Below are 72,089 nucleotides of genomic sequence, written 5' to 3'. Positions count from 1 at the left end.
AGAGACTTGACCATCAAGTCTCCTATACCAAGTCCAATTCAAGGACTCCCACATCTATATAAGGGGCCTCACCCCACAAACCAAGAACTACGTTTTTGATTTGATCCTTAGCAATCAGCAAGGTACGTAGGCATCTTGTTAAGGCAGATTGAGTCACGAAACATAAGAGCAGTCAAATCGAGCCTTGAAGCTCACGTTCCTTAGTAATAAATACAGCAATTATATATATTAGTTTTTAATCCATAACATGGACGAAACATAAAAAATTATGAATATTTAGATTAAGTTGAAAACACATTTGGCCCTAAACATTACAATCATGATAGTTCACAATTATTATTATTTTCAATTTTTTTTACTTTAATATATAATAAAAAATGGAGTTTGACTTTTATCTCCCTCCATCGCGGAATTAAATTTGATCTGCGTTTTAGTTTTAGTTTTAAAAATATGAGTTTTGTCGTAGATTATTTTTTAAAAAATTATTAAAATTTATGCGAAATATAATTGGCCTAAGAACACGAAATTGGAATACCTGTATCTTGCAATAAAATAATAGTTTACTGAAGCATTGGTATTATTAACTTTATGCTTTGAAAAATAAAAAGAAGCATTTTTGTAACCTTTATTTTTGTCAATTACATTTCTTCCAAAAATTGGTATTAGAGTGTAGATTATATATATTGGAACAATTGTTATATATTTTTTATTTCTATATTTATATAGTACACGTGACACGTCATTACATGAAAATGATATTATCCAATTATAAATGTATTTATACTTTAGTTTGAGGCAATCGTGTAAGTGGCATGCTTGCTTATTAACCGCTTACGATTTTCGTTATCCCCAATTTGGTACACATTAAGTACTAAAATTATATAGATTACGTACTTGCTTTCAATACTGTTGTGCAAGACATGCCTGTACTTTAACAAGACTAAGTAAGATTAACAACCCTAAGTAAGTTGTATTGTAATCTTAGTTTGTATTTATACTTGTAACATTTAAAGTCTGTAAAAATATAAAAGAGCAGACTGGAGTCTTTTTGTTTAAACAGTGTCAAGCCTAAGGATTCTATCTGGAAGAAGATCAAGAAGGTCATGTCTTAGAAGAATTATTAAGAAGCTTGGAGTTGAATAAATCTGTTTGGATAAAAATATTATAAGTCAAAGATCTCTACAAGTCACAGATTTAGTGTTAGAGAGAAGTCACTCGAGAACTCCAAATGACTTATCAAGAAGTCAGAAAAGCTTATAGAGAACTCACAGAGAGATATCGACAAGCCAAATTGAAGACATGAAGATTGGAGATATCGACAAGTCATTTCTTCACTAGAGAACTCAGAGTTATCGACAAGTCAACATTCATTTGAGAACTCTGAGTTATCGATAAGTCACTTTTCAGTAGAGAACTCGGAGATATCAATAAGCCAAAAATCACTAGAGAACTCTGAGTTATCGACAATCCAAAATTTGACTAGAGAACTCTGAGTTATCGATAAGTCAATAAACCACTGGAGAACTCAGAGATATCGATAAGTCAAATTGAAGATATGAAGATTAGAGATCTCGACAAGCCAAATTTTCTTATAGAGAACTCAGACACCTCTACAAGTCAAATTAACTGTGGAGTATTAGAGATCTCGATAAGTCAATATACTTATCGAGATGTCAAATTCTCTATAGACCAAATGGAGATCTCGAGGTAAAATCTCAAAGTACAAATTTGCAGACCAGTTCAATATCCAAGTTTCACAATCAACAAACAATCCAAACAGCTTGATTGACAAGTCTACAAAAAGCAGCTTGAAGGATGTGCAAGATCAATGGTGAAGATTAACTGACAAAGGAAGATCAAAGTAAACACAAGATGCTAAGATATGCTAAGCCAGAAATGGAATATACACTTTTCCTAAATGGAAATGACAAGCGACAGTTTACTAAAGTTAATAGCATGTCTTATTGTACACTGTGTAAACCAGTAGTTAACTAAATTATAAAGTTAACAGTGGTCCTTTAGTCGGTTGTAACAATTTAGATATAAAATTTTGTAACACTTTTAGGGAGAAGCTAAGCTCTTTATCAACAAAGAGCCTAGAAATTTTATAGCAAAACATTCTTAATTTTAATATAAAATTAAGTGAGTTTTGAAAATATATGTGTTCTTTATTATTGCATGTTTAATTTCTATAGTAACATATTTCACTGCAAGATTTAATTTACTTTGTTCAACCATAAAAAGTTCAAGAAAAACATCAAACAAGAAAAACACATTCACCCCCCTCTGTGTTATTCATTTCCTCAAAGTGGTATCAGAGCAAAATCTGAAAGTAAACAAATTCAAGATCTTGGAAGAATGGATACACAGAAAATCAGTAGCATCAAAATTCGTACATTTGATAAATCTAACTACACTCTCTGGAAAAAGAAAATGTTGTTGTTTATCAGGATGGCCAATCCACTCTATATTCAGATTCTCAAAAATGGGCCCTTCACTCCTATGGTTAGAGTTGAAGAAAGAACATATGGTGATATGGTCATTCCAGCTCATTATGCTCCAAAAGATCCTTTTGAGTACTCTGAGCCTGAAAAGGAGAAAGTTTCCCTGGATAGTGGTTTGCAATTGATATTGATAAAGTCCTTGACAATGTGATGTACAATAACATTGTCAACTGTGACACTACCAAGCAAATCTAGGAAAAGATTGAAATACTCTGTGAGGGAACTGAGGAAGTTAGATCTAATCAAAGAAGGATTGATTTCACAATATGAGGGTTTCGTGGCCTAGCCAAAAGAAAGTATAACTGATGTGTTTGAAAGATTTAATAAGCTGATAAATAACTTGTAGCTCCATGATAAATACTATGAAGCTGAAGAAGTGAACTTAAAGTTTTTGCTTACTCTCCCTGATCATTTGCAACAGAAAATCTCAGCAATCAGGGAAGGGAGAGAATTGAGCAGAATAACACTGAAAGTTCTATATGGAATTCTTAAAACATATGAACTAGAAATGATTCAAAGGAAATCATTGAGATCTGGTCAAGGACATGTTGTAGATGGCTCAAGTGCTTTAATTGTGAATAAAAGCCAAACATCTAATGATGAGCCAAGATCTCAAACTCCAGTTGCCTCACCAAGTGAGCAAAGAACAAATGATTCACAGGAACAAGTCATTCTGGAATTGGAAGAAGATGAGTTATACACTCTTGATGAACTAGATGAGCTAGATCAGTCAATGGCCTAGTTGGATAGAAAATTCTCTAACATAAGAGTAAAGAAGCCAAGATACTTCAAGGGTAAAGGACAGTCTTGCAACAAAGACAGCAGCTGGAAAGGAAAAGGGAAGTACACTTTTGATAGCAAGAATGGTTACAAAACTGGATCTGTTGACAGATCTAAGATAAGGTGCTACAACTGTGATGAACTAGGCCATTTTGCTACAAAATGCAGGAAACCCAAGAAAGAAAAGAAAGACAAAGCTTATCTTGAACTGGAAGCAAAGTATGAAGCTCTTCGGAAGAAACAACAAAGTAAAGCTTATATTACAAAGGGAAAAAGTTGGGATGATTCTGATAATGATGAAGACGAGGAAGTTGGAAACTATGCTTTAATGGCCTTGGAGAAAGGAGAATCATCCTCATCAAAATCACAGGTACCAACTCTCACTACCATTGATTTAAATGTGAGTCAATATAAGGAAACTGTAGAAAAGATGAGCACAGAAATATTTCACATTCATACAAGTCTGGTTGTTGCTAATGAAGAAGTTAGCAGATTGACAAAGATAAATGAGAAGCTTGAAAGTGAGAAATAAGAAACTGAATTGTTGTTGGTAGAGCTTGAGACTGTAAGACAAGAAAATACATATCTAAAGAACAATCTCAAGTGTGCAAGTGAAATTGAAGTAGTGCTTAGGAAGAAGCTGGAAAAGAATAAAGTTAAATTGAAATCCTTCAAGAATGCATCTGAGTTAATTGGACAGTACCATGAGAAAAATAAGCCGTGTGCAAACATTGTCATTGGTCTTGATTATGATGCCTTGAACAGCAAGAAAAGAATATAGGTGACAAAGGAAAAACAACAGAAGCTGAAAATGTACCAACCATCCTGAAAAAGGTTGATTCACCTATGTTCAAGGCATGTCAAGTAAATTTTAGTAAGGAAGAGTTGATTATCAAGCAAGAAATTGTTGATGAAGATAAAAAGAAGAAAAATGCAGAAGCAACTCCATCTTCCAAAGCTGAAGAGAAGCTCATTGATAAATAAAGCTCCAAGACACCTGTCAAAGAAACCAAGACTGAAGATGCAAGAAAGAAGAATAAAAATAGAAATGGGAAAATTAGGATAAACAAAAGCAATAATTTTGCTTATGTTGCAGATGCTCCAAGAAAGAAGTGTGAAAATGTGGCTCTGTAAACCATTTAACTCACCTTTATAAAAAGGTTGTTAGCAAGGCAGCTGAAGGAGTATGCAAGTACAATAAAGCAGATGCAAATGATCCCTACTCATTTTGTGACAAGTTTGACTATATCCCTTGCAACTTGAAAGTGATGAAGAGTTGTCAAAAACTGAGAGTGGATCTCAAAGAAACAAAAATTGGGTCTACATCAGATAGGGAAAATGCACAACAGTCATTGAATTCTATTTTATCCGAAACAACTCATTCTACTTCTGCTAAATCAGTTAACAAGAAGAAAGTACCCAACACTGTTTGGTTGCTAAATACACTTAAAACTCATTGTGTACAGAGCAAAGTGAAGAAAGTCATATGGATCATTGACAATGGGTGTTCCAGACATATGACCGGTTATAAGGCCCTGCTATCATAGTTTGAGGAGAAGGCTGGCCCTTTGGTGACCTTTGGAGACAACAACAAAGGATTCACAATGGGATATGGCAAGATTGTTTCTGAAAATGTTGTCATTGATGATGTAGCACTGGTAGCTGGTCTTGAAGTGAATCTTCTCAGTGTTAGCCAATTTGCAGACAAAGGTTTTGAAGTCTTATTCAATAAAGAATAATGCACTTTTATCAACAAGAAAACTGGTGAAGTTGCTTTGAAAGGAGCAAGGAAAGGAAGCTTGTTTGTTGCAGACTTGGACTCAACAAATAAGGATGGAATTTGTTGCTTCTACACCAAGGCATCAGAAGAACAAAGCAAGCTATGGCATAAGAAGTTGTCTCACTTGAATTGCAAGGCAATTAACACCTTGGTCAAAAAGGAGTTAGTAAGAGACATGCCTAAACTCGAGTTTGCTCAAGTTGATGTTTGTGAAACTTGTCAGAAAGGAAAAATGAAAAGATCAAGTCATATGGACTTGTTTGGGCCAATAAATGTCTTATCAATTTCAAGGAACAAATATGCACTTGTGATGGTGGATGATTTCTCAAGATACACTTGGGTAGAGTTTATGCACTCTAAGAATGAAACTCCACATATCATAATTAAGCACATCAAGAAGATAGAAAAATATGCGGAAGATCACAATTGTGTAAAAAGATTGAGAAGTGATAATGGGACAGAATTCAGAAATGCAATATTGAGTGAATTCTGCAAAAACAAGGGCATTGTTCAAGAAATTTCAGCTGCTAAAACACCTCAACAAAATGGAGTAGTTGAAAGAAAGAACAGAACATTAGTTGAAGCTGCTAGAACAATGCTGCAAGATGCCAAGTTGCCAACAAGTTCCTGGAAAGAGGCTGTTAACACTGCACGTTACACTCAGAACAGATATCTCATTAACAAGGCACATGGAAAATCACCATACTCAATCATGTTTAAAAGAAAGCCTACTGTAAAGCATCTTCATGTGTTTGGAAGCAAGTGTTACATTTTGAAAGACAACTCTGAATATGTGGGAAAGTTTGACTCAAATGTCTTTGAAGCAATTTTTCTGGGATATTCATTGGAGAGAACTGCCTACAAGGTCTATGTGATAGATCAAAGAAGATTATGGAGAGCACATATGTGACTTTTGATGATCACAAGTGTCCAGGCTTGGAATGCCTTGATGAAAATGAAGTTGAAGTCCTTGCATTTGAAAACCTCAATATTGATAGTGATTATGATGGTGAAGATGAAGTCAATGCACAACAGATGTTTAATAAAGAGATTACTGAACAGGAAATTATGGGAATGGAAGCTCATCTCAAACACCTGAATTTGAGAGTGTCAGGAATATGTTGTGAACTTGATGATAAATGATACAAAACACATTAGTAGATTTAACTTAGTGAATTTTATAGCACTCGACGGATGATCAAATATAGTCCCGACGGATGATTCAATATAGTCCCGATGGATGATGATTTGACATCCATCGAGTAAGTAGCTTATGTAATAATAAGTAGTGTAGCACATTTCTGTAAACAACTTTGTGTAGATTCTGTAGAAGTTTATGAGTAATGTTGACTACTAGTAGATATGCAGAATAGGTTGATTAATTGTAAATATGAGATGTCTTGTAATTCTATATAAGTGAAATGGATTCAAATGTCAAATAGCTACCCGACAGATGATCAACAAAGCTACCTGAGGGATAACAAGAATGTACCCGACAAGCTCAAGTTCAAAAAGAACTTTGGAGCAGCCAAGCCAAGTAGAAACATGGTGGATAAATCCAAATTCAAATATTTCAAATATGGTTTGGCAGGGTATTTTGCCAGTGAATGTAGAAAGTCAGATTCAAGCAAAAAGAAGTTTGAGCCTGTTGATCACAAACATAAATATTTTGAGTTGCTCAAGCAAAAGGAAAGGGCTTTCATTACACAGGAGAATGACTGGGCAGCTGGTGGATTGGATGAAGATGAAGATGTAAGCTATGTCAATCTATCCCTGATGGCCAAGTCTGATGAAACAGAAATAAGTTCTTCAAGTAATCAGGTAATCACCACTAACCTAGCACATTTATCTAAAGCTGAGAGTAATGATGCAATCAATGACATGTCTACAGAATTATATTACTTGCGTGTTACACTTAAGTCCCTCACTAAGGAAAATGCTAAAATTAAAGAAAACAATTTATTTTTAAGTGAGAGGAATAATGTGCTAGAGTCTCAGTTTATTGAATTTGAAAAATTAAGAATTGAGTGTAAGATTGCTAAGGACGAATTAACCGAGTCCTTGAAGAAAGAAGAGATTTTAAAGAAGCAGCTTGAACGAGAACAAGAAGTGATTAAAGCATGGAAATCATCCAGAGATGTTCATGCTCAAATCATTAAAGTTCAAGGTATTGAGTCCTTTTGTGATGCAGCCTGGAAGAAGAGTAAGGAGAAGCTGAAATCCAATTTGGTTGAAGGATTGCTAACAGATGTGGACTCGACAGATGATGAGAATCATCTGTCGGATAATAAGAAGGATTATCAAAAGGATTATCCGTCGAGTGACAAGAGCCGTCGGCTGTGAGTAAACCTGTGAGCAAAGATAAGCTTGCCAAGCTGAATGAAAGATATGGATCAGTTTCCAAAAACTTTATTTTAGGAGAATCAAGTCAAGTGAAGAAGGAGAAGAAAGTTAATGTTGGTCATCTGTCCATCAAGCAATTGAATGACAGATTAGAAAAGATTGAGGTTAAAACAGAAACTAAAAAGAAAAACAATAGAAATGGGAAAGTAGGAATTAACAAGCATAACAACTACACACCTGATAAATATGCACCAAGAAAAATTTATGTTAAGTGTGGTAGTGTTAATCATCTGTCTGTTAATTGCAAACTTGACATGCCAACTCATGTGTCTGTGCCTCCTTCTTTTCCTAACATGACTGTTATGCCTACCATGCCTATGAATGATATGTCTACTCAGAATATGAATGCACAATTTGCTAATATGCCATTTGCACCTAATCCTTATTATGCTACATTTAGTATGCCTTAAATACCATTTAGCATGCCTTACTGGAATAACATGTTTGCAAACAACATGCCTTCCTTGTTAATCAAAATGTGCATGATAATTCTGGTTTAATGACTGGTTTCAAAGGTCCAACTCAAATGACTAAGAATGAACCAGAAATTCCCAAGTGAAATGAGATCAAACCTAAGAAACCAAAGAAGAAAGCTAACAAGGTAGGACCCAAGGAAACTTGGGTACCAAAATCAAATTGATTTGGTTTTGATGTGTGCAGGGAAACAGAAAGAATCTTTGGTACCTGGATAGTGGTTGTTCAAGGCACATGACTGGAGATTCTACCATACTCACAGAGTTCAAGGAAAGAGCTGGCCCAAGTATTATCTTTGGAGATGACAGCAAGGGTTATACTATGGGATATGGCTTGATTTCAAAAGATAATGTCATCATTGAAGAGGTTGCCCTAGTGGATGGTCTCAAGCACAATCTGTTGACTATCAGCCAGCTTTGTGATAAGGGCAATTCAGTAACCTTCAATTCAAAAGCCCGTGTTGTGATAAACAAAAGAAGCAATAAAGTGGTTCTCACTGGTGTGAGAAAAGGAAATGTGTATCTAGCTGACTTCAACTCATCTAATGCAGAATATGTCACTTGTCTTCTCAGTAAAGCAAGTCAAGATGAAAGTTGGCTATGGCACAAGAAGCTGTCCCATATAAACTTCAAGACTATGAATGAGCTTGTCAAGAAAGAACTGGTTAGAGGCTTTCCTCAAGTGGAGTTTTCTAAGGATGGATTATGTGATACCTGCCAAAAAGGAAAGCAGATCAAAGCATCATTCAGAAAGAGTCTTGATTCAACAATTGAAGAACCTTTGCAATTACTACACATGAATTTATTTGGACCAGTCATTGTGTTGTCCATCTCAAGGAAAAGATTCTGCCTAGTAATTGTGGATGATTTCTCAAAGTTTTCTTGGACATATTTCCTAAAGTCTAAAGATGAGGCTAGTGCAATCATCATCAATCACATAAGGCAAGTCAACAATCATCTTGATTTTAAAGTAAGGAGAATCAGGAGTGACAATGGAACTGAGTTCAAGAATTCTGTGATGAGATCATTTTATGAAGAGAATGAGATAATGCATGAGTTTTCTGTAGCAAGGACTCCACAAAAAATTGGAGTAGTGGAGAGAAAGAACAGATCTCTTATTGAAGCTACAAGAACAATGCTTGAAGAATCAAAGTTACCAACCTATTTTTGGGATGAAGCTGTGAATACTGCCTGCTACACTCAGAATATTTCTTTGATTAATCAAGCAAAGTGTATGACACCCTACCAATTGTTCAAGAACAAGAAACCAACTCTAAATTTTCTTCATATCTTTGGCTGCAAATGTTTTATCTTGAGGAATCAAACTGATCAATATGGGAAGTTTGATGCTAAAGCTGATGGAGGAATTTTTGTTGGATATGCTGTGGGAAAGGCATATAGGGTCTACAATCTAAGAACCGAGATTGTTATGGAACCAATACATGTTTTTTTGATGAAAAAAAGATTGAAGGACTGCAAGATAGAGATTTCCATGAAAGCCTCAAGTTTGATAATGTGGCGATGGTTAGTGATGACAGTGATGATGAAAGTGATCAAGAAACAGTGAATAAGGATAATGCATAAAAATCTACAACTAATGAAGCACATGATTCAACATCTGTCGAGTTGAAAAATGCTTCATCCGTCGGGAGACAATCAGCTTCATCTGTCGGGACACAAAGTGCACCATCCGTCGGGTTATTAAGAGACGCTTCCCCTTTCTCAAATCAAAGATTCACAAACTCAGGGGGAGTTTCTAATAATTAAAACTCAGTCACACATCAAGACAACAATGAGGCCTCTTCATCTAGAGCTAATCTACCTCAACAAAGAAAATGGACTAAAGATCACCCTTTTGAGCTCATCATTGGTGATGCATCTTCTAGAGTTCAAACAAGGAGCGCAACTCAAGAACAATGTCTATACAGTAGCTTCCTATCTAAGGAAGAACCAAAGAAGGTAGAAGAAACTTTGTTGGATCCTGATTGGATTTTAGCTATGCAGGAGAAGCTAAACCAATTTGAAAGGAACAAGGTATGGAAGCTGGTACCCAAGCCTAAAGGAAAGAATCTAATCACCAAATGGGTATTCAGAAACAAGATGGATGAAAATGGCATAGTAGTCAGCAACAAACCTAGATTGGTTGCTAAGGGCTATTGTCAACAAGAAGGAATATAGTTTGATGAAACTTTTGCTCCTGTTGCAAGACTTGAAGCCATCAGAATCTTCTTAGCCTATGCAGCTCATGCCAATTTCAAGGTCTATCAAATGAATGTCAAAAGTACTTTTCTGAATGGAGATTTGGAGAAGGAAGTCTATGTTAGTCAGCCTCCTGGTTTTGAAGATCCAAATTTCCCAAATCATGTCTATTATCTTTTGAAAGCACTTTATGGACTGAAGCAAGCACCTAGAGCCTGATATGAAACTTTATCAAAGTTTCTTTTGGAAAATCACTTCACAAGAGGTACTGTTGATAAAACTTTATTCTTTAGAAATGTTAATGGCTCTAGTATACTTGTTCAAATTTATGTAGATGATATTATATTTGGCTCTACAGATGAAAAACTTTGCAAAAATTTTGCCAAATTGATGCAAAGTAAGTATGAAATGAGCATGATGGGAGAACTAACTTACTTTCTTGGTTTGCAAGTTAAGCAAGTTAGTGATGGAATATTCATTTGTCAAACTAAATACATTCATGATCTTTTAAAGAAGTTTGATCTAATGGATTTCACATCTGCAAAAACTCCCATGGCCACTGCAACTAAACTTGAATTAAACATTACCGAAAAGTTTGTGGATATTTCAAGCTATAGGGGCATGGTTGGCTTACTTATGTACTTAACAGCTAGTAGGCCAGATATAATGTTTGCTACTTGTCTTTGTTATAGATTTCAGGCTGATCCTGGAGAATCTCACCTAGTAGATATTAAGAGAATTTTGAGATATCTCAAGGGAACACCAAAACTTGGAATTTGGTACCCTAGAGATTCTAGTTTTGATCTAACTGGTTATTCAGATGCAGATTATAAAGGTTGTAGAATAGACAGAAAAAGTACAACATGAACCTGTCAATTTCTAGGGAACAAGCTTGTGTCCTGGTTCAGTAAAAAGCAAAATTCAGTCTCTACTTCTACAGCTGAAGCTGAATATATTACTGCTGGTAGTTGTTGTTCACAGATTTTTTGGATGAAAAACCAATTGTTGGACTATGGTCTATAAGTAGATAGAATTCCCATTTTTTGTGATAACACAGGTGCAATTGCCATCACTGAAAATCCAGTACAACATTCAAGGACAAAGCATATAGACATCAAGTACCACTTCATAAGGGAACATGTGATGAATGGTACCGTGGAACTTCATTTTGTTCCAAGTGAAAAGCAGCTTGCAGACATATTTACCAAGCCACTTGATGAATCCACCTTTTCAAGGTTGGTAAGTGAGTTAGGTATGCTTAATTATTCCTAAATCATTTCAGATTTTTTTTGCAAGTTTTAATGCAGCCATAAATTTAATTAATTTTTCTGTTTTGGATGATATGTTGGCTATGTCAAAATTTACATCCCGACGGATGCTCATTATCCATCAATTTTGATCATTCGTTGGAATATTAATTGTTAATAAAAATCAATTATTTTTCTGGAGTATTTTATAACTCGACGGATAATTGATTTATCCTCATCCGTCGAATTGTCTCAATCCTAACCGTTAAAACTCTGAATATTATCCATCGAGTATACTTACAGTTTGTAAGCATGACACGACGGATAAGTGACAGAATTTTTACAGTTTATTAATTTTTTTAAACGGCTATTTTGGGCAATTTTTTTGGTCTCTTTATTTCACTTTATTATTTTTGTCAGTTTATCTCTGAGATAGTATAAAAGCTAAATTCATTTCTATTCTTCTCTTTTATCATTCTCAAGATTCAATTGCTCTAACTTCTTTCCTCTCAAAAGCAAATACTCTCTCTGCAAATTTCCCAATCTCTAACAATGGCACCAGTCGTCAAAACCATGTCTCAAACTGGATATATCTATGAAAAGAACAACTTCACAGCTCTAGTGAACAAGGAGATTCAACAGTCTGGAGACTACCACAAAATAATGGATTTTGTGCAAGGTTGTAAACTCAACTATGCTATGCTGGAATCTCCCAATATCTACTGTGAGGTTGTAGAAGAGATATGGACAACTGCAGTGTACAACTCAACTGACAAGACCATTACATTCACTCTAAAAGGTAAGCAGTTTTGCATAAATAGTGACATTGTCAAAGCATGCTTTAGAATTTCTGATAATACTGCTACTGCTCCACACACAGACACTGACATAGTTAACATGCTAAATTCCATGGGCTATGCACTTACTAACTCTAAGTTAAGTGAAATTAGGAGGTTAGGTCTTAGAAATGAATGGAGCTTTTTGTGTGATGTGGTAACAAAGGTATTCTCTGGTAAGATTAGTAACTTTGATTCTTTTAACATTTCTATGCTTAACATTCTTTATATGCTAGTTACTAATAATTACTTTAATTTCAGTGACTTGGTTTTGTTTGAGTTAGGCTTTAAGTTAAGAGAACTCAATAAGAGAGGTAAAATTGTCTATTATACTAGATTCTTTATGATGCTTGCTAACCATCTCATTGAGAACACTGTGATTGAGAACCCAACCAACAAGCTGAATTGTTGGGTTCAAGAAAGAAGGATTATTGCAGATCTCAATAGGACAAACCACCACAAAGAGGTGCCTCTCTTTTATTTTCCAATCATGGAGGGACCTCAGGTAAGTGAGGTAATTTCTACTGTCTCCACTCTTCTAACCTCACACACTTCTTTGCCTTCAAATGTAGCAATGACATCTTTGTCAATGACCCAACAGATGCCTACCCAAGATACAAAACCACAAATTTCAAAATCCAAGTCTAAGAAAGCCCCCTCTGGTTTCTTTCAAAAGAAACCAGTTGCAAAATCCACTAAAATCAAAGAGGGGAGTGTGAAGGAGGGTAAGCAGGGTGAGGGACAGGGTGAAAATCAAAGAAACCCTAAGGATAAGGCTGGTGAGAAGAGTATACCCAAACCTAGCCGCACCATAGTTTCCCAACAAACTGTGGTTGTTAATAAGGATATAAGCTCATGTCTAGTTTCATCATCCCATAAGGATGTTACTATTGAAACAAGCTCCCAACCAGGAGCACAGGCCAAGAGGGGTAGGGACACTAGCTCACCACAAACTTATGCTAGAAAGAAAAGATCAAAAACCCTTGGGGATGCACGGGGCACACACACAGTGCAAACTGGTGCTAAAGACCCAGTCACTGCACCATCTCAAAGTCAGGTTGATGTGACTCCAATAAATTTGGAGTCACAACCAAAATCTATAATGATTGAAGCACCTGATACACCAAATTCTCCCACACACTCACTGGATGTTGACATGATAAATATATCACCTCCAAATTCTTCATCTTTATCTCTATTGGAGAAGCCAAAAATCCAAGCAAGTGAGCATCATCTTTTAGATGATTTGTTGGCTCACTTGCCATTTCTTTCTGAGTCTGTTGAGACATTTGTGCCAAAATTTTCATCAATCTGCACAGAGTCTACAATAGTCTCCACTCTAAACTCATTTATTTCTTCTATCATGATGGATATTCATCATCCGTCGAGTAATGATTGTATCCCGATGGATAAGCCTAACAGCAGTCATCCATCAGATAGCCAAACTACTATCCCGGTGGATATTACTCATCCATCGGGAGTCTCTGCACAACTTAAAATTTCTTCAATTCTCACAAGTGCAGAAGACTTAGTAGTAGTACAATCACTCTTAGGGCTGAGAGAAGGAGTGAATTGAGTGAGAGGCTGGGTTGCTCCCAGGAAATAGGAGAGAATAAGAGTGAATCCATGCAGTTCATTTCTTCAGGACTGGCAAAAGTGAGTGAGAGGAGTCCCACCTTAGATGGTGAAGGTGAGGGTGTGAGGGTGGGAAGCCAAGGGGAGCCCTTGATGCAAAAAGAGAGAGATCATGAGAGAAAGGCAGGTACAGGAGTGATAAGAATGAAATCCATTGCAAGTGAGTCAATGAGTGTCAATGATGCATAAAGAAAAAGACTATTTCATCAAGAATATCAAGCTGTCATAGATTCTATTTCCCTGGATGTTGAGACATTTACTCATCCTGTTACAGCTTACCAAACTCTAGCTGTGCAGGGTAATGAGGAGGCTGAAAGGATTCTAAATTTGGTGCACACTACGTAATCTCTTCAAAGAGCAAAGGATGCAATCACTGCTATGCCTTCCAATACTGGCAGTGATTTTAAACTGGCTGAAGATTCATTTGGGGATGTTGGTGGGGATGATGAGGAAGACAACATGAGCATAGGGGGATGCAGATGTTCCTTCCTGGATGCTAACAAAAGAATGTTCCTACTCACATCTCCAATCAACATTATTCAAGCTGATCCATGACACCCAAACGGCCATTCAAGCATCTACTATTGCCAGCACAAAGAAGCTACTCATAGCTCACCTTGAAGCACTCCAACTGCACAAAATTCAAGCCCTCCAACACAGTCAAAGTGTGGATGAAATCAAGCAAGAAATATCTGAATTAAAACAGGATTTCATAGCAAGGTTGGATGCTAGAATTCCTGAAACCACCATGACTGAAATAGCTCACAAGCTAAGGAAGGAGGCTGATCTCAATAAAAAAGTTGAGGCCATGGACTCAAGATTATTTGATATAGAGAAGTCAATGGCCAAGATACTCACTAATGAAGGAACTTAGACAGCTCTACTCCAACAATTGGTGGCTGCTCAACTCCCTCCCACTCAACAACTTGATGCTAACAAAAAGGGGGAGAAAGGATCAAGTGAGGGGGAGAAACAACTCAACATACAAGTCAGCAAAGTGATTGTGCCAGCAATTGCTTTCCCAAAGCCACCAATCATGGACAGCATTGATATAATAAATCTGGCAGCAACAAAACTAAACACAGATGACAAACTGCTAAAGATTGATGTAGCAGTAGCTGAGAATGAGTTGAAAGAAAAATGGAGAAAGATAGATGCATAAATTCAATAAAAGTTTGGGCCAATTCAGAATCCAGAAAAAACATTCATTCATCACTCTCAAGTCAAGAACATTTATGTGAATGAAATGAATATGAATTATCTAGGAAAAGGCCAAACATCTTGCATCAAATCTCCAAAAGCAGATTTCATCCTGAAGCCTAAAAGAAACTACTCAAAGTTTTCAGACAAGAATCCTATGGATATTGTGTATGAGACACCTAGGCCAGATAAGAAGAAGCTGTTGGCAAGGTCAATTGCCTTTTACAAAGATCCAGCTGATTCAACACTCAAAAGAAGATTAGCCAAGATTTACAGAAATATTAAGGAAATTTGTGTGGTGGCTGGACACCCCATGATTGTGGAAGCTAAGAAGGAAGAGAAAGAAAGAATCAGGCAAGAAAAGAAGCAAGCTGCTCTGGATGCTAAAAAGCTTAAACAAAAGAAGAAGCAAGCTGCTATCTTGGCCAAGTTTCAAGCTGTAAAAAACCACAACAGAAATTCCTGCACAACCAACTGTAATTGTTGAACCTAAGGATCAGAAAGTGCAAGAAGAACCCAACAGAAAATAAAATTCAGATATAAGCTCCACTCCAAGAGAAAATTAGACTTTTGTGATGAGAAAAAGGAAGACCACATTCCCAAAAAGTCTACAACTTCAACTCAGACATCAAAACCCTCAGTGGTATTTGAAGAATTCAAGGTGGTGGATCCAACTAGGAACATTCATGGTGAGCCCATTATCCCTAAGGATGAGCCAGTGGACTGGGATAGTTTGCCAATTCCTGAGCTAAACTTGCCTATCTTCAAGACAAAGAAGACAAAGACAAGAGCTAGCAAGAAAGTGAAACCAGTGACTCTCAAATCCAAGACCCTAGTCAAATCTCAATCCATAGTCAACAAAGGAGATATGTTATACATCTGTGACATCAAAGAGTTTTCTGACATTAACCTCTACTTAGATGAATTGGAAGAAGTTAGAGGAATTGATGCTCATAGACATCTTCCTGAAAGACTAGTATTCAAATACAAGGGAGGAAAAGAGATAATATGGCCACTTCACAGGATCCTTCTAGAAAGCCAATCTGTTCTAATAAAGATCTACTCATCATTCAAAAAGAACTTTGGGTACCATGTTACTGCTAGAAGATTAGTTCTAAAGAAGATTGAGGAGCTGAGGAGTAATAGAGCCAAAGATGCACTCCCAAAAACTCCATCAATTTCCTTCACAAGAAAGAGAGTGCATTTGAGGCCTTATTGATTGATGGAATTTAGGGATGAAAAGGGAATTTAAAGATTTTTTAGATTGGAGGACCAGTTGAGTATCTCTAGCAATAAGACTATTGGAAATGCAAGGAATGCTAGATCTCTCAGAAGCTGATGAACTTGAATTCCATAGACAACTCCAAAACCAGATAGAAGAGAACAACATGAGGCTTGGGAAGAAATCCAGACAATCAAGGAAATAGATTTATCTGCTCAGACTAGAGGAACACCTTGATAATGATTGTGAGAAACTTCTTTGTATACTTTGCATTGTTCATTTTTCAGTAAATATTGCAGCACTTATCAGTTTTATCTACTATTTTCAATCTGTATTCTTAGATTATTTTGTTATCATCAAGTTTCTCTTAATTTATGGCTACAATTCCAGTAGACATAAATTGGGGGAGATTGTTAGGAATATGCTGTGAACTCGATGATAAATTAAACAAAACACCTTAGTAGATTTAACTTAGTGAATTTTGTAGCACTCGACAGATGATCAAATATAGTCCCGACGGATGATTCAATATAGTCCCGACGAATGATGATTTGACATCCATCGACTGAGTAGCTTATGTAATAATAAGTAGTGTAGCACATTTCTGCAAACAACTTTGTGTAGATTCTATAGGAGCTTATGAGTCATGTTGACTACTAGTAGATATGCATAATAGGTTGATTAATTATAAATATGAGATGTCTTGTAATTCTACATAAGTGAAATGAAGTCAAGTGTCAAATAGCTACCTGAAGGATGATCAACAAAGCTACCCGACGGATAACAAGAATGTACTCGACGAATGATCAATTCAAATATCTGTTGACAGTGACAACACAATCACATGTGTTGGGTGTTTGCAAAAGGAATATGGCAACCTATTTAGCAAGAAATGAAGAACAAAGAAGCATTACCACTTCTATGCAAGTTATGAAGATTTTCAAAGATGCTGGAATAGAGTAATGAAGCAGCATGTAGTTAGACTTGATAGGTTTTGTCTTATTATCCTGTCTTATTACCATGTAAACTTGGTGATATATAAACCAATTGTAGCTAGTAGAACAAACTTAACTAAGCAAACAATTTTAGGAGAGAAATAGAAAAAACTGTATTTGTCAAGAATTTCTCTATAGTTTGTTTGTTCAACTTGTAAAGCAGCTGTGAGCCAATTTGAGCTTCACAGAGTTCTCAAATTGATATATATATATATATATATAGTGGATACATTCAAATCCACCAGAAAGTTTTAAAGACTTGTGTTTTTATTACTTTGTGTTTGATTTATTTAATCCTTTCATTCTGCACTTTGCAAATCAAAACACATATATATCTGTCGAGTTAGAACTGTTTTAAAATCTTGAAAAAGTAGCCAGAATTACATTCAACCCCCCATTCTGTAATTCTTGTTATATTGTTAGGGAATAACAGAGAGCACAAACTCAGGGGAGGAAAGAGAAGAAGGATCTAGCAGTCATACCAATAATAAAAAAAATGATGAAGGCACAAGTCAACAAACTCATACAAGGAAGTGGGATAGAAGTCACACTAGAGAAGCAAATATTGGTGATCTTACTGCTGGTGTGAGGACTAGAAGTGCAACTACTAGTGAGTGCCTACATGCATCCTTTCTGTCTCAAATTGAACCCAAGAAAACTGAAGAAGCTCTAATGAATCCTGATTGGATATCTGCTATGCAAGACGAGCTTAATAAGTTTGAAAGGAACAAAGTTTGGGAGTAAGTTCCTGCACCAAAGAATATAAGCATTATTGGAACAAAATGGGTGTTCAGGAGCAAGATGGATAAAAATGGTATAGTTACCAGAAACAAAGCAAGGTAGGTTGCAAAAGGCTACTCACAAGAAGAAGGAATTGATTATGATGAAACTTTTGCTCCAGTTGCAAGACTTGAAGCAATAAGGATTTTTTTAGCATTTGCTGCACATTCAAATTTTAAAGTATATCGAATAGATGTAAAGAGTGCCTTCTTAAATGGTGAGTTAGAAGAAAAAGTTTGTGCAATAACCACCTGGCTTTGAAGATCCAGAATTTCCAAATTTTGTGTACAAGTTACTCAAGGCTCTATATGGACTAAAGCAGGAACCTAGAGCTTGGTATGATACATTATCAGAATTCCTATTGAAGCATGGTTTTACTAGAGGTACTATAGACAAGACTCTGTCACTACTAGAAATAGTGCCTACGACATCACCCCTTTAACATTGGTTGGAAATATCACCGATGTTAAAAATAGTTTTAACATTGGTCGCTTCAAAATCGATGTTAAAGGTGTTGTAAGACATCGGTATCTTAACCAACCAATGTCTATAATCGTTTTAAAAAAAAATAAAAAAGGCCCGCTTCTTTCTTTCCCCCGTTAATATACCAACCCCTCCCCCCCGAGACCAAAAATTTTATTCTCAGTTTCCCCTAACCAAAACCATTTCCCCCCTCTCTCCCTCATTCTCTCTTCTCTCTCTCATTCTCTCTTCTTTCTTATCGCTTCTCTCTCACTGTCTCTTCTCTCTTCTCTCAGTATCTCTTCTCTCAGTCTCTCTTCTCTCTCATCTCTCACCGTCTCTCTTCTCAATCACTCTCTCTAAACCTAATTATACCCCTATTTGTACAAACCTTTAAATAAACTCGATTAATTCCTAAATCAAGCTCGATTGGTGATACATTATCTTGAAAGAAGTTGGGTCTACTCGATTTGTGTGAGAAAATTAAGTTTATTTCAAATTTATTTTCAAATTTTATGTTTTTATTTTAATAGAGTTTTGTTTACAAGTCTCTGGAGCTTCATTAGTGCTGAAAGAAGTTGGGTTTACTTGATTAGGTAAGATTGACATCTAATCTAATCGATTAAAAGTTGGTGTATGTATTGTTAATCTTGAAAGAAGTTGAGTTTAAAGATCTATATAAGTTGTACTGGTGGCCATGTTATTATTACTGCTGGTATAGTTTCTTTATTTTTTCTTCCATGTTTCGGCCGAGTCAACACTGAAATATAAAAAGCTTTCACCATGAACTTTTTGAACAATGAAAGCATTTACATGACGTACAGTCTAGTTTGTAGGAGCCAATATGGCCCTCTTACTTAAGTACTTTATTTCCTTTTCGCAAAGCTCAAAGTCTGGATAAGTACTAGCCATCAACTTCTCAACAGTATTCGGAGTTTCAAGATCACAAAACTGTTGAGGAACTAATACAACATCAACAATTGCCTGACAATCATGAGTTGCAGGTAAGAGAACTTTACCTTCACCAATGTCAAGCACCCATTTAAAGAAAACTTTAAATTCTTCAATCTCAACTCAAGCTGGCAATTCGTGTCGTTCATATACTTTCGTGTCGTGTACTTTCGTGTTTCGTGTAGTGAAGGGCAAACACATATCCGACACGTTTAGCATTCGTGTACTTGAGGGTAAACACATATCTGTAACTCATCGTTTCGTGTTCGTTTCGTGTACATTTCGTGTATAAAAATAAATAAAATATTTAATTAATAAATATATAAAATATTATATAGTTGGATATAATTTAAATATACATTTTTATATATATACTAAACATATACATATATATATACAAATGACGGTATATTTTTGGATATACTATTATAAATATATATGAATTTTATGTATATATACATATAATATTATAATAATATGTATATTTATATAAATGAATATATAAATAATAAAAAAATTATTAATAAATTTATTATTTCGTGTACTTTCGTGTCGTGTCGTGTATCCAAGGGTAAACACATATCCGTACCCGTTTAGATTTCGTGTTCTTTCGTGTCGTGTACATTCGTGTTCGTATACCAAAAACCTGAACACATATCCATTTATATCGTGTCGTTTTATCGTGTCGTATACCAAATTGCCAGCTCTAATCTCAACAATAGAATTCCCTTTACTCAATCTCATGTTTTTGTAACTCAAAAAATGTACAAATATCCCACAAACGTGATCTAGGTATGCAAGCTGCAACAACATCTGCTCGGTCACCCCCTGGTATGACTGGAAAAATCTTTCTAAAATCACCTCCAAACACAACAGTGATTCCGCCAAAGGGCAATTCAAAGCGCGAAGGATCAACATATTTCATAATATCTTTCAAAGTTCGATCTAAACACTCAAACGCATATCTATGTTGAATAGGGGCTTCGTCCCAAATTATGAGTTTTGTTTCCTTTATAAGTTGGGTTATATCGGAATTATGACCTATACTGCATAAAAAAAATTCATACAGAATAATGGGAATCTTGAATCGTGAGTGCGCAATCCTCCCACCAGGCATTAAAGTTGCAGCAATACCCGATGTGACCACTGGAAGTACAATTTTTCCTTCCGACCTTAGTCTAGCTATAAGAGTTCTCCATAAATAGGTCTTTCCACAACCACCACTTCCATGTACAAAAAAATCCCCCCGTTACCACAATACACTGATTGAAGTACCGTATTGAAAACTTCAATTTGATCATCATTACATGTCTGTAACAAAATCTTATACTGAGTTTCCATTTGGGCAGTGTCATACCCAGTCTCTTCAATAACTAAATTATTTTTCCCAAAATTCAAGTAACTATCCGGAGGTTGGGGTAACTGATCATAATTTTTCAAGGATTTCCCTGTAGATCGAAGCAATTCATGAATTTATGCATCAAAAATTTTTTCCTATTGTCAGAAAGTTAGATCAACAACATTTACTATGGTTAACAGGTTACTAAATATTTATTTGAAATGTTAATAGCTTAGTAAATATTTATTTGAAATGTTAATAGGTTAATAGGGTAGGACTACATTTATGTATTGATAAAAGGTTAAACGTACCACTTAGGATATAAAATTTAAGTTGTCGGTCATTAAGGAACAAATGTTTATCCTTAGCTATCTGATGCTTCTTTAGAAGAATATCGTCAACCATATGATGCCAGTTTGAAGCCCACAAATTTCTGATATCAGTAACTTTGTAATTGACAATTATGTGAACAAATAGTTGACGTATCTGGGGAGGTAATCCGCCATCAGAACATTGCTGAAGTACTTCATTCCACTCTTTGTCATCATCCAGCAAACCATACTCTTTACATGGTTCCCTAAATGTTGTAAAACTAACACCACTAACAGTTCTAAGGCTTTTAAAAGATGTTGGACCACGTACTTTTGTAAGTAATAGATGCAAAATCCATGATTCCCCAGCACTGTAATGAGCATAACACATTCTGCCTATCTGAGAACCACGCTTCCTTACATTCCATTGTCTGGAACTATCATTCCACACATAATGTTGGGGAATCTCATCATATGTGTACTTCCTTGCATTCAAGTCTTCACTGTTTAACTAAAAAAAGGCTTCTAGCTTACTCTGTCGGTACTTCTCTCGGGCCGCAAATTTGGTCAATGATTCATTGGCATGAAAAGTGCAATTTCTCTGATTAGGCAGATGAAATGGTAAACGCTCAACGGATATAGTTCTATGATGGATTGAGAAACCGAATATCATATAGGAAGCTTTAGAACCGCATAAATAACGCCCATCAAAATAAGCATTTATCTCATCAATGCTTTCATTAGTATCAGCCTCTTTTCTCCTTTTTTTCTCCGGGTAACTTCCACATTGGCGCGATCATGTCCTTTAAGACAGTATTTAAAAAGATATTTTATACTGCGCACATGAAAACAAACCTCGACATTCATATGACACTGATATTTAACCAATAAATCACGGTTATATGGGACCACCCAACAGTTGTCCAATTCTTCTTTACGAACGTGAACAGATATATCTTGTCTCCGACGTCGATAAATAGGAAATCCACTGTCATCAAAAGTTATCTTTTCACAGTACCTTCAATGAACAACACAATGTCAAATTTATGTTATAAATTTTGGTTTGTGCAATTTTAATATTTGTAATGGAGAAGAAACTTACTTTTTGGGAAAATGCTGAATACATTTCATGTCTTTCATACAGGGTGATTTGACATTCTACAGCCCACAAGGACCATGAATCATAAATTCCCTGGAAGCTGCATAATTTACAGGATCCAGCAGGGGGTCCGGGATCGCAACACTCACAAATTTGTCAACATTTTCTTTGAAGATCTATTTAGAAGCACTGTCAAGCTAAATTTACATATGAACATGCAGTAATCCACGTTTTTGAAATTCAACAACATACATAACTGCATTATAACAAATAATCATTAGTCATAAATTAATAGTATACAGTTAAAATCTTAATTTTAGAAAATATACCTCCTACACAAACACCAAAGTAGGCATTTTTCTTAATGTCCCCCATAAGTTGTTCAAACTTCAACTTAAAAACTCTTGATATAATGTCTAGGCAATTTGGTGGCTCGCACCTAGGAAGGTACTCCATCATTTTTAAAGTCTCATCCCAAAGAGAATTATATGTCATGGTGAGGAAAATATCAGGATGACCTACAAAATGACATACAGCTAGCGCGTCCCGGAAGTTTTATTGAATGTATCGCATTGATCCAACAAATCCTGAAGGCAGTATAACACCTGTGCCCACATTGGAAGTATCTGAATCTTCTTTCTTTACAGAATCATATATATGTCTATATAATTCATTACGCAAGTTTGTTTGATGAGTACGCAACCACCATAGTCGTGTCTGCTCAATAGAGGAGAACACATCAACTAAATACTGCTGAAAAAGCCTCCCTTCAAGCCTACGTGTCATACCTGGAAAATTTATTAGTAAAGGTTAGTTTCATTTGCCTAGTCAAGTTCAAACTTCACATGTCCAAATCCTTACACATACAAATTGCATTTCATTAAAATGAACATTTAACTAACCTTCTTTTTCTCTAACTTGAAATGAATAGCAATAGTAATCCTTCATTGATAAATATACACGTTTACGGGTTGTCTTCTCAACACCCTTCTGGAATTTTATCTTAGGGTGGAATCCATCTTCACCATTGGGGAAAAGAATGGGATATTGAAGAGCCATAAGTTTGGGATGAACGTAAGAAGCACACATCAAACCTTGAATTTTGTCATGAATGACTATATCTCGATAACCACATGTGTCATCAGTATCACCAACAATAATACCCGCAACCTCATCACTTGGACCAACATGATTTTCACGACCACTCTCAGCCCTGGACACCTTCAAAGTAATCTCAAGATCAAAGATTTTATCACTTTCAAAACGGTCACGTTGTTGCCTGAATTTCTTCACCAGTTCATTTGTCTCATCAAACATCTGTATAAGGCCTTGAACAACCTCTGCATCAACAGTGGTATGATCCTCAAGATTCACCCACCGCATCCGGTTATTGACCTCGTTGGCAGTGTCGTATATATAAAGCTAACAGAATTTAGGGGTCTCATTGTCATTTGGAATTAATGAACCAAATACGTGGCGGTTTTTCCCATTTAACCTAGAGATGTACGGACCTCTCCCTGAATAGATAGAATGATCAATGTTACCATAGGTGGATGTGAAGCAGAATATGGCATTATAAAGCTTAATCATACGACAAAAGATAAGACCTTTCTTAAGGTGGTTATATATATCTAAAAGGTAACGTGGAGTGGGTGGTACAGGCGGAAATTTAACTGTTCCTTTTATACAACAAAGTGAAAAAACAGTCTCTCCTTTCGTACATTTGTTATTGACTCTCTCTTCTTTCCACATTCGAGCATTATAGTGGGAGCAAGTTACAGAAGGACTACCCAAACTATAATACTCTTCTGGCACAAAACGCCTACATCATTTTCAAATGTTAGATATGTCAAATAGATCAGTTACACCATCTACAAAAGATTTAGCAGATAATGTTAGATTGTTGTTTGACTTATAAACATAAAAACACACATCTTGATTACTACATACCAGGCTTCCTATCATCCTCTTCCAAAAAATCATCGTCAGTCCAATATTCTTCTCCCTCTGAAATATACTCGGCGCCTGACATTGAATAATCAGAATCTCCAGAATCATCGGATAACAAATTAGGACCGCTAACATTAGGGACCATGCATTTAACGCAAGAAGTATATCAACAGAGGTATCTTTTTCATTACTCATGTACATAGAAATTTACAAATTCAAATTTCATATTTACCTTCTTCAAAATCATCATATGATATAGTGAGGTTTTCTGCACCGAACAAAGTACAACCAAATTTGTAAATCTCTTCAAATAAATTGTATTAAAAAGATAAAAATCATAGTAGTAACAGAAACTTATATAAAAAATTGAAGCTTTGGGGTGGTAAAGGTATAAACCTAAAACACTCACTTTCATCTTGCCTTTCTCCAAGGGCTGCAAATTAATGTTCGTTATATCAGAGAGAGGGCTGCCTTTTTTGATATCCTTATGATATTTCTTCTTCAGAATAGTTTTCTTCTGCCGATTATAACCAGTAATCAAATCCTCAGAAGTGAAAAGATGCCCAGCTTTTTCTTCTCCATTACCCTGTTAGTGTACTCTGAAGGTTAATCTTTTTAAATATAACATTTCATAGTATAGTTATATATACAAAATTTGAGTTTTGAACTTACCATAACTGTTGTTATGTGTGTTAAACTTGAGAAGAAGAAGTTGAGTTTCAAAAGTTAGAAGATGTAATAAACATGAGAAAATATCCACTTCTAAATTCAAAACTTTCGGCTCAGAAACCAAGAAATTTGATATAGCTTCTTTAGTAAGCTTTAGTACTCTTTACCAGTTTACTGGAAAAACTAACCAGATTAGTTTGGTAGTGTAGGCCCATAAGCGGAAAGGGAATGCATCAGTGGAAGAGATGGTAAATTGTATGAGGTTGGAGGTCAAAGTCTGTATAAGGATTTTTACTGTGCAAAATGGGCAGTAAGAACTATTATATAAAGAGATTGCATATTAGTCTAGCCATGAATAATTAATTTTAAAACAACGTCGAAATCTCATGTTTTCTCCGAATTCTCACTTTCTTCAAATTTTATCATAAAAGTTTCTTGTACTCTTCTAGCTATTTATTTACAATATATATATATATAATAATTAAGATTCATATAATTATATCACACACCAGACGATTAATGAAGAAGAGGTACTCTAAATGGAACCAAGATTAATAATGCCTTAATATATAATCAAAAATACAAACGAAAAGTATAATAAATTAGCGAAGTACTGGTACATACTATCTCGTATCGCTCCTGGGCCAGGTTTGACAAAGGGCGGGCTGCTTCATGCGATCTGGGCTCGTGAGCTCGCATCACGTGAAAAGGTTATGAAAATTAATTGACAAATAGAGGAGATAGCAGACGAGCTCAGCTCTCACCTTTCTAAATGATTTTTGTTAATGCGAGCGGAGGTGACCAGGCCGGCTCACATCATGTAGATTTTAGCTTCATTATGAAAAATGACTCATAGATGACTGGGTTATTCGTAAATTTCGGGACCAACAGGGATCGGGCGGGATTTGCGTGACTAATTGGCTGAAGGCCTAACTAAGAAATGGGTTTGGGGTGCATGGGTAGAAGAAACCATAACCCTAGACTAGATAACTTGTTCCCAAAAACAACGTGAGACTTGATCCTTATATATGCACTTGTACGAGAGATGAGTATCCTTATATATGCACTTGTACGAGAGATGAGTTGAGTGGACACTGAACAAAAAATAAAGAAAACCATGTTCGTTCTTGAGTAGTCATCATACAAACTCAGACACCACCATACACAACCTTCATCCGCCCTAAAACACCACCCCTTAATATTTATTCCGGCCATCAACCTCCAAAACACTGTTAAACGAATTTCTCCCTTTTAACACTCAGATAATAATAATAATAATGATATTAATAACCTTTTGTTTGGCAACTTTTAGTTTAATATTGACTAATTGTCCAGCAGAACCCTCTTATTTACGGACCTAAGTCAAACATGAACTAACAAATTTAAGTTTACAATGCATGCGAAACGTTTTAAAGTTGATAGTAGACCTAAGGTCCGAAAACAGATCCGACAGTGTCAAATTTGAACTCTATAGTCAACACACAGTTCATCAGGTTCTAGAGAATTTGTCTAAAAAAGAACAAATAATAACAACTGAAGAGTCATCCAGATCAGTGATGGAAATGAGTATAAAAGAGATGAGTTGCAGTTTGAAGATAAACAAATAGACTGGTAAAATATATACTTGTACGCTGTACATCAAGGTAAAAAGTGGAAAAACAAAGCATTGTTGCTTAAATCTATCGCATCAGTCATGTATGTAGTGATCAGACATTGCAGGTTATTTGGGTTATGTCAAAACAAGTCATGTGGGGAGCCTCAATACTTGAGTTTACTTTAGGATAACATATTTGTTATGAACATGCATGCATGCAATGTGTTTTAACAAAATAAAGCTAAATAGAAGTTGCACGTGAAATCATTGAATAATTGAGTCCATATACAAATGTTAGTCGTGTAACTTCACACAATCTATCTCGAAGCATTTTTTTAACTACTTGCTTATAAATAATTATCAAAAGCTATTGTACACGTATTTCTTTATTTATTGACTTATTGTTATAAAAGTAACATGGATCTTGATTCATAATTGAGGCTATAAAACGCGTTGTTGATAGTGTTTTGTAAAGTTTTATTCCTTTCATTTCAGAGTAGCTGGCAAATTATAGTGAGTTGAAGGTTTATATATATCTAAAATTATATGGTCACAAGAAAATTAATTGTGTAATTTGGAAGAGAATGAAACTCGAAACCTGATACTCTATTCCAATAATTTCAATTTATCACAAGATTTTCCTTCAAATAGCTAAAAATTATACGGCAAGTATGTTTTGAAATGCTATATTACGGTATAAACTAATAGCGATTACAATATTTTGTCTTTACAGGGTGGTTTACTATATGTACGAGCTTAATCTCTTCTGTATATAATGACAGAATGGTGATAATATTTATGAGAATAAAAAATTTCATTGAAATGACTAATTTACCTATTCACTTTAAATTTATATAAAAAAGATTGTTGGGAGTAATTGAACTCGAGCACGTCACTTTACCACTACACCACACTGCCACTTAAGTTTTTTATTATAAGTTGATTGTCGTAAATAGCGACAAATTATTTAACTTTAAACATAATTATAAAATATTTGTACAGTTAGTTTTGAACAATTGAATTTGAGATATAAAGTTAATCATAGTACTTAAACGGATCATTCACTTATTTATTAAACAATTTCTAATTTAAAAAGTATGTCTCATACATATTTAATATATATATATATATATATATATATATATTCTAAATAAAAAATAAATTATACATATAAATAATTTGTTTATATGTTAAAAAGAGATACACTTATATAAATAATATTTTGTGTACTCCATATTTGAATAAATTATAATTAGCGTATTTCGATTTATTTCGAATTTAAAACTAGAACTTCACCTATTTTTTAAAAAATTCTCGAAATTTGACTAAATGACATGCCCGTAAATACCACGTTACTACGTGGGTTTAATTTAAATTACGAGTTCGACTAGAAAATCTTACCAACAAAGAAAAGTTATGTGATATCTTATGCTGGTAAAAATTATTATGTTTAAGGTCTTTATGGAATCAAATCAATTGATAATAAGTATCAAAATTACCAACTTCAAAATCAGAATTTTACCCATTTTGAAAAAATACTTGAAATTTGACTACATGACCAAGCCGAAATACATTATCACTATCAGTTTAATAAATTTAAATTACGAACTCGACAAGAATATCTTACCAATAAGGATAAATTTTATAATATTTTATATTAATAAAAATTAATATTTTTGAAGTTTTTATATGATAAAGTCAATTGATATTATGTATCAAAATTACTAACTTACTGGTTTTACATTATTACATCCAGAACTTGACCCAAAATATATTCAAAATTTGACATGAGATGTCACAAACTCCGTTAAAACTGCGAAGATATACTAAACTGATTTATTTATTAATATTTCACTTAAAAAAATTAGGTTTAAAATATTATTTAATGATGATGAATTTATAAAGAGGTGCTCCTCAAGTACTATTTTTTCATTTTCTTTAGAATAAATTAAACTACAACTATAAAGTAAAATTAATAATTTTCATTAAATGTTATTTGGAAAATGGTACCACATTTAATGCTTCTTCGTAAAAAAATAGTTAATTTATTACATTATTTAATTAAAGATATGTTTATATTCAAATTTTTGTGAGACAAATCCTAAATTTTATATTATTCAATTTGATATGGTTATTATAAGTAATCTTATACATAAAATCCCTATTTTTTGTGGTGTTCTAAGGTCCAAAATTCTAACTTTATATTAAAATCCAATCTAATGATTCAGGTTTTATGTTTCTAATAATTTAAAAAGTAAAATAATAAAATATATTATATAAACGTGTATTATGGTGTTATATCATTAATGTTCGGCAAGTTGAATATTTACGTGTTTTACATCGTAAATACGTATGTTCTTCAAACTGATCATGTTCTTTAAAATCATATGTTCTGCAATGTTCAACTTATCAAATGTATGAGATTTGTAAGATACCTATTAAAATAGTGATATTTGTAGAACATAATTCACATTAAAATACGTTTTAAAAAAGTTTTTATACTATTTTACTTGCGGAACATATATGGACTTCCGTACTCAACTAAAAACAAGGACTCAATAGAATGGAACTTATATATATATATATATATATATATACGAAATTTGAAAATTGTAGAATTCAATATTTTCAAAAAAATATATTTAAAAATAGCAATAATAAACTTAAAAAAAAGGTTTAGTGTTGGAAAATATTGTACAACTATTTTGAATTATTTGAAAAAAGGTTAAAACTATAATGTATTGTACTATATGATTTAATCTGTGTTATGCTATCTAAATAAAAAATTAATATTAGTCGATATTTTCAAAGGATTAACAAGTTCAACTAATATATTAAAAACATAATCAAATTGAAAATATTTAATTTTAGAAAAATAATATACAATGTTATCAAGTTACTATAAAAAGAAATATTTAATTAACAAATGAAAAAACTTCAAAATGATTCGTATGATGATATTAGTACAAATTATCTTCAGATTCTTGAAAAAAACTTTTGAATATCAGTAATTAGTCTTTACGATATATGAATTATGTTTATGTCACATTCATGACTGATGCTATGTTGAGTAAAAATAGATATTGTTTGATTGTTTGTGCTACTACGACTACGATATATAAATAATTGTAATTTATCTATTAGATAATTATAATTTTTGACTAATCATAAATACATGTTATTTGAGTAATTTATTGAATAGCAATTAGATATATACATGACCAAGACATTTAGCATATAAATAAACGAGACCAACATAATTTACTCGAAAATAGAATAAATAATAATTTGCATACATACACACACATGTGACTTTATATTTACCAATAATAAAAGATTCAATTTTAATGGTGTATTTTAAAGTTATTGATATATATATATACTAGAAGAAAATAACAAAAGTCTTTTATGTTCTGAAAATAAGAATGATCAATTAAATTTTTAAGTTTTTTTTCAATGTGTTAAAAACTAAATAGATTATGTCAATTTTATTTTATGAATTGACAATTATTTGACATCATATAAAATTAACTTTGTATAATAGAGAGGATTAAAAAATAAGTACACGGGCGAGATCAACTTTAGTTAATGAATTAAGACATTAACAATGATTTTAAATCAACATAAACGTTGAATTAAAAAAATAACATTTTTCTTAAAAAATAAACTTATATTAATTATAATGTAAATTCTACTTTGTTGAATATTACAATTGCAGGTATTGACCACTTTAATTATGCATTACTAATCTTTTTAAATTAAGTAAGGTAATTGTAAATTAGTAATGACTTTATAAATAAAATATCTCATTACTACGGATTTATTTGTCCAAAACTCAAAAAATTTACTCGACTTGCAATATACATATATGTTAAATTTTTAGTTTCTTTTTATAAACGTATTGACAATATTTGATGGATTAACTTCAATTTTCCTTTTACACGTACATGACTACCTGCTTGTATTTATTTAGTAAATATAAATTACACGACACAAATAAGAAAACATGTATTATAATTAATGAGATATATTAAAAACGTTATGAACGTTTTTAATTTTTTACATGAAAATCATACACATAATAGATACTCAACTTGTATTTGATATATTTTAGATATTATACAATATTTATTAATAAGAAAACGATCAAGAATTTTACTAATATAATTATATGATCTATAAAAAAATCTAGAAAATAACACAGGGCTCGTACGCGTTATTATACTAGTTTAATATAGAGTGAAAACACTGCTTTATTACTACTGCAGTCTGTTGACATTAGATTTCAGTAGTCAATAAAAAAACAAGAACATCATATCAACGAAAAGATTGCGAACAAAAAAAGGTCCAACAAAAACAAAAGAAAGCATTTATGAGCAGAAAAATGATGTAAACAAAACGAGGGGCATGAAAAACAAGAGAGAGCTATGCTTGGCCACCCCCACTAAGCACAAGTCAGCACCAAGCCCATCTATCTGATGGCTATGAGTTTTCCCAGGCCCCAGTCCGTAATTCTGCTTCTCTTTTTCTTTGCGCCATTCATATTGGAAAAAATGTTAAAAAAACAACAATTTTTTGATATAAATGGCCGAAAATACCTATTCTGAAAGTAAATGACTGAAAATACCATTTTGAAAACGTATTTGTTATTTTGTTATCCTGTTTTATAGTAAATTCATATTTGTCAATAGGATATCCAATTTTTTATTAAAATACACATTTATCGTTGTAATACCCAAATTACAAATGCGTATATTTATTAATTTTCTTAGATTTTCAATTTTTAAATGTGCATTACACTTACTCAATTATAAAATGCGTAACCTAAACTGTATTTTCAGCCATGTCTTTTAAAAATGGATATTTTCAATTATTACACCTCAAAAATGGGTATTTTTAAACATCACCGTACCAAAAGTTTTCATGCATACAAGCTTGCAAGTTTTAACTTTTAAATTTGATTGGAATTTAAGTGAGAAATGTAGTACACGGAATCTATGATTTGGATGCGTTGAGTAAACAAGTTCAAATACTGTTATTTTAATTTCAAGTAGTTAATTACAACATTGGTGCGAATGACTTGATAAATATCTATGTATATTAATTATTAATTCACATAAGCATTCAATAAAGTGGGAGACAAGTTTTAATTATTTTAGCAAACAAGTAGAACATAAGTGAATTTAAGTTGAAAGCTATTTGCAAACTATCATATATATGTTTAGAAAACTATAAAGATACTGCTCCCTCTCTCCCAATAAATTGCTAACATTTAAATAGAGAGTTGGACACGTATTTTAAAATTCTTATTTAATATAGTTTCATACATTATTTCTAAAATTTCTTTTTTCGAATAAAAATTTAAATGTTTAATATTTATTTAAAAGATTTTTTTAAAATAATTTATGTAACTACAGTAAACAAAAGTCTTAAAATACGTGTCGATCACGCCATTTCAAACATTAACAATTTAAAGAGACAGGGTATAAATTATCACATACAATCAATTAATTTAAACAAGTTGAAATTAAACTAAATGACTTCAATTTCTTATGTTTGATTTTAAACCTTAAATATTAAACCATTAAATTCTTGAGAACCATGCTTTTGGTTTGCTATACATTAAGTGTCAGAGGCCGCTGCTGGGATGGCAATCGGGTCAAGTATTACAAAATTCATATTTAAACCCGAAATTTTTATTAAAATCCGAATTCGATCTGAACCCGATCCGAACCCGAAAAAATATCCAAAAATGAATATCAAAACCCGATCTATCAGATTTCAGATCGGATTCGGGTATACCAGAAACCTGAAGCCGAACCCGAAATCCGAAAATTTGTATAATTATTGATATTGCAAGTTCTTGGATCGAACACGCGACTTGTAAAGAAAGAGTTTTAACGTGTCATCTTCAACCCCTACACCACATCATTAATTGTGTTATTATATTTTAGCTAATATTTAAAAAATCAACTCAATTAATACCCAGTTTTTTAGATTTATTATTAAAAGATATTTTGTTAACCTTATAAAACTTATCACCGTTTAAAATGATTGAATAATTATATTTCATTAAATTTTATAATTAGTTAATTTTTAATATAAATATTAAATATATCTTCTAAAAATTATATAATATTATGTATAATGTATATTATATATATATATATTATAATGAGGAAATTTCTATGAAGACCACTTTTTCATCGGAGACCTGGGAGATCACATATGTTCTGCAATCAAAATAATATAAAATATATTATTTTGTGAAGTATGTTTTACCAGTATCACTAATTCATTAAAATTATTGAAGATCATTTAAGTTAAATAAGTAGAATGTGTATGTTCTGCAAGCTTTACAAATGTTCTCCAAACTTAACATGTTTTACATAATAAAATATTTTTGTGATGTTTTACATGCAGTACATATATGATATTCAAGATTTTGAAATTCAAAAAATTTCAGGTTTAAAAATGAAATTCATATCCAAATCCAAGGTAAATTTAAAATTTCGGGTTTCGAATCGGATATCCATCGGATCGGATTATTTTGCCCTAGTGTTGCAACACCGGCCTAAGGCCAAACTCGGGCAAAAAAAAATTTGATGATTTTTAACAGACACATTCTTTTATATACATGAAATTAACAAAAGCAAAAAATTTAAAAATATAGGCTCAAACTAAATTTTAGGGGTATATATTTTTTTTGACCGAAGGGGCACATATTTTTAATAATATTCTAACAGATAAAAAAATAGGATATATTATTCGTTTATTTTAACCGCCGTAAATACTATGAAAGATCTGTTTGATATATAATTGTTTCAATTTTCCAGAATATATAGATACCGAGATCAAGAAAATTAAATATGGCAACATCAAATTTTGAATTGAAGCTTAGAAAAAAAGGGGGTCAAAGTTGATAAAAGAAAATTAGGTGGCCAAAATTATCCAATTAGGTATGAGAATGGACATAATACAATGACATTTATCCCCCAGCCTTCAATAAGTATAATGTATCAATAAATTCGCCAGGACAACATGAAGGGAACTGACCCGTCAATTTCATATTTCTTCTTTCATCGAATGCATGCATTTATAAAAATCTACTACCAAATATTAACTACCCTTGCTGCTTTCATAAATCTTATCCATACCAAACAACATTAACTTCCTAGCTAGTAAAATTTATTCATTACTAGGAACTCTGTATATCATTTCATAATTAGCACTATCTCCTCTGCATTAGCTTGGAGTCATAATTAAAATTGTGTTTCTAATAATGATCAGACCAGAGAGAATTCAGCACGAATGAACTTGAATTATTATCGTCGAGAAAACTCAAATCGTTGGTCGGATAATTGCCAAAAGATTGCTGATCCGGTGAGGATTGAGGAGATTGATCAAAATCCATGGAGATCAAAGTCATGAGATTGGAATATTGGCATTGCACAGTCACAACTTCAGCTTGTGCTTTCGCTAACTGTGCTTGAAGCTCATTGACTTGCTTCTGGAGCTGACATATTGCTCCTGCACATCCATAAACTGGATCCCTAATCCTTGCATTAGCCTCATATACCATGCTACTAACTGCGTCCGCCCTTTGATACTCAGGCAATTCCTGAAAACACAATTATTAATATTTTCAGATTTATTAAGCAGCAAATTTTCTTGTAATTTTAGATAATAATAGTATTAATGTTTGTATTTTTATTGTACATGCAACTTGTAGACTTGTAGACAGGTAGGACATCATTTATAAAACGATCATAAATAAGGTCCACTTAAACCAGTATGCAGTTATATATGTGAACTTGTTAGCACTCTTTTTGTAACTTTTTAGTTGCCTTTTATAATTTGCATGTTACACATTCACATCTTGACACACTCGCGGCAGCTGAAAAGAATCTGAAAAATTGTATTCAAACTACAACCGTTTCATGCATGCCATAAACCAATACTCACATTATCAAGGGAGGTTCATTTTTGAAATAATAGGAAATCTGATAAAACTAATCACAGATAGTGTTTCCATTAATACTCGAACCCTGTACCTAAGGTTGGCTAAATATCTTAAGTTACCGGCTCTCCTAAAACCTCAAATTGTTAGAAAACAGAGCTTATCAGGATCAAATCAATTATATCATTAACAATATCTATTACAAAAATTAGCGTACCTGCAAAAATTTGATAATGTTGCTGGCTCCGAAAACACGATGAGCAGTGGTGAATTTGATAGGATCACTAGGAGGAAAGTAAGGTGCCAATACACATTTCTCCGCACATCGCCGCCTCAGTATCTTGCAAGCTGCACAAGGGCTTACAACTAATGGTATAGGAGGTGAGTTGGGAGCAGACAAAGGTGATAAAGATTTTGTAATTGTTGTACCACTGCACTCCATAGTGATGTGTGTGTCTGTAGTCAGAGAGGAAGTGAGTTGAAAATGTATGTATTGTTGGTGGTATGGAATCGAGTAGATGAATGTTATATATATATATACTATGTAGGAGGATAAACATGATGAAAACATGACGCTAACATTTTGTAAAATGATGCTATGAATAACGGAGTGAGTTGCGTGAGAAAACTTCCGTTTAGATTTATGGTTTATTAGGTATGTGAATGCTACCTTTTATTTGTCTTAGGTATGTGAAAACTCTCCGAGTTTGAAATTGGTGTGCTTTAGATTGAAAATATGTTATTATGTTTTGAAAATTGTATTAATAAAAGTCGTTAAAAAAGGTTTGCTAGCTGAAAATTAAAGTAAGGTACGCATTTTTTTTCTATTTATATACATTAAAATTATATTCCATGCCTATCCTCCAAATTTAGACTTTTCTTTCTATATGTTGTTAATCTACTGTAATTGTTTGACTTTTTTCCGCATTCTGGAAACTTTAATTTGTGCTCCCCTTTTTCTTATTTGTCTTGGAAATTATAGACATGTTGTGAATATACATTTCATAATAATTATTCTCAAAAACATTATAAATTATAATCGAAGACCTATAAATTAAACATGGTATACGTGATTAATTAAAACTACTCTTACCTTATCACCACAAATAACTATATATATAATGAAATGCAAACATTTTTTTTATAAATATAATAGATAGAAAATTTAGTTTAATGATACAAATCAAGGATTAAGTTGAGAAATATTCATGGGAGAGCAACTGATCTGGAGGTTGTGAAGCTGGTGCCGCCACTATTGAGACAAGTGAAATGTTCCTACTCTTTTAACTACCTATTTGATACGTGGCACTACTACACTCTCCACTGATAATGACTCTCTCTTATTGGTTGGCTTTTGTTAGGTGCGAGCAGTTTTCTTAAAACCCCCTGATTTTTTGAAAAATTCTCAATTAATTTTGGATTAATTCTTAAAAAATATTTGGCCAATCTATTTTTTGAAATCAAATTAATATTTTTAAATTATTTTTAAATTATATATCTCATAATAAATAAGGTAAATATATTAAATATTATTAAAATATTTAAATATATCCGACTTTTGTTTCAATTAATTTCTCCGATTAATCCCCAATTTGCCGATTAATCTCTAATCGGTACCTAAAACGATTAGTACCGATTACCGATTTTTACAATCATGGGTGCAAGCGCCGGTCTCCAAATTAAATACCTACAATTATTTTTTTGTTAAATTTTTTTAATTAGATATAAACCTATTAAATCGTCAATAATGAAAACTTAAATATTACTTCCCTCTAAGCCTCGTATCTTTATGATCATAGAAAATCAACTATTTATTATCTTATAGAATCGGAGAATTCAAAACTATTAGGCATTTATCTTATATACTTGATGGTGGCGAAGTCGTTAAACTTGCAATCATTCCTTGTTTTTTATCAATTGTTTCCACCGAATCCTACTTCTCTTGTCAAGTATATATATTTAGCGTGTGGACCGTGCCAGAGGAAATTTATACACACATGCTTACTCGCTTTTTACTTAATTGGTTATCGCAGTTTAGTCAAACGACTCGTTGAAACGAGATGTAAGTCCCGAAATTGAATGAAAAAGAGAAGCTGAATTAAGTGGTTATCGTAGCTAAAAATCTGTCATTATTTTTGTCCTCATGAATATATAGAATTATATTCTGTATGCAGAAATGGATGAGAGACATTACAAAGTTCGGGAACAGTTCGGTAGAATAATATCCTCATTCTATAAAATATACAATATATATATCTCACCCTGAATTGAGGATCATAGGATTAAAGAAGGTAAATTCAATCAGTTCGTTCGAGATCTAAGAAATAGATTGGGGCCGAAAGACAAACAGAAAGAATCAGAAGCGGAGGAGCCTAAACGAAAAGACAGGATAAGGGGTCAAGTGAAGACAATTTCTAGGGGCAGTGTATTGGACAGAGATAGTAAGACAACCAAGAAAAAGTACGCCCGACAAGTGTACAATCTCTATCAGTTCGGTCAGGAGAAGCCCCACATGCCCATAACTTTTAGCACAGAGGATTATGAGGATGTCATTCGTGCGCATGAAGACCCCCTAATCATCAATCTTCTCATTGGGCATAACAAAATTTGGAAGGTGCTTTTGGATACTCGCAGCTCGGCCAACATCATGTTCCGCAAGACTTACTGCAAGATGATCTTGGCGGCGAACAATTAGAACCCTGCAACGAAATACCCCTCTACGTCTTCAGAAGACATCTAATACAGTTCGAAGGTACAATCACTCTTCCTATCCTTTTGGGTAAATTACCATACACTGTTGAGAAGCCAGCAAAATTGTATGTAGTTCGGATTGAGAGTCCCTACAATGCAGTTCTCGGAACGCCGTTCTTGTCAACCTTTGAGGCAGTGGAGTCGATACCCCACCTCAAACTTAAATTTCCAACTGAGAAAGGGATGGGGGAGATAAGGGACGATCAGAAAACTGCCCGAATAATCATGCTGGAAGACTTTGAAAAAGATCAGGCCTACGAAAAACCAGATGAGACTGGAAAGAGAAAAAGGGCCGAGACCGAACCTAGTAATAGTCGAGAGACTCTGAACATTGACACTACACCATATATGGCTTGTTGTAAAAGTTTTTTCTAGAGAAACTAGCTAAAGTGTGACCATAGGTGCCTTAAAAATTATTTTTGGCTACCTACAGTTATACTTTTATTATTTTAACATTTAATGTCATTTAGTGTAACCATAGAGAAAATGCGGCATTTAAGGTTACATCCAAATTAATGTTACCGTTGGTCTTAAAAAATGTGTAACCAGACATTGACAATTTAGGCGGTTCAAAGAAAAAATGGGCAGGATTGAATTTTTAATAAAAACAGATACGATGGAACCAAATGCCTTATCTTAAAACTAAAAAACTAAATTAAAATCATTTATCTTACAATCTCACCTCAACAAACTAAAATTCTCTCTCTTGTGTCTCTCTCTCTCACTCATCTCGCACCTCGTTCAGTCGTCACTCTAAATCGGAACGCACAATCGGACTTCAGTTGGAAACTCTCAATTAGTGTTTAATGCAATCTGAGAGAAGGGGCTTCAATTAGGGTTTGAGAAAAAAGGGCTGACCGGTTCAATTAAGCTAGGGATTCAAGTATAGGGCTTCGATTTAAGGATGATGTATTATTATCTCTATCTATTTTGTGTATCTATTTTGTGTGATGTATGTGCTTCGATCTCCCTCTTCTATCTTTGTATGTGTTTTTTCCATCTCTCAGTCTCCTCTATAAATTTCTCTTATCTATCTGCCTCTCTCTGTTTCAGTTATAATATAGTGTCTTAAGATCAAATTCGGTGGACTCATAGGTAACTATCTCGGTCGACTCAACACAAGAACCTAAACTCGCACATTGCATCTGTCTCACGATTTGATTATCTCGTTAGTTTGTTTGTTAAGATTGTCAGATGCACTGGAGATTTTCAAAAGGAGACTCTCAACCCCTTTGAAGTTACCCTCTTAGTATCTTCTAGTACATCTGCAAACTTGCCTACACTTTGGTATCTTATTAATTGTGTAGTGTTTTTGTATGTTAATTTGGTTATATTTTTGTTCTTTATATCGCTAACCATTTATCTGGTCAATTATGTGTACAGGTCTTGTACATGCAATTCACTGAAATTAGATGATTTAAATGCTTATTTGCAGTTTTTGGTTTAGTTTGGCCGAAAATTAGAGATTCTAAATGTTAAATATTAATTACTTTAAAAGTTTACAGAGATTCTGCATATTTGACTTCTCTTATGTATTTTTTTTGTAGAACGACATGTTCTCTTAATGAATTACTTTTTGTTTACGTTCGAGAAATGTGCTTTGTGTTCAATTTTGTATTTAAAGTATATGAGTTGTTAAAGTAGTATATATTGATAAACTGGTTGTCTTGAATGATGTGTTAGTGTTATTATAGTGATTCGAACAAATGTACTTAACTTGAGATTTGGAACAACAATACTTAATGGTTATAGTGATATTTACCTTTCCCCTTTATTCAGCTGTTGCTATAATATTGTGTAAGAGTAGAAGTTTATCACTGTTAATTATAATACCAAGATTGCTTAATCTCCTAACTCTAATTATTGTTCCATATTTTGTCTAAAGATGAACTGAAATAGAGCACCATTGTTCCCATCATATATCCTACGAAACCCAAGCATGTATTTGTTTTTTACTTTTTAGGTTGGAACACTATTTCTCTTTTAAACAATTCAAAGATCCTCTAAAGTCATGTAGATTAACAAACTAGAATTCTAGTGAAACTATTACATAATTAGTAGTGAATATAAAATGTCTCTTTTTCCAAGATGTTATAATAACACCTTTTTACTTTTACTTTTTTTTACCTTACTTAAAGGACTTGTTCTTCATATAGGGTGTTCTCTACCAACATAGATTTTAGGCCATATTTGAAATTATTGTTTCGAGTTAGAATATTTTGATTACTAATTCATATATTGCAGATTATGAATGTGAACGCATATAACCTACTGTTAAATAATTTTGATTAATAATTTTCACTTTGGTACTATCTTCTTACTTATTGCTGACTTTGGCATTGGATACACGGATACATTTACATATAATGAGTATCTTCACGTGTCTATTCTTATCATAATAAAAGTTATGTTTCTCCACCTAAAATTTGATAATTTATTTGAGTGGATAATTTTTTTTTTCTATTTACAATTTGTAGTATTGCACTATATTATCTCATTTTTTGAAATTTAACAATGTATTAATTTCTTAGCCTGAAGATTATTGGCATACTGACCCAAGAAAAGGTGTTATGGTCTTTGCTTTACTGGGGGAGCCACGGCTAACAGAGTTGGCTGGGGATTTTGAAATTCATTTTCATGAAAGTCAAGGAGACTTCTATTGGTGAAGACACTATCCTAAAATGTTATGAAAAACAATATACCAACACCTATTCTGGATTATCTCCTCAGTAGCTAAAATTATTATTTTTTCTTTCATTTTTAGTTGGTTAAACACAACAATGATCGAGACCAAAATGTTTCTCACCACAAATGATCTTGATGGGTTTGACAAGGTAAGTTGGGTGTATATTGATAAATTTTCTTGCACCATCCGTCTTGGTTAACAGTTTATGGATTTTTATCATTGGAGCCATTAGCAGGCCTTGTGTGTAGATGTCTTTTGTGTAGATGTTGGCCTTTTGTGTAGATGTTAGGTTCAATTCAAATAAAATGGTTCACATGGATAAGTTGGTGGTGCTATAGTGTTTTTAACCAGCTTCTGACAGAGATGGATGATATAACTGAAATTTTCCATCATTCCTACAAGTATACCATTCGAGAAAATATTAAGAAGGTAAGATTCTAATATAGCCTAGTTTAGGGAGGAGCCCCGTTCCGTATTCACTTGCATTGTCTCTGCACTAATCATGCTAGCTGTGATAGATTACATGTTTAACTATTATTAGATGTAGGCTTAAATATATCAAATATGAAAAGAGCATAACCTGCTGCAACTCTACAACCCGTGAATATATAAAAGTTTTTGTTTGTACCATTCTTCTATATCTAAGAGGTGCCGCAAATGTTTGTTATGCAGTTTACAATGAAGTTACATCAGTTCCTCCTCATGGTATGGTCTACTGCTATATTTTTTCTTTACATGTACCAATATTAATCTCGGGGTATCTATGTATTAATTTTTAAACCAAATAAAGAAAATACACTGTGGAATAAAGGCATAAAATATAGTCCAGGTAGCTAACAACATTAAGAACCTTGAGATTTAAACGAGTGTATATAAGAATTATTATACTTCTTTGTCATTTTTGTTGATTCCGTGAATCTATTACATTTATAGAAACCCTGTGAAAGATCAGAGAGAAGACTAAGCTTGCAATGCAGGATCCTAAGGTGATGTCATGTAAGAATAATGTTACATAATACACAATAATGCAAATAATATGTAATCAAACATAAAATTCAAATTACAGAGTAAATATTATCTGTAACTTGGACTTTTCAGTTCCGCTGTTGTAACAACATTAGAGTAGGAGAGGACATGAATGTTGTTATGTGGGGTTATAGGTTCAAAGAAGGATCCGGTCTTGGTACACATGTCCTGCATCCTTGAGTATCATGGTACATACATAATGAAATGGTCTATAAAGATCGATGTTTTTTACCACCAAATTTACAGATTTATATTTCCATCAAAGTTGTTGGTGTAAATACTATGGAGTGGTTTCTTTTATTCGGTGGCGATATAACTATGTAACATTGTTTTCTTGCATTCAAGTTATTTATTTCACATTACTAATCTTTTTTACCTCTTGGATATTTCTTGGTTGTTTAGGTTTTGAACTTCAAGAAAGAGGAATAAAGTCCGTGTAAAGAAGAAAAAAACATTTGCAAAAAAGAAGATACCTAAAAAGCATTAGTGGAAGTGAAGGATAAAGAACTTATATGAGAAGTATAAGAGAAGAGAGAATGTTAAAAGTGTTAGGAATATGTTGTGAACTTGATGATAAATTGAACAAAACACCTTAGTAGATTTTAACTTAGTATTTTTGTAGCTCTCGACGGATGTTTTAATATAGCCCCAACGGATGAACTTTATAGTCCCGACGGATAACAATTTAACATCCACCGAGAATGTAGCTTATGTAATAATAAGTCTTGTAGAACATTTCCGCAAACAACAATGTTTTAGTTGAGTAGATTCTGTAGGATTCTTTATGTCATGTTGACTACTAGATTGGTATGCAGAATAGGTTGGCTAATTGTAAATATAAGATGTCTTGTAATTCTGCATAAGTGAAATAGAATCAAGTGACAAAAAGACTCCTGACGGATGATCTATAAAGATTCCCCACAGATAATCAACAAGGCTCCCGACGGATGACTAACATAGTCCCGACGGATGATGATATTCAAAATAACAGTTGACAGTGACAACACTGTCACATGCGTCAGGTGTTTGCAAATGGAATGTGGCAGCCTAATTGCAGGATTTAGAGAAGAAAGAAGCATTACCATTTCCATGTAATTTATGAAGATATTCAAAGATGTTGGATAGAGTAAAGTAGCAGCATGAAGTTAGACTAGATTAAGTTTATCTTATTATCTTGTCTTACTATCATGTAACTTGGTGATATATAAACCAAGTGTAGCAAGTAGAACAATAACTGAGAAAGCATTATTTTCAGAGATAGATAAAGCTGTATCTGTTAAGCATTTCTCTGTAATTTTGTAAGTTCTCTTGTAAGCAGCTGTGTGCTATTCAAGCATCACAGAGTTCTCAACTTTATATATATCTCTAGTGGATAAGTTCAAATCCACCAGAAAGTTTTAAAGCCTTGTGTTTTATTGCTTTGTGTTTTGATTTCTATTATTCTTTCATTCCGCATTACTGCAAATCAAAAACAGTTATATATTAAGTAAGAACATTCTTAAAATCAGAAAAAGTAGTCAGAATTATATTCAACCCCCCTTATGTAATTTTCATTGCATTGTTTGGGATTAACAATTGGTATCAGAGCAAGCTCCTAAAGTACAAAGAGTGTAAAGATCACCACAATCAGCAAGATGATCAGAAAGGATGCAGGAGTGAAAATTCCATTTCTGGACAAAGACAACCATCACCACTGGAAGGCGAAGATGCACCTACATCTTCTTTCTCAAGATGAAGCTTATGTGGACTGTAATGAGAAAGGTCCTCATGTTCCCATGAGAGCTGCTACAGGAAATGAACCATCAGTTCCAAAGCCTAGACATGAATGGTCTGATCCAGACATTGAACAAGTCAAGAAAGATAAAAAGGCCATGAATATATTATTTAATGGTGTTGATGGTGATATGTTTGACAACATCATAAACTGCAAAACAGCTAAAGAGGTTTGGGACACAATTCAAATTATTTGTGATGGTACTGAGCAAGTCAGAGAGAACAAGATGCAACTCTTAATTCAGCAATATAAGCATTTCCACTATGAAGAAAGTGAATCACTCACTGATATATTTAGTAGATTCCAAAAGCTACTGAATGCTCTCAAGTTGCATGGAAGGGTCTATCAAATAAAAGACTCAAACCTTAAATTCCTTAGATCTTTGTCAAAGGAATAGAAGCCCATGACAGTCTCTTTAAGAAACTCTCAAGATTACAAGGAATTCACCTTGGAAAGATTGTATGGAATTCTAAAGACCTATGAGATTGAAATAGAGCAAGATGAAAGGATGGAGAAAGGAAGGAAGAAAAGAGGATCCATTACACTAGTTGCTGAGCTAGAGAAGAAAAAGGAGATGAAGGTTGAAGCTGTGGAATCTGCATCAAACTCAAAGGTTTGTGAGAGCAAGGGCAAAGGGCTGGTAGATGAAAATGAAGAACAGTTGAGTTAAGATGACATGGATGATATAGATGAGCATCTAGCATTCTTATCCAGGAGATTTTCCAAGCTCAAATTCAAGAAGAATTTTGGAGCAGTTAATCCAAACATAATCATGGTTGATAAATCTAAATTCAAGTGTTTCAAATATGGCTTGGCAGGGTATATTGCCAGTGAATGTAGAAAGCCTGATTCTGGTAAAAAGAAGTTTGAGCTTCTTGATTACAAGCAAAAATATTTTGAGCTGCTCAAACAAAAGGATAGGGCTTTCATCATACAGGGGAATGACTGGGCTGCAGATGGATTGGATGAAGATGAAGAAACAAGCTATGTCAACCTAGCCCTAATGGCCAAGTCAGATGAAACATAAGTTAGTTCATCAAGCAATCAGGTAATCACCACTAACCTAGCACATTTAACTAAATCTGAGTGCAATTATGCCATCAATGATATGTCTACTGAGCTATATCATTTGCGTGTAACTCTTAAGTCTCTCACTAAGGAAAATGCTAAAATCAAAGAAAATAATTTGTTTTTAAGTGAGAGGAATAATGTGCTAGGTTCTCAATTTATTGAGTTTGAAAAATTGAGAATTGAATGTAAAACTGCTAAGGATGAATTAACTGAATTTTTAAAGAAGGAAGAGATTTTAAGGAAGCGGCTTGAACGAGAAGACGAAGTAATTAAGGCATGTAAATCATCTAGAGATGTCCATGCTCAAATTACTAAAGTTCAAGGTATAAAATACTTTTGTGATGTAGCCTGGAAAAAGAGCAAAGAGAAGCTTGATTTCAATCTGATTGAAGGACTTTCAACATATGTGGATTTGACGGATGATGAAAATTATCCGTCGAATAATCAAAAAGATTATCTGTCGAAAGACAATGAGCCACATCCGTCGAATATTAGTAAGCCAGTTAGCAAATCTAAGTTAGCTAAGTTGAATGATAAATATGGATCAGTTTCTAAAAACTTGGTTCCAGGAGAATCAAGTCAAGTAAGAAAATAAAATAGAGTTAATGTTGGTCATCTGTCTATCAAGCAATTGAATGACAAATTAGATAAGATTGAGGTTAAAGCGGAATCAAAAAGGAAAAACAACAGAAATGGGAAGGTAGGAATTAACAAACATAACAACTACACACCTGACAAATATGCTCCAAGAAACATCTGTGTTAAGTGTGGTAGTGTTAATCATTTATCTGTTAATTACAAACCTGCTATGCCTACTCCTATGTCTGCACCTCCTTCATTTCCCAACATGCCTTCCATGTCTATGAATGCTTTGCCTGCACAGAATATGAACACACAATTTGTTAATATGCCATTTACACATAATCCATATTATGCTGCATTTAGTATGCCTCAAATGCCACTTAGCATGTCTTGTTGGAATAACATGTTTGCACATAGCATGCCTTTTCCTGTTAATTAAAATGTGCATGATAATTCTGCTTCAATGAATGGTTTCAAAGGTCCAACTCAAATGACTAAGGATGAATCTGAAATACCCAAGTCAAATGAGGTCAAACCTATGAAACCAAAAAAAGGCTAACAAGGCAGGACCCAAGGAAACTTGGGTACCAAAATCAACTTGATTTGATTTTGATGTGTGCAGGAAAACAGAAAGAATCCTTGGTATTTGGATAGTGGGCGCTCAAGGAACATGACTGGAGATTCTACCCTGCTCACTGGGTTCAAGGAAAGAACTGGCCCCAGTATCACTTTTGGAGATGACATCAAGGGTTATACTGTGGGATATGGCTTGATTTTAAAGGATAATGTCATCATTGAAGAGGTTTCCCTAGTGGATGGACTCAAGCATAATCTGTTGAGTATCTGCCAACTTTGTGATAAGGGCAACTCAATTACTTTCAATTCTGAAGCCTGTGTTGTGACCAACAAGAGAAGCAACAAAGTGGTTCTCACTGGGGTGAGAAAAAAGAAATGTGTACTTAGCTGATTTCAACTCATCAAATGCAGAATCTGTCACTTGTCTATTTATCAAGGCAAGTCAAGATAAAAGTTGGCTACGGCACAAGAAGCTGTCTCATCTAAACTTCAAGACCATGAATGAGATAGTCAAGAAATATTTGGTTAGAGGTATTCCTCAAGTGGAGGTTTCAAAGGATGGACTATGTGATGCCTACAAAAAAGGAAAGCAAATTAAAGCATCATTCAAAAAGAAGCTTGATTCAACTATTGAAGAACCTTTGCAATTGTTGCACATGGATTTGTTTGGACCAGTCAATATGTTGTCCATTTCAAAGAAAAGATATTGCCTAGTAATTGTAGATGATTTCTCAAAGTTCTCTTGGACAATTTTCCTAAAATCCAAAGATGAAGCTAGTGAAATCATCATCAATCGCATAAGGCAAGTCAACAATCATCCTGATTTCAAAGTAAGAAGAATCAGGAGTGACAATGGAACTGAGTTCAAGAATTCTGTGATGAGATCATTTTGTGAAGAAAATGGGATCATGCATGAGTTTTCTGCAGCCAGAACCCCACAACAAAATGGAGTGGTGGAAAGAAACAACAGGTTTCTTATTGAAGCTGCAAGAACAATGCTGGAAGAATCAAAGTTACCAACATATTTTTGGGCTGAAGCTATAAATACTGCATGCCACTCAGAATATTTCTTTTGTTAATCAAGCCAAATGCATGACTCCTTACCAGTTGTTCAAGAACAGGAAGCCAACATTAAACTTTCTACATGTCTTTGGATGTAAATGCTATATCTTAAGGAATTAAATTGATCAACATGGAAAGTTTGATGCCAAAACAGATGAAGGAATTTTTGTTGGATATGTTGAAAAAGCATATAGAGTCTGCAATCTAAGAACAAACATTGTTATGGAATCTGTACATGTTGTGTTTGATGATAAAAAGATTGAAGGACTGTAAGATTGAGATTTCCATGAGAGCCTCAAATTTGACAATGTGGAGATGATTTGTGAAGATAGTGATTATGATAGTGCTCAAGAAACAGAGGCTAAGGATAATGCAGAAAAGACTATCCCTAATGATGCACAAAATTCAGCATCAGTCGAGTTGTATAATGCATCATCCGTCGGTAGACAATCAGCTTCATCCGTCGAGATACAAAGTTCATCATCCGTCGGAACAATGAGAGAAGCTGAGAGTCGAAATAGATCACTTACAGAAAGAATTCCTTCTTCAAATCAAAGATTTATAAACTCAGGGGGAGTTTCTTCAAATCAAAACTCAGTCACACATCAAGACAATGATGAGGCCTCTTCATCTAGAGCTAATCTACCTCAACAGATAAAATGGACTAGAGATGACCCTTTTGAGCTCATTATTGGTGATGCATCTTCTAGAGTTCAAAAAAGGAAAGAAACTCAAGAAGAATGTCTGTACAACAGCTTTCTCTCAAAGGAGGAACCAAAGAAGCTAGAAGAAGTTTTGTTGGATCCTGATTAGGTTCTAGCTATGCATGAGGAGCTAAACCAATTTTAAAGGAACAAGGAATGGAAGCTGATACCCAAACCTAAAGGAAAGAATCCAATTAACACAAAGTGGGTATTCAGAAAAAAGATGGATAAAAATGACATAGTTGTCAGGAACAAAACTAGATTGGTTGCTAAGGGCTACTGTCAACAAGAAGGATTAGATTTTGATGAAACTTTTGCTCCTGTTGCAAGACTTGAAGCCATCATAATTTTCTTAGCCAATACAGCCAATGCCAATTTCAAAGTCTATCAAATGGATGTCAAAAGTGCCTTTCTGAATTGAGACTTGGCGGAGGAAGTCTATGTTAGTCAGCCTCCTGGTTTTGAAGATCCAAATTTTCCAGAATATGTCTACTATCTGTTTAAAGCACTTTATGGATTGAAGGAAGCACCTAGAGCCTGGTATGATACTTTGTCAAAGTTTCTCTTAGAAAATCACTTCACAAGAGGTACTGTTGACAAAACTCTATTCTTTAGAAATGTAAATGGCTCTAGTATACTTATTCAAAGTTATGTAGATGATATTATATTTGGCTCTACATTTGAAAAAGTTTACAAAAAGTTTGCCAAATTAATGCAAAGTAAGTATGAAATGAGCATGATGGGAGAACTAACTTACTTTCTTGGTTTACAAGTTAAGCAAGTTAGTGATGGAATATTAATTAGTCAGACTAAATATATTTATGATCTTTTAAAGAAGTTTGATCTAATGGATTGCACATCTGCAAAAACTCCCATGGCCAATGCAACTAAACTTGAATTAAACACTAATAAAAAGTCTGTGGATATTTCAAGCTATAGAGGCATGGTTGGATCACTTTTGTATTTAACAGCTAGTAGGCCAGATATAATGTTTGCTACTTATCTTTGAGCTAGATTTCAGGATGATCCTAGAGAGTCTCATTTAATAGCTATAAAGAGAATTTTCAGATATCTCAAGGGAACAACAAAACTTGGCATTTGGTACCCTAGAGATTCTGGTTTTGATATAACTGGTTATTCAGATGCAGATTATGTAGGTTGTAAAATTGATAGAAAAAGTACAACAGGAACCTGTCAATTTCTAGGAAACAAGCTAGTATCCTGGTTCAGTAAAAAGCAAAATTCAGTTTCTACTTCTACAGCTGAAGCTGAGTATATTGTTACTGGTAGTTGCTGTGCACAGATTCTATGGATGAAAAACCAACTGTTGGACTATGGTATGCAAGTGGACATAATTACTATTTTCTGTGATAACACAAGTGCAATTGCCCTCACTGAAATTCTAGTACAGTATTCAAGAACAAAGCACATAGACATCAAGTATCACTTCATTAGGGAACATATGATGAATGGTACTGTGGAACTTCATTTTGTTCCAAGTGAGAAGCAGCTTGCAGATATCTTTACCAAGTCACTTGATGAATCCACCTTTACTAGGTTGGTAAGTGAGTTAGGTATGTTTAGTTATTCTTAATTATTTCTGATAATTTTGCAAGTTGTACTGCAGCCAGAAATTTAATTGATTTTTCTGTTTTGAATGAAAATTTGGCTAAGTCAAATTTGACATCTCGACGGATATTCATTATCCATCAAATTTGATCATCCATCGAAATAGAATAGTTTGGTAAAAATCAATTACTTTTCTTGATTATTTTAAACCCGACGGATAATTGCTTTATTCTCATCCGTCGAATTGTCTACATCTTAGCCGTTAAAGTTTTGAACAAATTCCATCGAATATACTTACAGTCTGTAAGTATATCACGGCGGATAATTGACAGAATTTTGACAGTTTATTTTATTATTAAACGGCTATTTTGGGCAATTCTCATTGGGTCTTTAATTTTTACCTTTAAGTTTTATCCCATTTTATCTGAGAATACATAAAAGCCTTACTTCTAGTTTATTTTTTACGTTTATCTTTCTCTTCTGCAATTAACTGCTATCTTCTCTCTCAAAGAAAAACCCCTTTCTTTCTGCAAATTTCCTTGCTTTAACAATGGCACAAGTAGTCAAAATCATGTCTCAGTCAGGATTCATCTATGAGAAGAACAATTTTGTAGTTCTTGTGAACAAAAAAATTCCAGCCTCTGAGGATTATCACAAAATGATGGATTTTGTGAAGGGATGTAAGCTCAGTTATGCCATGCTGGAATCACCCACAATCTATTATGAAATTGTGGAGGAGATGTGGACTACTGCAGTATATCAGGCAACTGACAAAACCATAACTCTCTATTAAAGGTAAGGAATTTTGCATTAACAGTGATACTATTCATGCATGCTTTAAAATTCCTGAAAACACTACTACTAAACCACACACAGATGCTGATTTAGTTAACTTACTCAATTCTATTGGCTATGCACTTCCTACCTCTAAGTTAAGTGAGATTAGGAGACTAGGTCTTAGGAAAGAGTGGAGTTTTCTGTGTGATGTAGTTACCAAGGTATTTTCTGGTAAAGTAAGCAACTTTGATTCTGTCAATACTGCCATGCTTAACATGCTCTACATGCTAGTTACCGATAATTACTTCAATTTTAGTGATGCTGTCATGTTTGAGTTAGGCTATAAGTTAGGGGAGATTAAGAAGAGACCTAGAAGTGTCTATTATGCTAGATTCTTTATAATTATTTCTAATCATCTTTGTGAGAATCTTGAGATTGAGAACCCAACCAACAAACTGGATTGTTGGGTTCAAGAAAGGAGAATTATTGCAGATTTAAACAGAGCTAATCGCCACAAGGAGGTGCCTCTGGTTTACTTGCCTGTCATGGATGGTCCATAGGTAAGTGAGGTGAATACCACTGTCTCTACTCTTTCTACCTCCCAAATTTCTTTGCCATTGACTGTGGATATGACATATGTGTGAATGACCCAACAGATGCCTACCCAAGCCACAAAATCCAAACTTTAAAAAACAAAATCAAAGAAACCACACCCTGGTGTCTCTCAAAAGATGCCAGATTCAAAATCTACCAAAATCAAAGAGGGGAATGTGAAGGGTGGTAAGGTTGGTGAGGGACAGGGTGAACATAAAATAAACCCTAAGAATAAGGATGGAAAGGTGAGTGTACCCAAACCTAGCCACACCACAGTTTCCCAACAAACTGTAGTGATTAATAAGGAAATTAGCATATCTCTAGTTTCATCCTCTCAAAAGGATGTTATTATTGAAACAAGCTCCCAATTAGGAGCACAGATCAAAAGGGCTAGGGACACAGACTCACCCCAAACTTATACCAGAAAGAAGAAATATTAGAAAACTTGGGGATGCATAGGGATCACACATAGTGCAAACTGCAGCTAAAGACTCGGTCAATGCACCATCTCAAATTTAGTTTTATGTGGCTCCAATAAATGTGGAGTCATAGCTAAAATCTTTGACTATTGAAGCACCAAACACACCAAACTCACCCACACACTCACTGGATATGGATATGATACACACATCAATCCCTAATTCTCCTTCTTTAACTCTGTTGGAGAAGCCAATATTCAGTGCAAGTGAGCATCATCTTCTAGATGATTTGTGGCTCACTTGCCAATTCTTTCAGGAACTGTTGAGACTTTTGTGCCCAAATTATCATCAATCTGCACAGAGTATACAATAGTTTCAACTCCAAAATCTATCATTTGTTCTATTTTGGTGGATATTGTTCATCCGTCGGCCAGTCAAGTGACACAAATCCTCATCCGTCGGCTGTAAGCAAACCTGTGAGTAAAGCCAAACTTGCCAAGTTAAATGAAAAATATGGATCAGTTTCCAAAAACTTTATTTCAAGAGAATCTAGTCAAGTGGAGAAGGAGAAGAAAGTGAATGTTGGACATCTGTCTATCAAGCAATTGAATGACAGACTAGAAAAGATTGAGGTTAAAACAGAGGCTAAAAAGAAAAACAATAGAAATGGGAAAGTAGGGATTAACAAACATAACAACTACACACCTGATAAGTATGCTCTAAGAAAATTCTGTGCTAAGTGTGGTAGTGGTAATCATCTATCTGTTAATTACAAACTTGACATGCCTACTTCCATGACTGTACCACTTTCTTTTCCCAACATGAGTGCTATGCCTTCTATGCCTATGAATGTTATGTCTACACAGAATATGAATGTACAGTTTGCTAATATGCCATTTACACGTAATACTTATTATGCTGCATTTAGTATGCCTCAAATGCCATTTAGCATGCCCTACTGGAATAACATGTTTACAAATATCATGCCATTTCCTGTTAATTAAAATATGCATGATAATTCTATTTTAATGAATGGTTTCAAAGGTCCAAATCAGATGACTAAGGATGGATCTGATATCCTCAAGTAAAATGAGATTAAACCTAAGAAACAAAAGAAGAAAGCTAACAAGGAAGGACCCAAGGAAATTTGGGTACCAAAATCAGCTTGATTTAATTTTAATATGTGCAGGGAAACAGAAAGAATATGTGGTACTTGGATAGTGGTTGTTCAAGACACATGACTGGAGATTCTACCCTGGTCACAGAGTTCAAGGAAAGAGCTGGCCCAAGTATTACTTTTGGAGATGATAGCAAGGGTTATACTATGGGATATGGCTTGATTTCAAAAAATAATATCATCATTGAGGAGGTTGCATTAGTGGATGGTCTCAAGCATAATTTGTTGAGTATCAGCCAACTTTGTGATAAAGGCAATTCAGTAACCTTCAATTCAGAAGCCTGTGTTATGACAAACAAGAGGAGCAACAAAGTGGTTCTCACTGGAGTGAGAAAAGGAAATGTATACATAGCTCACTTCAACTCATCAAATGCATAATTTGTTACTTGCCTTCTCAGTAAAGCAAGTCAAGATGAAAGTTGGCTAAGGCATAAGAAGCTATCCCATCTGAACTTCAAGACCATGAATGAGCTTGTAAAGAAAGAACTGGTTAGAGGTATTCCTCAAGTGGAGTTTTCTAAGGATGGACTGTGTGATGCTTGACAAAAGGGAAAGCAAATCAAAGCATCATTCAGAAAGAATCTTGATTCAATAATTGAAGAACCTTTGCAATTGTTACACATGGAGTTATTTGGATCAGTCAATGTGTTTTCCATCTAAAGGAAAAGATTTTGCCTAGTAATTGTAGATGATTTCTCAAAGTTCTCTTGGACATATTTCCTTAAGTCTAAAGATGAGGCTAGTGAAATCATCATCAATCACATAAGGCAAGTCAACAATCATCCTGATTTCAAAGTTAGAAAAATCAGGAGTGACAATGGAACTGAGTTCAAGAATTCTGTTATGAAAGTATTTTGTGAAGAGAATGGGATTATGCATGAATTTTCAGCAGCAAGAACTCCACAACAAAATGGAGTAGTAGAAAGAAAGAACAGATCACTTATTAAAGCTGCAAGGACAATGCTTGAAGAATCAAAGTTACCAACATATTTTTGGGCTGAAGCTGTAAATACTGCATGCTACACTCAGAATATTTCTCTGGTTAATCAATAAAAATGCATGACTCCCTACCAATTGTTCAAGAACAAGAAGCCAACTCTAAATTTTCTTCATATCTTTGGCTGCAAATGCTATATCTTGAGAAATTAAACTGATCAAAATAGGAAGTTTGATGCTAAAGCAAATGATGGAATTTTTTATTGGATATGTTGTTGGTAAAGTATACAGAGTCTACAATCTGAGAACCAACATTGTTATGGAATCAATACATGTTGTGTTTGATGATAAAAAGATTGAAGGACGACAAGATGGAGATTACCATGAGAGCCTAAAATTCGACAATGTGGAGATGGTTAGTGATGACAGTGATGATGAAAGTGATCAAGAAACTACAACTAAGGATAGTGCAGAAAAATCTACAACCAATGAAGCTAGTAACTCAACATCCATTGAGTTACAAAATGCTTCATCCGTCAACAGACAATCTGCATCATCCACCGGGAGACAATCAGCTTCATCGGTCGGAACTCAAAATACACCATCTGTCGGGTCATCAAAAGAAGCTGAAAGTCAGAATAGATCACTTACAAAAAGTCCCTCTTTCTCAAATCATAGATTTACAAACTCAGAGGGAGTTTCTAATAATCAAAACTCAATCACACATCAAGACAACAATGATGCCTCTTCATCTAGAGCTAATCTACCTCAACAAAGAGAATGGACAAAGGATCACCCCTTTGAGCTCATCATTGGTAATGTATCTTCTAGAGTTCAAACAAGGAGAGCAACTCAAGAAGAATGTCTATATAGCAGTTTCCTATCCAAGGAAGAACCAAAGAAGGTAGAAGAAGCTTTGTTGGATCCTTATTGGATTTTAGCTATGCAGGAGGAGCTAAACTAATTTGAAAGGAACAATGTTTGGAAGCTGGTACCCAAGCCTAAAGGAAAGAATCCAATAGACACCAAATGGGTATTCAGAAACAAGATGGATAAATATGGCATAGTAGTCAGGAACAAAGCTAGATTGGTTGCTAAGGGCTACTGTCAACAAGAAGGAATAGATTTTGATGAAACCTTTACTCCTGTTGCAAGACTTGAAGCCATCGGAATCTTCTTAACCTATGCAACCCATGCCAATTTCAAGGTCTATCAAATGGATGTCAAGAGTGCTATTCTAAATGGAGATTTGAAGAAGAAAGTCTATGTCAGTCGGCCTCTTGTTTTGAAGATCCAAATCTCCCTAATCATATATACTATCTTTTGAAAGCACTCTATGGATTGAAGCAAGCACCTAGAGCCCGGTATGACACTTTGTCAAAGTTTCTTTTAGAGAATCACTTCACTAGAGGTACTGTTGACAAAACTTTATTCTTTAGAAATGTTAATGGGTCTAGCATACTTGTTCAAATTTATGTAGATGACATTATTTTTGGTTCTACAGATGAAAAACTTTGCAAAAAGTTTGCCAAATTGATGCAAAGTAAGTATGAAATGAGCATGATGGGAGAACTAAATTACTTTCTTGGTTTTCAAGTTAAGCAAGTTAGTGATGGAATATTCATTAGTCAAACTAAATACATTTATGATCTTTTAAAGAAGTTTGAACTAATGGATTACACATCTGCAAAAACTCTCATGGCCACTGCAACTAAATTTGAATTAAACACTATTGAAAAGTCTTTGGATATTTCTAGTTATAGAGGCATGGTTGGCTCACTTCTATACTTAACAGCTAATAGGCCAAATATAATGTTTGCTACATGTCTTTGTGCTAGATTTCAGGCTGATCCTAGAGAATCTCATTTAATTGCTATTAAGAGAATTTCCAGATATCGCAAAGGTACACCAAAACTTGGCATTTGGTACCCTAGAGATTCTGGTTTTGATCTAACTGGTTATTCAGATGCAAATTATGCAGGTTGTAGAATTGATAGAAAAAGTACAACAGGAACCTGTTAATTTCTAGGAAACAATCTTGTGTCCTGGTTCAGTAAAAAGCAAAATTCAGTTTCTACTTCTACAATAGAAGCTGAATATATTGCTGCCGGCAGTTACTGTGCACAGATTTTATGGATGAAAACAATTGCTAGACTATGGTCTGCAAGGGGAAAGAATTCTTATTTTCTGTGATAACACAAGTGCAATTGCCATCACTGAGAATCCAGTACAACATTCAAGAACAAAGCACATAGACATCAAGTACCACTTCATAAGGGAACATGTAATGAATGGTATTGTGGAACTACATTTTGTTCCAAGTGAAAAACAGCTTGCAGATATACTTACCCAGCCACTGGATGAATCCACCTTTTCAAGGTTGGTAAGTGAGTTAGGTATGCTTAATTACTCTTGAATCTTTTCAGATATTTTGCAAGTTGTAAAGCAGCCAGAAATTTAATTAATTTTTCAGTCCTGGATGAAATTTTGGATAAGTCAAAATTTACATCCCGACGGATGATCATTATCCATCGAGTTCGATCATCCATCGGAATACTATTTGTTAATAAAATCAATTATTTTTCTAGAATATTTTATATCTCGACGGATAACTGATTTATTCTCACCCGTCGAATTATCTCATTCCTAGCCGTTGATTTTCTGAACATTATCCATCGAGTATACTTACAGTTTTTAAGCATAACACGACGGATAAGTGATGGAATTTTTACAGCTTATTTTTAAACGGCGATTTTGGGCAATTTTTATTGGTCACTTCATTTTACTTTATTATTTTTTACAGTTATTTTTGAGATAGTATAAAAGCAAAATTCATTTTCATTTCTTCTCTTTTATCATTCTCAATTCATCTGCTTTAACTTCTTTCTTTCTCAAAAGCAATTACCCTTTCTCTCTCTGCAATTTTTACTCTCTAAAAATTGCACTAGTCGTCAAAATCATGTCTCAAACTGGCTTTATCTATGAGAAGAACAATTTCACGGCTCTAGTGAACAAGGGGATTCAGCAGTCTGGCGACTACCATGAAATGATGGATTTTGTGCAAGGCTGTAAGCTCAAATATGCCATGATGTAATCTCCCACTATCTACTGTGAGGTAGTGGAGGAAATATGGACGACTCCAGTGTACAACTCAACTGACAAGACCATCACTTTCACTATTAAAGGTAAGGAATTATGTGTTAATAGTGACATTGTTAAAGCATGCTTTAAGATTCCTGATAATACTGTCACTACTCCACACACAAACACTGATATTGTTAACATGTTAAACTCCATGGGTTATGCACTCACCATCTCTAAATTAAGTGAAATTAGGAGATTGGGTCTTAGGAAAGAATGGAGTTATCTGTGTGATGTAGTTACTAAATTATTTTATGGTAAAATTAGCAATTTTGATTCTGTTAATATCTCCATGCTCAACATGCTTTACATGCTAGTAACTGATAAATACTTCAATTTTAGTGATCTAGTCTTGTTTGAGTTGGGGTTTAAGTTAGGGGAGCTTAATAAGAGGGGTAAGAATGTTTATTATGCTAGATTTTTCATGATGCTTGCTAACCACCTCTTTGAGGATATTGTGCTTGAGAACCCAACCAACAAGTTAGATTGTTGGGTTCAAGAAAGAAGAATTATTGCAGATCTCAATAGAGCAGATCACCACAGTGAGGTGCCACTCTTCTACTTTCCAGTAATGGAGGCACCTCAGGTAAGTGAGGTAATTTCAATTGTCTCTACTCTTCCAACCTCAACCATTTCTTTGCCTTCTAGTGTAACAGTGGCATCTGTGTTAATGACCAGACAGATGCCTACCCAAGCTACCAAAACCAAAGTTTCAAAACCAAAGACAAAGAAAGCCCCCTCTGGTGCCTCTCAAAAGATGCCAGTTATAAAATCCACTAAACACAAAGAGGGGAGTGTGAAGGTGGAAAAGACAGGTGAGGGACAGGGTGAAAATCAAAGAAGCCCTAAGGATAAGGACGGTGAGCATAGTGTACTCAAACCTAGCCATACCACAGTTTCCCAACAAATTGTGGTTGTTAATAAGGATAAAAGCTCAATTCTAGTTTCATCTTCCCAAAAGGATGTAACTATTGAAACAAGCTCTCAACCAGGAGCACAGAACAAAAGGGGTAGGGACACAAGTTCACTATAAACCTACACAAGAAATAAGAAATCTAAAACCATTGGGGATGCACAGGATACACATACAGTGCAAACTGGAGCTAAAGACCCAGTCACTGCACCACCTCAAAGTCAAATTGATGTGGCTCCAACAAATGTGGAGTCACAGCTAAAATCTGTATGAATTGAAACACCTCAAACACCAAATTCTCCCACACACTCTTTAGATGTTGACATGATTCAAACATCACAACCATATTCTCCATTTTTAACTTTGTTGGAGAAGCCAAAAATCCATACAAGTGAGCATCATCTTCTAGCTGATTTATTGGCTCACTTGCCAATTCTTTCTGAAGCTGTTGAGACATCTGTGCCAAAATTTTCATCAATCTGCACAGAGTCAACAATAGTTTCCACTCCAAACTCATTCATTTCTACTCACTCGATGGATATTGTTCATCCGTCGAGTAGTGATTGTATCCCGATGGACGTGCCTAACAGCAGTCATCCGTCGGATAGTCAAATTACTAAACCGATGGATATCTCTCATCCGTCGGGTGTCTCTGCACAACTCTAAAGTTCAACTATAGTTACAAGTACAGATGACTTAGTAATTGTGCAATCACTATTAGGATTGAGGGAAGGTAGTGACATGAGGGAGAGTCAGGGTTGCTCCCAAGAAAAAGGAGAGAAAAAGAGTGATCCAATGTAGTCCATTTCTTCAGGACTAGAAAAAGTGAGTGTGAGGAGTCCCACCTTAGATGGAGAAGGTGAGGGTGTGAGGGTGGGGAGCCAAGGTGAGACCTTGATGCAAGAAAAGAGAGATAATGAGAGAAATGCAGGTACAGGAGATATAAGGGTGGGTATCATTACAAGTGAGTTAATGAATATCCAGGATGCTAACAGGGAGGAACTATTTCAGCAAAGTCAAGCTGTTGTAGATTCCACCTCCTTGGATGCTGAGGCATTTACTCACACTGTTCCAGCATATGAACTTCTAGCTGGACAGGGCATTGACAATGCAGAAAGGATGCTAAACTTGGTGCACACCATACAGTCCATGCAAAGAGCTAAGGATGCCATCACAGCTTTGCCTTCAACAGCTGGTGATGTTGATTATGAGACTGGTGGCTCAAAGGAATTATTTAGAGGTGAGGGTGGAGATAGTGAAGAAGATCCATTGGACATGGGGGAGAAGTAGGCCCTAGTTCAAGATCAGGCATGCCATCATGGGCATTTTCAAAGCAGTATGATGAAAACTATTTCAAGACCACTCTCATCCAGCTTATCAACCAAACACAGTCTGCACTTCAATCAACCACAAATGCTAGCACCAAGAAGCTTCTGTAAGCACATCTTGCATCTCTCCAACTACAGCAAATATCAGGATACCAACAAAGTCAAAATGTCTTCCTCATCAAAAATGAAGTTGATCAACTCAAGAAAGACATGTCTGACAAGTTGGAAGCTAGACTTCCAGAGACAACAATGATAGACATCAAAAGACAGCTCAGGAAAAACTCTGATCTTGCAACCAAGGTGGATTCCTTGGACAAAAGAATGATGGCTATGGAAGCTTCTCTTAAAGCAATCCATCTACACCAAGCTCAACAAACAGACTTGCTTCAGAAACTGGTGGCTGCACAGACCTCCTCCTCTACTCAGCTTAATGATAACAAAAAGGGGGAGAAAGAGAGCTCTAAGAGTGAGGGGGAGCAAAAAGTGCTCAACATTTAAGTGAGTAAAGCAATTGTGCCAACAATTGCTTTCATAAAGCCACCAGCTTAAGATAGCATTGATCTAATTAATAAAGCAGCAGCCACTTTGAGAGCAGCTGAAAAGAAGCAGTTTAGTCCAATAAACTGGGAGAAAATTGATGAGGATATTTAAAAGAAGTTTGGTCTAGAAAAGTGATAAGTGGCATTTTATACCACTTAGAACGTCTTATAATGGCTTGAATTGATGTCTTGAAATCAAGTATTTTGTGTATTTGATGCGTTTTTCTAGTGTTTATGCATTTCAGGGTATTACTTGTGTTTGAGGGGAGATTTCATTAGGGATAAGCCTAAGTATGTGCTTGGCATTGCAAGTGGGAAGTTAGGAGCAGAACGCAGCTGAACACCGGAGTAAATTAAAAAAATTTCCAGTGAGTTGCTGGGCGCCCGCTCAGGAAGCTGGGCGCCCGCTTAGGATTGCTGGGCGGCCGCTCAGGGTCGTAAAATAAGATACTGATTTTTAGACTCCTGATTCTGTTGGACTTCCGACTTCTGAGATAGCTGGGACTTGTGGGGCTTCTATATAAGTAGTTTTCAGAGACGTTTCACGTGTGGAGAATCGTGGTATCAATCGAGGAGCAAGGAGAGAAGGAAGAAGACCGTTTTAGCACATCGCAATGAAGAAGAGGAAGCATAGTTTTCATGTGATTCTTTTATTCGTTGTATCAGTGGATGCTAGTTTTTTTTACTTTGAACCTTATTACTCTTGTAACGTACTCTGGTTTTAATAAGTATTTTTATTAGTTATTCTTGTGTGTTATTATCATGTTTTCATATGAACCCATGGTGACGATGAGTTCAATCATGGGCTAATTGTGATCATGGGGTCATAACGGATTTACTATGGAATTTTTTAGTTAGTTGTTTAATACCTTAGTGTGTGATGATTGTATGATATCTAGTATTGGTTGTACTTATTCGTCTTATGTGCGTTGCGAACATATAAGATAGGGTGTTAATCTCTTGTGAAGCGACAGTGGATCTTGAGGTTTAGAATTGCCATGCTAGCATAGGTTCATGTATGTGTATGCATGATTAGTGGGTAACTCTAACCGTTTTACTTACCCTGTGTAATCATAAGGAATAACTTCTGCTTAAATCGTTATGTTGTCAAATTCAAGAGACATATAGGGTCTCAACATAATTGATGCCTATTCAACTTCTATCTTAATTGTGGATGTTTGGTAGAATGGTATTAGTACAATGAAAGTTGGCTTTTATCAGTTTCGTGTTGTTCGATTAATATCATCACCGTTACATGCTAAGGGTAATAACAATAATTATTGAAGAAAGTAGTAATGAAGTTAAGATCTCATGTGTGTTTAATATTGTTAATTCAAGTGTCAATCAAGTGTTTAATTCTCGTAGTTAATTATAGTTAATAATTAGTTAATCAATTCTACGTGTTATTGTCTTGACATTGAGAAGTAATCATACATTGGTGAGTAAGTGTTAATTGAACATAATTAGTCTGAGTCTCTGTGGGAACGAACTAGAAATTATTCTATATTACTTGTGAACGCGTATAATTGCGTGAATTATTAGCGGGCGTGTTTTGTGCCTAACAAGTTTTTGGCGCCGCTGCAGGGGACTCGATGTATTTGTTTAGTTTATGTACTTACCATCAGTGGTCATTAGGACTCATTGATTAAGACGTGTTACTTATTGTTTCCGGTTGTGTTTCAGGTACTTTAGCAAGCGTTTATGCAAACACGTTCTCGTACTCGCAAGAGGACTTTAGATATGGTAGAGGAGACAGACTCAGTTCTTGATATTCCGGAGAAGATAGATTTTGAAGATTCGGATAAAGAGTGTGAGCAGAAAGAACCAGTAACCATGGGTGATCGTATAGTTCCGGCAGATCCAGCTCTTATGGACTTTTCTCGGCCTAAAATTGATGAAATTCAGTCAAGCATCCTTCATCCGGCTATTCAGGCCAACACTTTTGAAATCAAGCCGGGCACTATTCAGATGGTGCAGAATTCTGTTTCTTTCGGAGGTGCTGCGACTGAAGACCCTAACATGCACATCAGGAATTTTGCCGAGATCTGTAGTACTTTCAAATATAATGGTGTGACTGATGAGGCTATCAAGCTGAGGCTTTTCCCATTCTCTCTAAGGGATAAAGCTAAGGACTGGTTACATTCTAAACCAGTTGGATCCATCACTACTTGGCAAGATCTTGCACAAAAGTTTCTGGTGAAGTTCTATCCAATGGCGAAGACTGCAACTATGAGGAGTGCTCTTACTCAGTTTACGCAGCAACCAACAGAATTTATGTGTGAAGCTTGGGAGCGCTACAAGGAGATATTGAGAAAGTGTCCACATCATGGTATGCCTGACTGGATGGAGATCACTGATTTTTATAATGGTTTAGGGGCCCAATCTCGGCCAATACTCGATGCAGCAGCTGGAGGCGCCTTGTGGGCCAAAAGCTATACTGAGGCTTATAATCCTATTGAAACTATAGCTGCAAATGTGCATCAAAACCCAACTCAAAGGATGATGCCAGGGAAGGTAGCATGTATTCTGGAAGTTGATGCAGCTACAGCTATTGCAGCGCAGCTCCAAGCGCTGTCTTTGAAGGTCGATTCTTTAGCCACCTATGGAATCAATCAGATAGCTATGGTCTGTGAGCTTTGTGCAGGTTCTCATGCTACGGATCAGTGTTTTCTTGTTAATGAATATGTTCAGTATGTGAACAATTATCAGCGACCGCAGCAGCCTGTGCTAGCAACTTAACATCCTAACAATAGAAATCATCCCAATTTCAGCTGGAGCAATACTCAGAATACTATTCAGCAACCATATCAGCAAGGCGTAAGTAAACAGTTTAATCCACCTGGATTCCAGCAACCACAGCATTATGCTCAAAGGCAATCATATCCTCAACAAGGAGGTGCTGCTCCACCTTCTAGTGCTGATTTCGAGGAACTCAAGCTGTTATGCAAAAGTCAGGCTGTTTCTATCAGGACATTGAAAAATCAAATCGATCAAATAGCCAATGTAGTGCTCAATCGTCAACCTGTCACACTTCCCAGTTATACTGAAGTGTCAGGCAGGAAGGAAGCTAAAGAGCAGGTCAAAGCTATTACCTTAAGGTTTGGAAAAGTTGCTGATGCTGAAAAAGTGAAAGACGGAGAAGCTGAAGTTGTTGATGAAGAAGAGAAGCAAAAGGAGAAAGCGGCGGAACCAAGGAAGACTACTGTTGAACACACTCTGCCTGAGGGTAATAGAGGGGAGAAACAGCTCTATCCTCCACCACCTTTCCCTATGAGATTGCAACAACAAAAGCTGGATAAACAGTTCGGTAAGTTTCTGGAGGTGTTCAAGAAACTTCACATCAACATACCTTTCGCTGAGGCTCTGGAGCAAATTCCTAGTTATACGAAATTCATGAAGAGTATTCTTTCAAGGAAGGTGAAACTGGATGACCTTGAGACCGTTGCTCTAACGGAAGAGTGCAGTGCTGTGCTGCAATAAAAATTACCTCCAAAGCTTAAAGATCTAGGTAGCTTCACCATTCCTTGCACCATTGGCAAGTTGTCTTTTGACAAATGCCTGTGCGATTTGGGAGCAAGCATCAATCTGATGCTATTGTCTATCTTCAAAAAGTTGAATTTGCCTGATCCAAAGCCCACCTACATGTCTCTATAATTGCCTGATCGTTCTATTACATATCCACGAGGCATAGTGGAGGACGTGTTAGTAAAGGTGGGTAGGCTCTTCTTCCCTGCAGACTTTATCATTTTGGATTTCAAGGAAGATAAGAAGATCCCCATAATCTTGGGAAGACCTTTCTTGGCTACAGGTCGTACTTTGATAGATATGCAGAAAGGTGAACTTACTATGAGGGTGCAGGATCCAGATGTGACATTCAATGTATTCAAGGTGATGAAATTCCCTACAGAAGACGGGGAGTGCTTAAAAGTGGATTTGATTGATTCTGCGGTAACTTCAGAACTTGATCATATGCTAATGTCTGATGCATTAGAGAAAGCTTTAGTGGGGGAGTTTGACAGTGATGATGAGGATGGCAATGAGAAAATACAATATATAAATGCTTCTCCTTGGAGGCGAAAGCTAGACATGCCATTTGAATCTCTTGGTACTTCTGATCTCAAGAATACTGAAGGAAAGCTCAAACCATCTATTAAGGAAGCACCTACTTTGGAGCTTAAACCATTGCCTCAACACTTGAGGTATGTATTTTTAGGGGATGCATCTACTTTACCTATTATTATTGCATCTGACCTTTCAGGTAGTGAGGAGGACAAGCTCTTGAGGATCTTGAGAGAATTCAAATCGGCTATCGGATGGACTATAGAAGATATCAAAGGGATCAGCCCTTCGTACTGCATGCATAAAATTCTGCTAGAGGAAGGTAGTAAGCCGACTGTTGAGCAACATCGACGACTTAATCCTATCATGAAAGAAGTTGTGAAGAAAGAAATTCTGAAGTGGCTAGATGCAGGAATCATATATCCTATTTCTGACAGTTCTTGGGTGAGCCCCGTGCAATGTGTACCTAAGAAAGGAGGTATAACTGTGGTAGAAAATGAAAAGAACGAGCTCATCCCCACTCGAACAGTCACAGGATGGAGGGTATGCATGGATTACGAAAAGTTGAACAAGGCCATGAGAAAGGATCACTTCCCTCTTCCATTTATTGATCAGATGCTTGACAGGTTGGCCGGTCATGAGTATTATTGTCTTCTGGATGGCTATTCGGGGTATAATCAGATTTGCATTGCACCAGAGGATCAAGAAAAGACTACCTTCACTTGTCCATTTGGCATGTTTGCTTTTCGCAGAGTTTCGTTTGGCTTATGTGGCGCACCTGCCACTTTTCAGAAATGTATGATGGCTATATTCTCTGATATGATTGGAAATAATGTCGAAGTGTTCATGGACGACTTCTCCGTCTTTGGATATTCGTATGATGAATGTTTGAATAATCTTCGTGCGGTGCTCAAAAGGTGTGTGGAAACTAATTTGGTGCTCAATTGGGAAAAATGTCACTTTATGGTGCGTGAAGGCATTATTCTCGGGCATAAGGTCTCTAGCAAGGGTCTTGAGGTGGACAAAGCCAAGGTGGGAGTCATTGAAAATCTTCCACCACCTATTTCTGTGAAAGGAATCCATAGTTTTCTTGGTCATGCGGGGTTTTATCGTCGTTTCATTAAGGACTTCTCGAAGATACCTAAGCCGTTGTGCAACTTGCTCGAGAAGGATGTGCCTTTCAAATTTGATGATGAATGCTTGGCGGCATTTGAGACTCTCAAGAAGAGTTTGATAACTGCACCAGTTATCACGACATCTGATTGGACAGAGCCTTTTGAGATGATATGTGATGCGAGTGATTATGCGGTGGGAGCAGTTCTTGGGTAGCGCAAGAATAATCTTTTTCATGTGGTCTACTATGCTAGTAAGACTCTAAATGGAGCTCAAATGAACTACACCACTACTGGGAAGGAGCTCTTGGCTATAGTCTTTGGTTTCGAAAAATTTCGATCTTATCTGCTTGGGACAAAGGTGACAGTATTCACTGATCATGCTGCCATTCGCTATTTGGTCTCAAAGAAGGATTCAAAGCCTAGACTTATTCGTTGGGTTCTCTTGCTACAGGAATTTGAGTTAGAGATCAAGGATCAAAAAGGTATTGAGAATCAAGTAGCTGACCATCTCTCTAGATTGGAGAATCCTGATTCTACTCACATGATAAGACATTGATCAACGAATCTTTTCTGGATGAGCAGTTGTTCGGAGTTCAGGAGGAAGAGCCATGGTTCGCAGATATTGTGAACTATCTTGTCAGCAATATAATGCCTCCTAATATGAATACAGCTTAAAAGAAGAAGTTTCTGCATGAGGTGAAGTGCTACATATGGGATGAATCGTATTTGTTTAGACAAGGAGCTGACCAGATCATCAGGAGGTGTATCCCATTCTGTGAGACGGAGGGGATATTACTAAACTGCCATTCCACAGTTTATGGTGGACATTATGGTGGTGAAAAGACAGCAGCTCGTATTCTGCAAGCAGGTTTTTTCTGGCCTACTTTGTTTAAGGATGCACATCAGTTCGTTTTAAGGTGTGATCATTGCCAAAGAGTGGGGAATCTTACGAGGAAGGATGAATGTCGTTAAATGTGATGCTTGAATTCGAGGTCTTTGATGTTTAGGGAATCGATTTCATGGGACCATTTGTCTCGTCCTGCAATAATCAGTACATCTTGTTGGCAGTCAATTATGTCTCTAAATGGGTAGAAGTCAAGGCTCTACCAATAAATGATGCAAAGGTAGTGTTGAATTTTCTTCATAAGCAGATTTTCACAAGGTTTGGAATGCCACGAGTAATCATAAGTGATGAGGGGTCGCATTTCTGCAACCGTAAGTTCACTTCTATGATGCAGCGCTACAATGTGAATCATCGTGTTGCTACTGCCTATCATCCGCAAACAAATGGTCAAGCTGAAGTGTCTAATAGAGATATCAAGCGTATTCTAGAGAAAGTTGTTTGTCCGTCAAGGAAGGATTGGTCTTTAAAGCTCGATGAAGCTGTTTGGGCTTATAGTTATAGAACAGCATACACGACTCCACTTGGGATGTCCCCATTTCAACTGGTTTATGGTAAGGGATGTCATTTACCTGCGGAGCTTGAGCATAAGGCTTATTGGGCGTTGAAGAAGTTGAACCTTGATCTAGATGCAGCTGGGAAGAAGCGAATACTTCAGTTAAATGAACTTGATGAATTTCAACTCCAAACGTACGAGAACAACAAAATGTACAAGGAAAAAGTGAAAAGGTGGCACGACAGGAAGCTATATCCTAAGTCATTTATGTCGGGGCAGCAAGTTCTTTTATTCAACTCTCGACTCCGACTTTTTCCTGAAAAGTTGAAATCAAGGTGGTATGGACCTTTTATTATCAAAACTGTGTTTCCACATGGAGCGGTGGAGATTTTTGAGAATGATCCGGGCCAAGCATTCAAGGTTAATGGTCAAGGATTGAAGCATTACTATGGGGACACGGCAAACCGGGAAGTGGTTAGTGCCGTTTTATTGTCAACTTGAGCAAGGTACTCTACGTCAAGCTAATGACGTAAAAAAAATGCTTCTTGGGAGGCAACCCAAGATTTGTTATTATAGGAACCCTTAGAAGTCAGTAACCTATCCAAAAACACAAAAAAATCAGAAAATTTGGGCAAGAAAAAATTTTTCCAGACACCCTCTGGGCGCCCGCTCAGGATGCTGGGCGCCCGTACAGCTTTGCTGAGCGGCCGCTCAGCCCCCGACTGTCTGAATTTTTTTTAGCCTTATAAAAATCCAAAAAAATCAGCAAAATTCAAAATAAAAATACAACCCACAACCCATGAATTCTTTTCCCATTAATACACGTTTTCTCCCTCAAACCCCACTCCTAATCAATTTCTAACCCTAATCCCTACCCTATATAACATACAACTCCTTCATATACTCTCCCATATACTTTTAACCTTAAAACTCTCTCCCATATTCAAAAAACACAACTCTTAAACACTTTTTCTCAGTTTCAATGGCACCCAAGAGATCACGAACTATTGATAGCAGCACCACCGTTCCTACTGTTGATTCTTCGAGGGGAACTGCTGCGAGACCTCGTTTGTTTGATAGGGCTGCTGAGGAGGAGTATACAAGGCTTCTGGCTAAGCCGATTCTGAAGGAGAAGGGATTCTTACCATCAGAGAGGGATGGTGAGTTGTTGCCGATGATTGCTGAAAAGGGGTGGATTTCTTTTTGTGAGTCGCCAGAGGCGGTTCCGATGAGCGTGGTTCGCGAGTTTTATGCGAACACAAAGGCTGAAAAGAATGGGTTTACTGTTGTTCGTTGGCTTACTGTGGATTATCATCCGGAGGCGATTCACCGTGTGATTGGACAGCGACAGCGGAAGTCCACGGAGGAGAATTGGAATGAGAAGCCCTCTGAGGAGTTTGATTTGTGTTTGATTTGTGCTACTCTCTGTCAGTCGGGCACGGTTTGGAAGTTCAAGACTGGAACTAATGAGTATCGTTCTTTTCCGGCGATTGCGATGAATAGGTATGCCCGTGCATGGAATGCCTTTATTTGTGCTAATATTTTGCCTACTTCACATGCACATGAGGTTACCGTTGAGCGAGCAAGGTTGTTATGGGGTATTTTGAATGAGGAATATTATGTGGACCTTGGTGAGTTCATCTACCAAGGGATTCTGAAGTTTTTGAGGGGAGCGAAGCACATGAACATCCCTTATGCATCTACTATCACGAAGCTATGTCGAGCAGTGGGAGTTCATTGGCCTTCTCATGAGCAGTTGAAGATGCCGGCCGCTCCTATTGATTTAGCGACTCTGAATGTGATGCATGAGTGGACGGGTGGAGAGCCCGAGGAGCATGGGTTGGGTTATCATCTTCCAGGAGGACGTCTAGTAGCTGGTGCTACCATGAGCCGGGTCGTGATGAGGCAGGCTCTTCTAGAGCTCAAGAGGGTGCTGGGATGGCTGATGCCCAGTATAGGAGGCTGTCGAGGAGGATGGATGCGATGTATGAGTCGCAGAGTAGGTTCGCTCAGGAGCTCACCCATGCACTTGGGACTGCTTTCAGAGGCCTTGGAGCTGACATCCAGTGACCCGTTTTTGGTGAGGACTCTGCTTATCCGCCTCCTGATACTCCACCCTCTGAGGGTGATGATGATGATTTCTCCGAGTAGGTATACCCTGTGTTCCTTTCTACTACCTTCACTGGGGACAGTGAAGATTTTAAGTTTGGGGGTGGTAGTTAAGGAATATTTTTGTGTGTGTGTCATGTAGTTGCATATTCATGATAGTTTAGTTCATATAATTGCATATTTTTGCCATATAGTTTTATTTTATTTTATCTTATAGCTTTATTTATCATGTCATTTAGCTCATGCATAACCATGATCCCTTTTGCGTTACTTTACCAATTGATTTGTGATATTGATGCGAGTGTAGTGATAGCGTTAGAGTGATGCTGAGTCTTGTAGGATGACATGCATGCTAGAAACACTTGTAATTTCACTAAGTCTTAGAGTATGCTTAAAGACTAGATTGTTGTCATGTTTTGATGATTTTTGAGGTTAATCTATTGATTATGCTTAGAATTTATAATAGGTTCTTAATGATAAAAGGCATGAAAAGAAAAAAATTGGAGTAAAAATTGGAATTCATTGCTAATTGTGGCTAGGCGTCAAATGGCTAGTAGCCGGCTCGTATTTTTGTACGAGTAGTTTAGGGTTGAGCAAGATGGAGGGAAACGCACTTGCTCAGAAAATTGAAAAAAAAAGAGAAAAAAAAGAAAAAAAAAAGAGAAAAAAAAATAAATAGTTATGCATAATTGATCACGAGTGGGCTCTTTGGTATTTGAGTTATTAAGTTCTTAGGGGACTTGGTGCCTAGTGACCTAAGGCTTTCATAGTCTGGGATCCGCTAACTAACGCTCGATAAATGGATGCCATTGTATAAGTCTTTTATGGACCTCACTCATTGCACGGTCAAATAAGCATTTGTTGTTGTGTTGAATAAAGGCATGATTCCGAAATAAGCTCCAGTAATCTTGAAGTGTTATAAGTCAATTTCTGCCTAAAATTTATTCTTCGTATAATCATGTGATTGCATTGAGGATAGTCGAGTTATGATAATTGATCTAGTTTCGAAGCATATCTGTTAAGCATCCGCAAACACCAAGTTTCTGGTTGTATGTTAGTTTGCATGATTTGATTGATCTTTATTTACCTAATTGCATTTGTTGAGATGTTATGAGTTGGTTGGTTTAGTCGTTGTAAGGGGGATCGCTGCATTTCATATAGATTGCATTCATGCATGTTTTTGTTTTGTTTTTGAGTCTGTGACGCTTTAGGACAAGCATCGATTTAAGTTTGGGGGTGTGATAAGTGGCATTTTATACCACTTAGAATGTCTTATAATGGCTTGAATTGATGTTTTGAAATCAAGTATTTTGTGTATTTGATGCGTTTTCTAGTGTTTGTGCATTTCAGGGTATTACTTGTGTTTGAGGGGAGATTTCATCAGGAATAAGCCTAAGTATGTGCTTGGCATTGCAAGTGGGAAGTTAGGAGCAGAACGCAGCAGAAAACGGGAGCAAATTAATAAATTTTCCAGTGAGGTGCTGGGCGCCCGCTCAGGAAGCTGGGCGCCCGCTCAGAATTGCTGGGCGGCCGCTCAGGGTCGTAAAATAAGATATTGATTTTTAGACTCCTGATTCTGTTGGACTTCCGACTTCTGAGATAGCTGGGACTTGTGGGGCTTCTATGTAAGTAGTTTTCAGAGACGTTTCACGTGTGGAGAATCGTGGTATCAATCGAGGAGCAAGGAGAGAAGGAAGAAGACAATTTTAGCACATCGCAACGAAGAAGAGGAAGCATAGTTTTCTTGTGATTCTTTTATTTGTTGTATCAGTGGATGCTAGTTTTCTTTACTTTGAACCTTATTACTCTTGTGACGTACTCTGGTTTTAATAAGTATTTTTATTAGTTATTTTTGTGTGTTATTATCATGTTTTCATATGAACCCATGGTGATGATGAGTTCAATCATGGGCTAATCGTGATCATGGGGTCGTAACGGATTTACTATGGAATTCTTTAGTTAGTTGTTTAATACCTTAGATTAGGCGTTAATCTCTTGTGAAGCGATAGTGGATCTTGAGGTTTAGAACTTTTCATGCTAGCATAGGTTCATGTATGTGTATGCATGATTAGTGGGTAACTCTAACCGTTTTACTTACCCTGTGTAATCATAAGGAATAACTTGTGCTTAAATCGTTATGTTGTCAAATTCTGTAGACATATAGGGTCTCAACATAATTGATGCATATTCAATTTCTATCTTAATTGTGGATGTTTGGTAGAATGGTATTAGTACAATGAAAGTTGGCTTTTATCAGTCCCGTGTTGTTCGATTAATATCATCACCGTTACATGCTAAGGGTAATAACAATAACTATTGAAGGAAGTAGTAATGAAGTTATGATCTCATGTGTGTTTAATATTGTTAATTCAAGTGTCAATTAAGTGTTTAATTCTCGTAGTTAATTATAGTTAATAATTAGTTAATCAATTCTACATGTTATTGTCTTGACATTGAGAAATCATACATTGGTGAGTAAGTATTAATTGAACATAACTAGTCCGAGTCTCTGTGGGAACGAACTAGAAATTATTCTATATTACTTGTGAACACGTATACTTGCGTGAATTATTAGCGCGCGTATTTTGTGCCTAACACAAAGAAGCCAGAAAAATCAGTTATTCATCACTCTCAAGTCAGACAAATTTATGTGAATGATATGAGCATGAACTATCTGGAAAAAGGCCAAACATCCTGCATCAAATCCCCAAAGGCAGATCTAATCATGAAGCCAATGGTGAACTACCCAAAATCTTCACTAAAGAACCCTTTGGACACAGTGTATGAGACACCAAAGCCTGATGAGAAGAAACTGTTGTCAAGATCTATTGCATTCTACAAGGATCCAGCTGATTCAGCATTGAAAAGAAGAATTGCCAAGGTTTTCAGAAATGGTAAGGAAATTTGTGTGGTGGCTGGACACCCTCAATTTGTTGATGCAAAAAGGGAAAAAAGGCAAGATTGAAGTACGAAAAGAAGCAACCTGCTCTATATGCTAAAAAGCTCAAACAGAAGAAGGAGCAAGCTACTATCTTGGCCAAGTTGCAAGCTGTGAAACCTACACAACAAATTCCTGAACAGCCATCTAAAACCACTGGATCTAAGGACTTGAAAATGCAAGAAGAATCACAGCAGAAAAGAAGGTTTAGAAACAAACTTCACTCCAAGAGAAAAGTGAACTTTGATGAAGAAGGATTGGAAGATCAGTTTCCCAAAAAGTCTACTTCTACAACAACTCAAACATCCATGCCCTCTGTGGCACATGAAGAATTCAAGATAGATCCATCCAAGAATTTCCATGGTGAACCTATCATTCCAAAGGATAAGCCAATAGACCGGGATAGTCTACCAATTCCTGAACTCAATCTACCTCATTTCATGAAGCCAAAAAAGACAAAGACCAGAGCAGTCAAGAAAGTGAAGCCCTCAACTCTCAGATCCAAGTCCTTAACCAAGGTCAACAAGGGAGATATCATGTACATCTGTGACATCAAGGAATTCTCTGATCTAAACCTCTATCTAGATGAACTGGAAGAAGTTAGAGGAATTGATGCTTACAGGAATCTACCTGAAAGGTTAGTATTCAAGTACAAGGGAGGAAAAGAGATACAATGGCCACTTTACATGATTCTTCAAGAGAGCCAATCTGTACTGATAAAAGTTTATTCATCCTTCAAAAAGAACTTTGGATTCAATGTGACAGCTAGAAGATTAGTTCTAAAGAAGATTGAAGAACTGAGGAGTATTAGAGCCAAAGATGCACTCCCAAAGACTTTAACTATTCCTTATATAGGGAGTAGAGTGAATCTAAGGCCCTACTGGCTGATGGAATTCATGGATGATAAGGGAGTTAGAAGATTCTTCAGATTAGAGGACCAGTTGAGCATCTCTAGCAATGAGACTCTTCTGGAAATACAAGGAATGCTAGATCTTTCAGAATCTGATGAACTTGAATTCCACAGACAGCTCCAAAATCAGATAGAAGAAAACAACAGGAGGCTTGGGAAGAAATCCAGACAATCAAGAAAATAGATCAATCTGCTCAGACAAGAGGAGCACCTTGAAAATGATTGTGAGCAAATCTTTGTACACTTTGTCTTGTAAATTTTTCAGTAAATCTTGCAGCATTTCTTAGTTTTATCTACTACTTTTTAAATCTGTATTTTTAGAGTGTTTTGTTATCATCAAGTTTCTCTTAATTTATGGCTACAATTCTAGTAGAAATAAATTAGGGGAGATTGTTGGGAATATGTTGTGAACTTGATGATTACATTAACAAAACACCTTAGTAGATTCAACTTAGTGAAAAATGTAGAATACGACGGATAATCAAATATAGTCCCGACGGATGACTCAATATAGTCCCGACGGATGATGATTTGACATCCATCGAGTGAGTAACTTATGTAACAATAAGTCATGTAGCACATTTCTGCAAACACCTTTGTATAGATTCTGTAGTAGCATATAAGTCATGTTGACTTTAATTAGATATGCAGAATAGGTTGATTAATTGTAACTATAAGATGTCTTGTAATTATGTATAAATGAAATGAAGTCAAGTGTCAAATAGCTACCCGACGGATGACCAACAAAGCTACCCGACGGATGATCAAGAAGGCAACCCGACGGATGATAATCATGTACCTGACGAATGATCAATTCAAACATCTGTTGACAGTGACAACACAGTCACATGCGTCGAGTGTTTGCAAAAGGAATGTGGCAGCCTATTCAGCTGGGTTTTTTAAGAACAAAGAAGCATTACCATTTCCATGTTATTATGAAGATATTCAAAGATGCTGGAATAGAGTAGTGAAGCAGCATGGTATTAGACTTGATAGGTTTTGTTTTATTATCTTGTCTTATTACTATGTAATCTTGGTGATATATAAACCAATAGTAGCAAGTAGAACAAAAATAAGACTAAGCAAATACATTCTCAGAGAAACAATAGTAAGCTGTATCCTGTAGCATTTCTCTGTAAGTTTAGTTGTTCATATTTGTATGCAGATGTGAGCTATTCAAGCTTCACAGGGTTCTCTTGATATATATATATATATATATATATATATATATATATATATATATATCTGGTGGATACATTCAAATTCACCAGAAAGTTTTTAAAGACTTGTGTTTTTATTACTTGTGTTTTGATTTATCTAACTCTTCATTCCGCACTTTACAAATCAAACACTTATATATTATTAATTTAGAACCATTTTTCATTAATCTTAAAAAGTAGCCAGAATTACATTCAACCCCCTTCTATAATTCTTGTTGTATTGTTAGGGACTAACATAAATCTTCTTTCATAGATTTATAATGTCTACTTTAAATCATAAAGTGCATGAAATTCATATGCTTAATGGTATAGATAGAACTAAAATAG

At 35.3% G+C, this 72,089-nt stretch overlaps 3 protein-coding genes and 1 non-coding gene across 7 annotated transcripts; all 4 read right to left on the bottom strand.

The window, feature by feature from the left end:
- Positions 1 to 20,197: 20,197 nt before the first annotated feature.
- Positions 20,198 to 23,599, bottom strand: LOC141690862 (uncharacterized). The gene is made up of 8 exons (XM_074495619.1): positions 23,119 to 23,599; positions 22,822 to 23,004; positions 22,546 to 22,734; positions 22,424 to 22,472; positions 21,973 to 22,135; positions 21,118 to 21,628; positions 20,702 to 20,915; positions 20,198 to 20,513 (listed from the first exon to the last, which is right to left on the bottom strand). The coding sequence occupies exons 1-8, from the start codon at positions 23,597 to 23,599 to the stop codon at positions 20,198 to 20,200; spliced, it is 2,106 nt and encodes a 701-aa protein (XP_074351720.1).
- Positions 23,129 to 24,960, bottom strand: LOC141693722 (uncharacterized). 4 transcript variants are annotated; one of them, XM_074498880.1, is made up of 5 exons: positions 24,839 to 24,960; positions 24,563 to 24,752; positions 24,399 to 24,434; positions 24,167 to 24,241; positions 23,129 to 23,733 (listed from the first exon to the last, which is right to left on the bottom strand). In XM_074498880.1, exons 1-5 carry the CDS (start codon positions 24,839 to 24,841, stop codon positions 23,639 to 23,641), a joined length of 399 nt encoding a protein of 132 aa, XP_074354981.1. In that variant the 5' UTR covers positions 24,842 to 24,960; the 3' UTR covers positions 23,129 to 23,638. The 4 variants fall into 4 exon arrangements, with proteins under 4 accessions (XP_074354981.1, XP_074354984.1, XP_074354982.1 ...); XM_074498883.1 differs by having other exon boundaries at positions 24,576 to 24,752; XM_074498881.1 differs by lacking the exon at positions 23,129 to 23,733 and adding an exon at positions 23,747 to 24,038.
- Positions 24,961 to 33,343: 8,383 nt separating this feature from the next.
- LOC141692530 (LOB domain-containing protein 1-like) lies at positions 33,344 to 34,927 on the bottom strand. The gene is made up of 2 exons (XM_074497401.1): positions 34,607 to 34,927; positions 33,344 to 34,050 (listed from the first exon to the last, which is right to left on the bottom strand). The coding sequence occupies exons 1-2, from the start codon at positions 34,829 to 34,831 to the stop codon at positions 33,706 to 33,708; spliced, it is 570 nt and encodes a 189-aa protein (XP_074353502.1). The 5' UTR covers positions 34,832 to 34,927; the 3' UTR covers positions 33,344 to 33,705.
- A 25,313-nt stretch (positions 34,928 to 60,240) lies between these two features.
- On the bottom strand, positions 60,241 to 60,347 carry LOC141694898 (small nucleolar RNA R71). The gene has a single exon (XR_012564177.1). It is a non-coding gene; the product is annotated as a small nucleolar RNA R71 (small nucleolar RNA).
- Positions 60,348 to 72,089: the final 11,742 nt, after the last annotated feature.

This window comes from Apium graveolens, chromosome 10, assembly GCF_009905375.1.
Source record: "Apium graveolens cultivar Ventura chromosome 10, ASM990537v1, whole genome shotgun sequence".
In the NCBI taxonomy this organism is placed as follows: Eukaryota; Viridiplantae; Streptophyta; class Magnoliopsida; order Apiales; family Apiaceae; genus Apium; species Apium graveolens.
The sequence above is the reverse complement of the archived record's forward strand: the minus strand, read 5'-3'. Positions and strand labels throughout refer to the sequence as shown.

Excerpts from the sequence above, each read along its gene's own strand:
- LOC141690862 (XM_074495619.1), bottom strand. The coding sequence starts at position 23,599 with ATGCGGTGGGTGAATCTTGAGGATCATACCACTGTTGATGCAGAGGTT. Across the intron at positions 22,473-22,545 it reads CTTTGGTGTTTGTGTAGGAG|TTATGTATGTTGTTGAATTT; the intron begins GTATATTTTCTA and ends GTTATAATGCAG. Across the intron at positions 21,629-21,972 it reads AGTGTCATATGAATGTCGAG|TTAAACAGTGAAGACTTGAA; the intron begins GTTTGTTTTCAT and ends GCCTTTTTTTAG.
- LOC141693722 (XM_074498880.1), bottom strand. Across the intron at positions 24,435-24,562 it reads GATGAAAGTGAGTGTTTTAG|AAAACCTCACTATATCATAT; the intron begins GTTTATACCTTT and ends TGTTCGGTGCAG. Across the intron at positions 24,242-24,398 it reads ATATGATGATTTTGAAGAAG|GCGCCGAGTATATTTCAGAG; the intron begins GTAAATATGAAA and ends ATTCAATGTCAG.
- LOC141692530 (XM_074497401.1), bottom strand. The coding sequence starts at position 34,831 with ATGGAGTGCAGTGGTACAACAATTACAAAATCTTTATCACCTTTGTCT. Across the intron at positions 34,051-34,606 it reads ACATTATCAAATTTTTGCAG|GAATTGCCTGAGTATCAAAG; the intron begins GTACGCTAATTT and ends TTGTGTTTTCAG.